This window comes from Malus domestica, chromosome 04 (genome assembly GCF_042453785.1).
Source record: "Malus domestica chromosome 04, GDT2T_hap1".
NCBI lineage: Eukaryota > Viridiplantae > Streptophyta > Magnoliopsida > Rosales > Rosaceae > Malus > Malus domestica.
This window is the reverse complement of record NC_091664.1, coordinates 25,624,201-25,696,289: the sequence shown is the minus strand read 5'-3', so window position 1 is coordinate 25,696,289 and position 72,089 is coordinate 25,624,201. Positions and strand designations below refer to the sequence as shown.

Here is a 72,089-nt window from a genome sequence, read left to right as displayed (position 1 = left end):
GAGAAAGCTTTTTAGGATTAGTACATCAGGGGAGGATGATGCATCTGACACAGACCATAATGGATCGGCCAAAAGGGGCGAGAATGGGGCCAACTTGAATGAGAGTAGAGGAGAAAAGGCTCGCAGAAAAGCTGAAGAGAAGAGACAGGCTAGGATAGAGAAGGAGCTTTTGGAGGAGGAAGAAAGAAAGCAGAGGGAGGACGTTGCAAGGTTGGTGGAGGAACGCAGGAGAATTAGGGATGAGAAAAAGGAAGCTGAACGTGGGAAATCATCACCACCTGCGAGGGAAAAAGATACTAAGAGAGAAGCAGAAAAGAAACGACAGGAAAGAAGGAAAGAGAAAGATAAGGGTTCTAGCAAGAGCAACTCTGATGCAGAAGAGCTGGAAAAGAGAGCAGGTAAGGAAAGTGAACGAAAGAGGGACTTTGACAATAAGAGTGATATTGACCGCCGCCAACTTCTGAAATCAGGGGCAGATTTTCTTAAGGGACAAAGCACAGAGACGGGGCATGGTATAACAAATTCATATACAAACAATTTTATTCGGGGAAATGCTGGATCTAGGTACCTGGACCGCATGAGGGGTACAATTTTTAATTCTTCAAAGGCCTTTGGTGGAGGTAGTTTCTTTGGAAAGGGTGCTAATAGTACAGTGACAAAAGAAACCAAATCTAGCAGTTCTGTAGATCATGTCCATATTTATGCCCAGAAGAGAGACTTATGTCCACCTGAGCGCGCAGCTGCGAGACCTTTGATGAATGGAGATGATAAGAGTGTCCACTGCCCTGTAAGTTTCTTGCTTTATACCTCAATGTTTATATGTGTTTTCCTATAACTTTAAATATGTTATCGGTAGCCTACCTCGTCCTAAGGTAGAATTTTATATACTTATAATTTTCATGGCTGTGATCCACTTGAGTTTCTTCATTATGCCATTCATCTATTAGGTTGGCCTTGCCTTTCTGAGCATTAAAAATGTGATTGTATCAACTTCAACAGTTTTGTAACTTTAGTAGATTCAGGCTCCTTTTGGAATGTCAACCCAAAAATCTACAAAAGTGAAACACTAATTTCAACTCCTGTTGCCCCATAAATGATAATAATATTAAGCCTATTATAACAAAATTTAGATGCATACAAGAAATTTTACAATGTGATGCATTCTATGCAGGTTCACTCAGAACCACAGTCAGGGACTGCACCTAAAAAATCATGGCAGCAATTGTTTACTCGTTCATCTTCCGTGCCTTCATCAACAAGTGTAAATGTAATAAGTAGACCAAATGCAAAGTCTCAGACAGAAGTTCAAAGTCCTCAGTTATCTGGTCAGTCCTCAGCAATACAATCATTTGATAATCCAATCAACTTTGGGCTGCCATCACCATTCGCTTTATCTACTACCTATCCAAAAGTATCTACTACCAGCAGTTTAGGTTTTTCACCTGCAATTGATCCCATACTTCCTCGCATTGGTGAAGGGCATCATGAACTTATACCTGAGGAGCCAGAGCTTTTTGAAGACCCATGTTACGTCCCTGATCCAGTATCCTTGCTTGGGCCAGTTTCTGAGTCACTTGATAATTTTCAATTGGACATGGGGACTGGTTTTGTGAAAGATATGGAATTGGAGAGGCCTCGCACATTGAAGAATGGACCTGCTTCTTCTGAAGTGAACAAGCCATCTCCAATTGAGTCACCAATGTCACGAGAAAAGCATAATAACTCTAGTCGCTTCCCTAGTACCCCAAAGGCCCAAGATATGCATGCTTCACCCCTGGATGATGCAAATGTCAATGATAAGGGAACGTGGCAAATGTGGAACAGTTGTCCTCTTGGTCATGAAGGTCTAGGTTTTGCAGGTGGCTCTCCAAGCTGGTTTTTGCCTCCAGAACTGAATAGATCAAACAAGGATGATCTCACACACCCTTCATCAGTTTCACTATTTACTACAGAAGATCAGGTTGTTTCTGGCTCTCAATCTCCTAAGAATCAGAGCATTTTTCTTGGCAATGGCCAGAATGGCAGAACTTTTAGCCCTGTCACTGGTTCCAGTGATCATGATCCTTGGTTGCAGAAAGCCTTTTTTCCTCCATTGTCAACCGCTGAAAACCATTGTCCTCTCAGACCTCCGGGCGAAACTACAAAGAATGAACTGATTTTTGGGAGTCCCATCAGAGCTACTGGAAACCATCCATTTGAGCTGTCTCAAGAGAACGGGTTGTCAAAGTAAGTGCATCGCACCTCATCCTCAGTATTTTAAATTGTTAGTTTCTAAAAGTTGCTTTTTATGTCCTTCATAGAGCTTTTATAGACTTTAATAGTTATTGTGGGGTTGTGAAATAGTGGTGTGTAAAGGTTAGGATTATTTGTTCTTGCCTGAAGCAAAGAATGTCAATAGAAACAGCAACTTTTTTTTTTTTTTTCTTTCCCGTTCTTGCAATATAATCCTTTACAACACTAGGGTGGACGTTCGAACTTTAGAAACCATAATGAATCCCGAAGGGCAAGTTGAAACATCTACACTTTTTTTTTCCGTTCTTGCAATGTAATCCAGTACAAACTAGGGTGGACGTTGGAGTTCTAATGTGCTGAAAAAAGGGTTTGGATGTGCACAGCATATAGCTTGATGTTTTAGTTGTTATGTTGTTGCAGGAGTAATTTTTTCTTTAAATGGCTTGTATTTTTGTTTAGGGATGTGCTATCCACACACCCCATTTTACTTCTCACACACCCTTTGATAATTTCTGTCCGTTGATCTTCTTCAATTCATTCCGATCTGACGGCCGAAAATTAAAAAGGTGTGTGAGAAGTAAAATGGGGTGTGTGGATATCACACCCCTTTTGTTTATTTGCCAAACCTTCTCATTGGATGAATGTAAGGGGGTTTCACTGATCCCATAGCAACCCTAGGGTTGAAAAATCAATTAAAGTTGTCTCTTGATACCCCGAATAATAGCTAGCCAGTATAAGTTTGTTTTGAATGGTTGGACAACAGAGTAGATTTATGCAGCTTGTAACCCAGTCACGGGGTTCCTTGTTTGGTTTGGATTGTTCGTGTCATTTCAATGTTAAATAGAATTCATTGCTTTGATTTTGTGTTTGATTGGTTTGAATCTTGTCGTGCTACTTCAATGTTAAATGGAATTCATCATTTGGAAATGCCTTCAAGTGGATAATGGTGATGTAATTTTTGTTTTGGTTTGGTTTTTGTTTTTCCAGCGGAAAGGAATGGGATGAATGTGCTGTGAAGGGAACGGGGGACGGTGTTGGAAAGCCATCTATGTTGAGGCCTCATAGCAGGGGTCTGTATCCCACCCCGAATGTACAGCCGCTTTGGTAAATTTTAATTTATAACAGAAAATGAGAAAGAGTACGAGGGACATGAAAAAAAGAAGGAAAAAAAACCTCAGACCTCTTCTTCCTGTACTAGTGGGCAAATGGCCTCTTTTGGTGGAGAGTTTAGAAATACTGGACGCATTGTATCTTCCTGCTCCTCTTTATAAGGGAGATTGATGTTTGCTTAACATTAGCTTGGATAGGAATACCACGTGACATGCATGCTTTTTTCTCTTCAGGTAACAGCTAGCTATGTGTCTCACTATTCTGATTTTCTTTTGTTTCGTTTTTGTTCCCGGCGAAAGGGGGGGAGGTGTTTCTTCCATGGAGAATTCTGCCTGCGTTTGCCCTCCCTCTCACTTTGCTTGAACCACGATGAATGTTGGATGTCTTGTAACATACTAACTAGCAAGGAATCAAGGACTCCATTCATTCCTATATGTGGTTCTTTTCCGCCTACTACCGGTCCAGTAAGGGCATTTCGAGTTGCCCGATAGCACCTGCCTCCCTGTTGGAGAATCGAACAACGAAACTAGTCAATCTCTGGAGAATGGCCAGGGTTGTATTTAGTTTCACAAACATACAGTTTAAAGGAAAACTGACAAATTGGCTAGGGTTGTATTCAGCTGCTTAATTTAATTTGGGTTCCTTTAATTTAAAGGAAAACTAACGAAAACTTCAAAAAAAAAACTTTAATTGTAATGAAAAATGACAAATAAAGGTGTAGTGAATAGTATCAGAAAAAGGTAAAATTATGGTTTTTCGTCAAAATGAACAGTACCAGAATGTTTTGTTAAAACTCCCTTAATTTAATGGGAACTGGGATAATCCAAAATTTTAAGCTAAAATGTTGTAAAATTTGGTTCAAAATTCCATCTTAACAGCTCAATAGGGTTTTACCTGGAATTATTTGGAAACGACCTTGATGTTGGGATCATAATACTTCAAGGGTGCGTTTGTTGTAACGGACTGTCTCGGACTGGACTAGCTTCAGGGACTAAGCTGGACTGGCTTAGACTAGACTAAGCTGGACTAGCTTAATGAAACGTTTGGTGCAGTGTCGGACTAAGAAGCAGGATAATGAAAACAGTATTGTCACCAGTTTGGTGTTTGCTCAGACTAGGACTACATTATTGTTTTGTTTTAATTGCTTTTTTTATTAAAGATATTATTAAAATTAATAATATTGGATGAGAGTGAGACTCAATAAAAATACAAAAACCAAATTCTCTTGCCAACAAAAGAAACATACATGATTCAAGAGTAGCATTGGCCGAACAAAATACATCCATATCCTAAGGTTGTACGATTAACAAGATCCATGGGAAAAGTTGAGAGAAAGTTTGTCGTTAGACGCAAAGTGGGATGATACCAAGATAGAAATCTCAGTTCAGGTATAATTAGGCTATATGAATTAGACATATGTATATTTTCATTATATATATATAGAGTTGACAGAGAGTTTGAGATGAAACCAAACTCTTCAAATTAAAACATAACAGATAACTAAGAACTAAATACATAAATTACAAAATTCATACTTCCAAGATCGTTGACTCATTCAAACTAAGTTGAAACATTCTGTTGCATGGATTGGATAAGATAAGAGAACCATTTGAATTTAGTTTCGGCAGGCTTATAGCTTATCAGTAGTTGGGTCCTTTTGGCTTTGCATTTGCTTACTCTTTTAGCTGCATTTCATACCACTTGGCATGCGTTTTGGGTAGCAGTTGCACTCTATCTTGTCGTAGGAGTGAGTGTAAATCTCTCTTACCACAGGCAACTTTCCCACCAGAGTTTCAAGCTTCCCAAATGGCTAGTCCAACCTGATACCAAAAAGTAAGCATATGCAAAGATTAGTTCATAAGCCAAAAAAAAAAAACTTGAAACTCTAGCATATGCAAAGATCATTGTCTTCCTCTAGTCTTAACAGTTGCAGCTAAGAACTATGATGCAACAGAAAAACCGACATGAATGGTCTCAACTATTGCATACTGACAAACAGAGCTTCAAGATAAAAGCCATAGCTCAAAAGACTAAATCTGAAACGAAATGCAGCTTTCCGCTTGCGTAGAGTTTCAATGCTTCAAATTGAAAAGCCAACTACGAAGCTTAAAACGAAAACTTATAATGACAGAGCTCAAACAGCAGCAGGACTACAAAGTACATGCAGAATTAATGTATACTAATAGAATCAGGATACAACAAAGAATATAATTTATATGATAGTAATTCGAGCAAAGCACAATCCTTCAAGGGGTCATTAAAAAGGTAGTGCTGGCAGGAAGACATGTAAATCAAATCACCTCCAGTGAACGCCTTCTTCAAGGACGATGCAACTTCTCATACACTAAACATGACTACACACCAAATTTCTAAAATACATTGTTGAGAAATAATACAACTTGTCTAAACAACCATTTCAAACAACCTGACTAAATGATACATTGTTGAGAAATCGACAACATGAAATCTACAAAGAGAAGTACAAAACTACGTCCAATAAAATGTACATAAGGAGCACAGAATATGTCTCCCAAAGAGAAAAACAGACACTAGTCAAACAGCTGTTTCCATCCCAACTCATACAAGGGAGCATTGATTTGCTACTCACAACCCCTAAACCCAAATACAACTCACAGTTACATATTATACACAGAAAGTAAGGAAAAAAATACATATCGCCCACCCAACAACGAATATGTGAGAACCATCGCATTATGAAGAATAAAAGTGATATTTTCAATCCCATGATCACGAAAAAGGCAACGAAATAAAAAAAGAAAAAAAAAATACACAAAAGAAAACAGAACAAAAACATCAACTCTATGGGACTCATGGCAACACCCCAAATATGCGAAAGGACCATAGAAAGCATTCAAAACTGCCACTTTTGCATACCATAAACTAATATGACCTTTCCTTTTGCCAAAAAGCCCTGCCAAAGATCACACTGATTTTCCAAAAAGGTATAAACGACTGCAAGCATTTCCTTTCCGCATACATAGTATTCATACCCCCAATCTTTTCTTTCCAATATAAACTGTGTATAAGAAATGGTTACTCACAAAACGTTGATGAAAGCTTTAGAAAACGATTACTCACAAAATTTTCCAAAGAGAAGCTTCCAATATGTTAAATATTCACTAGAAAACAAGTGGCACCCTCAAGGGCTGAAGAAATGGTTTTCCTTCTAGGTCTGGAGTCGAAGAAACGGTTAAATATTCGAATACAAATCTCGAAAAAGATCAAGTATGATCAAAATAGGTAGAGAGGCCTCTTCTTAAATCTTAGCTCATAGCATAATTGTTCAACACATCAATCCAACTAGATACCCCGTCACTGCCAATACAACACCAGTCATCCTGGACATGATACATCCCTAATCCACTACTAAGATCTCCATATAAGGGTGAATTTCTCACACATTACACTCGAAGAACCACAAAAATTGAAAACATCCATAAGCTGCGAATGGATTCCCGAATGTCAAATTATTCATAAGTATATCCAAAAACAAGCTGCAGTCAGTGACCCAGTGCTGTTCTACTAAATTCGATAATTATGAATGTTGGATTATAGTTAATCACCAAAAACCCTAAAAAAAATATCAAAACTCCCATTGAAATGCATAAACAAAACCGAAAGGAATGAACAAAAAGCAATTGAATTTGGAAAATTAAAAAATTACCCATTGAAATGCAAGGCAAATGAAACTCACCTGATCAGACCACTGACAGCGATACTGGTCCGTCGTCGATTTTTTATATGTTGGACGACTACGAGGTGGTAGGACAAGGAAGGAGAAGGGAGAGGGCGAAGGTGCGAAGGGACGAGGAGCAAGCTGCAGTTGCTGCGGTTGATGTGCGAATGTGCGAATGTGCGAAGGAGAAGGGAGATGACGGGATTAGAGGGCGACTTAGCAGTCCTCTCCGAATCGGGGGGTCTCGCTAAGGCCTGTTAGCGAGGGACTCAGTCGAGGCGAGTCCCTGCTAATCCCACTAAACTTAGTCCGGGTAGGGAACAAACACAAGACTGGACTAAAACTTAGTCCAGTCTAGTCTAGTGAGGGCTAGTGATGCCAAACAAACACACCCCAAATGTGAATACTGCGCCTTATTTATGTTCATCATAATTTTGTTGGAGCATTTTCGCTCACCGCCCTTAGGTGGTGGCACCACCACCAGATTAATTATCATGAGATCACATCACTCATCTAACGATTTTTAACTCGTTCCTGATATTGTTGGTTTCATTTACTGACTGACTTAAAAGAGTTTGTAGTGAGATTGCCGGATAATCTTATTGTCGGAGTCTCCTTTTTGTGAATGCACTTTTATGGTTGCTTCGTGCAGGGGTGCAAATGGGTCAGTGCAGCTGGACAACACCCCGACTTGCCCATCTTGCCTTAAAGCTGTAGTATGTAATTAGTAGAGGTGACAAAAAGGTTGGCCCGTCTTGCTCAATTTATGTAAAGTCGGTCCACATGTGTTGTACCATGTTTGTGTCGATCCACTTAATAAAATGGATAGGCTGGCCCAATTTATTTCAAAAACACTGTTCTAGTGACCAAAATTGCTTGCCTTTATTAGTTATTACCTAATTAATATTCTCGTTAGATTATTATCACTCTCAATAGTTAGATTATTATCACTCTCAATAATCAAGAGCCTTAGAGCTGTAGTACAATTTAACTAGCCTTAGAGATTAGTACATACTTATAGTGGAGACAAAAAGGTTGGCCCGTCATGACCCAACACACCCCTGTACGAAGTAGTAGTGAAAGTGCATTGCAACAGGGAGGCTCCGAGTCAAGCCTTCCTGGTGACAACAATTTTGACCACTCGGCAGACGATGGAGGTGGCTTGAGGGCAATTGTCCTCGTAGAGGGTTGACCATTTCCCATATATAATAGCCTTAGAACTGTAGTACAATATCACTTTCGTCCAATTGTGTATGTTTCCCTTTAATATTCACGTAAGATTTTTATCATTGTTAATAATCAAGAGCCTTAAAATTGTAGTACAATATAGCTAGCCTTAGAGTGGTAATACATAGTAGAGATGACAAACAGGTTGGCCCGTCTTGGCCAATTTATTTAAAATTGATCTGCATGTGTTGTACCGTGCTTAGGTTAATTGACTTAATAAATGGGACGGGCCGGCCTAATTTATTTCAAAAACATAGTTCTATGCTTGCCTTAATTAGTTATTAACTAATTAATATTCACGTTAGATTATTATCATTCTCAATAATTAAGAGCCTTAGAGCTATAATACCATATAACTAGTACAATAATCAAGAGCCTTATTAGTTTTCCAGCTGTTGCGGCTCCAACTAACCAACTACGCCACTGCTGGGTTCACTTACCAACAATTCACCCGCACTTCCCTATTGCCTCCCGTTAGCAGGCTTAGGGCCGACATCTTCTCCATCGCCGCCACAAAGTCTTTATCCAATGCGAGCCGTTCATATTGTAGCGTAGCACCTGCTCATCCACCCCCAACGCATTGCCGCCCCTATTGCTAAAGAGTGCCTGGTCCGACTAGAACATGCCCTTTCCCTCGACCAAGTTGCCATAATAGACGTTGACGATGTGTCAGGGATCCTAGGATCAACGACCACCACTGTGAGGTTGCCCTCAATTAGTGGATAGACAAACTGCAACCTCGTCATGTACTGCAAAATATGCCTCAAACGCCAATAGGTTCTTGCTGTAGCGCATGATCTGCTCCTAGACCGCATTGCCATCCCCGTCGCCGAACAGTGCCTGGTCTGACCTAAACAGGCCCTTCTGCTCCACCAGGTTGCCGTAATAGGCGTTGTCGAACATGTTGGGGCTCTGAGGGTTAAAGGGCGCCACTGTGAGGTCACCCCCGACAGATGGACAGATGGACAGGTGGACAGATGGACAGGTGGTCTACAGCCTGGTCACGTACTCCCGGTCCATGTTGTCGTCGTTGTAGATGCGATCGTGGAAGAAACAGCAACTCGACCTCCCAATGGTGTGGGTGCCAGACAGAGCCACCATATTTGCCTTCGTGAAGCCCTTGGCGGCGAACCTTTTCCTGAGACCGGCGAAGGGAATCTGGGTTGGGTAGCTCGATGGTGGAGCTGGCATTGGGCGCCAAGGAATCCCTTCGGCCAAGCAGGAGGTCCCAACTTGGCCCGCCTATGGTAACGACCCATTCTCTGGCTGCCACGGCTAGAGTGTTGGCGCAGGACACCATGCCCGGGCAGACATGCTCAAGCTCCGACTTTGCGGCGTCAACAACCTGGAAGCTACGGCGTCAACAACCTGGAAGCTACAGAGGGAATTCTTGTTCGGAGGGGTGCCCAGGAGGACAGAGTCGTTGCAACCCTACTCGAAGCAGTCGTGGAAGTGCATTTGGAGGAAGGAGGCCCCGAGTCAATGCTCCTTGGCGAAGACCTTTTGAACCACTGCGGGGATGATGAAGGTGGCCCGGGGGCAAGTGGCGTGGTAGAAGGTTGAAGACAAGGGGAAGATGCAGCTGCAGTAGCAGAAGCTGCGGTGGATGGGTAGGGGAGTAGGAGTAGGGATAAAAGGATGAGGAGAGAAAAGGTGGTGGTGAAGATGTTTTCCATGTCCAGTGGAAAAGAAAACAAAGCAAGTTTGAGAGGATGAGCTTAGAGTGGAGATGGGGTTACAAGGAGGATAGAGAGAGGGCATATTTATAGGGGTGGTTTTGGTACATTAATGTACCAAAATATATGTACCAATTACCATACCAAATATTTGGTACAGCAAAATCTATTACCATTACCGTACCAAACCTTCGGTATACCAAATAGTTTGGTTGGTATGGTATGCCAATGGTAATTGCCACTTTGTTTTACGCCATTTAGTTTGCCCAAAATCTAGTATTTTTTAATTAATGTAGAAGTGTAAAAAATATAGAAAAAATATATAAACGCTCGTAATGACAAGCTTTACAACTTTTGTGAAGAGCTTAAATTTGAAATTCACCATTATAATCATATAAATCATAAATCAAAATTTAACCATTGATTGTTGTTTACATTTACGTTTCATTTTTCTCATCAAATTTTGTTTTTTTTCGGATTTTCTTTTTTGAAATCATGATCTATTAGAGGATGCAGGAAAATGAACGGCTTGGATCGTTGATATTATGTTCAGAGTTTTGCGGTTAGTAAAAATATTGATTGATGTTTATAAAGTTTCTACAAACTATATGACATCGACTCATATTTCAGTTAATTGTAAATATCGAAACGTGATATCAAAGATCTGAACTGTTCATCTTCTTACATTTGCCAGATGATCATGTTTTCAAAAAAGAAAATTTTCAAAAAGAAATTCAGTAAGAAGAATAAAGCGTAAATGATAATTGACGGTTAAATATAAATTTAAGGTTTATGGATTATGGTGTTGAATTTTGAAGTTGACCCCTTCATGAAAGTTGTAAAGCTTGTCACTATGAGTGATTGCATATATATATTTATATATATATATATATATATATATTACATTTTTTATACTTCTACAATAATTATTATTAATTTTATTAATTTTGCCCTCAAATAATTATATCAATAAATACATAATATAATATTAATAATATTGGTAGGTATGGTATACCACCGGTACTGGTTTTGGATACCAGTACCGTATCGAAATAGTATGGTACGGTACAAATATTGTACCGAAACAGTATGATACGGTACAAATACCGTACCATTACCAATTGGTACAAATGTTTGGTAATAATTTGGTATGGTATAATTGGTAGGACGGTTGGTACGGTAATTTGGTAAAAATTTTCAACCCTAAGTGATTGTATATTTTTTTTACATTTTTTACACTTCTACAATAATTATTATTAATTTTGCCCTCAAATAATTATATGAATAAATACATAATATAATATTAATAATATTGGTAGGTACGGTATACCATCGGTACTGGTTTTGAATACCAGTACCGTACTGAAACAGTATGGTACGGTACAAATACCGTATCATTACCAATTGGTACAAATTTTTTGTAATAATTTGGTATGGTATGGTTGGTAGGGCGGTTGGTACGGTAATTTGGTAAAAATTTCCACCACTACATATTTATGGTGATTGAGAAGCAAAAGGAGGTGTTTCTTGTAGCTGTGAATCAGTACATGGGCAATGAATGAATATGTGTGAAGGCTGATATAATTGGAGTGTGAACGCTAGCTGATCATGCATGGTTGAAAAAATCAAACACTAATTAATCATGCATGCACAAATATGTATATGAACATCCCAAAGTCTTCCCGATAAATTATTATGGCTTTCTTCCAGTTGTGAATGTTTCCCCTTAAACTCGATCATCTGTCGATTTGGGAGGGAATAAGATTATCTGGCAAGGGAATCTCACAAGCTACAAACTTGATCATCTTGTTGTAATCTGGTTTGGTATTTGGAATTTTGGATCGAGCGAGTTGGGCCTATTATTTCCACTATATATATATATATATATATATGTAATTTGGTAAAAATTTCCACCCCTAAGTGATTGTATAATTTTTTTTTACATTTTTTACACTTCTACAATAATTATTATTAATTTTACCCTCAAATGATTATATGAATAAATACATAATATAATATTAATAATATTGGTAGGTACGATATACCACGCGTATTGGTTTTTGATACTAGTACCGTACCGAAACAGTATGGTATGGTACAAATACCATATTAAAATAGTATGGTATGGTACAAATACCGTATTAAAACAGTATGATACGGTACAAATACCGTACCATTACCAATTGGTACAAAGTTTTGGTAATAATTTTTTATGGTATGGTTGGTAGGGCGGTTGGTACGGTAATTTGGTAAAAAATTTCCACCCCTAAGTGATTTTTTATTTTTATTTTTTATTTTTTACACTTCTACAATAATTATTATTAATTTTTCCCTCAAATAATTATATGAATAAATACATAATATAATATTAATAATATTGGTAGGTACGGTATACCATCGATACTGGTTTTGGATAACAGTACCGTACCGAAACAATATGGTACAGTACAAATACCATACCATTACCAATTGGTACAGATTTTTGGTAATAATTTGGTATGGTATGATATGGTTGGTAGAGCGGTTGGTACGGTAATTTGGTAAAAATTTCCACCACTACATATTTATGGTGATTGAGAAGCAAATGAGGTGTTTCTTGTAGCTGTGAATCAGTGCATGGGCGATGAATGTGCATGTGTGAAGGCTGATATAATTGGAGTGTGAACGCTAGCTGATCATGCATGGTTGTCATGCATGCACAAATATGTATATGAACATCCCAAAGTCTTCCCGATAGATTATTATGGCTTTCTTCCAGTTGTGAATGTTTCCCTTTAAACTCGATCATCTGTCGATTTGGGAGGGAATAAGATTATCTGGCAAGGGAATCTCACAAGCTACAAACTTGATCATCTTGTTGTAATCTGGTTTGGTATTGGAATTTTGGATCAAGCGAGTTGGGCCTATTATTTCCACAAAATATATATATATATATATATATATATATATGTAATTTCGTAAAAATTTCCACCCCTAAGTGATTGTATATTTTTTTTATTACATTTTTTACACTTCTACAATAATTATTATTAATTTTACCCTCAAATAATTATATGAATAAATATATAATATAATATTAATAATATTGGTAGGTATGGTATACCACCGGTACTGGTTTTGGATACCAGTACCGTACCGAAATAGTATGGTACGGTACAAATACCATACCGAAACAGAATGGTACGGTACAAATATCATACCATTACCAATTGGTACAAATTTTTGGTAATAATTTGGTATAGTATGGTTGGTAGAGCGGTTGGTACGGTAATTTGGTAAAAATTTCCACCTCTAAGTAATCGTATATTTTTGTATATATTTTTTACACTTCTACAATAATTATTATTAATTTTGCCCTCAAATAATTATATGAATAAATACATAATATAATATTAATAATATTGGTAGGTACGGTATACCATCGGTACTGATTTTGGATACTAGTACCGTACCGAAATAGTATAGTACGGTACAAATACCGTACCATTACCAATTGGTACAAATTGTTGGTAATAATTTGGTAAGGTATGGTTGGTACGGTAATTTGGTAAAAAATTCCACCACTACATATATTTATGGTCATTGAGAAGCAACATGAGGTGTTTCTTGTAGCTGTGAATTAGTGCATGGGCGATGAATGTGTATGTGTGAAGGCTGATATAATTGGAGTGCGAATGCTAGCTGATCATGCATGGCTGAAAAAATCAAACGCTAAATAATCATGCATGCACAAATATGTATATGAACATCCCAAAATCTTCCCGATAGATTATTATGGCTTTCTTCCAGTTGTGAATGTTTCCTTTTAAACTCGATCATCTCTCGATTTGGGAGGGAATAAGATTATCTGGCAAAGGAATCTCACAAGCTACAAACTTGATCATCTTGTTGTAATCTGGTTTGGTATTTGGAATTTTGGATCGAGCGAGCTGGGCCTCTTATTTCCACTATATATATATATATAATTGGGCTCTGTGCTTCAGCTTAACCATCAAAACAAAACAAAACAAAACAAAACAAATCAAATCAAATCTCAACAAGTTGGGCTCTATCACTATATATGTTTCGCAAAGTGAAACCTTGTTGGGAGATGAACCATTCCCTCATTCCATGGGAGATGAATTCGTATGTGAATACTGTAATCTTGTAGCTGTGCATGGGTGATGGGTGATGAATATATGTGTGAACACTCTAATTATAGAGATATAATTAGAGTGTGAACAATGATCACGGCTGATCAATTACTAATCATGCATAATTATGTACATGAACTCATCCTCTAAGTCCTCCCGATAGAGTATGGGCTTACCATTAGTAGTTATTATCCAGTTAATATGCACGTTAAATTTTTATCATTCTCAATAATCAAGAGCCTTGGAATTGTAGTACAATATAGCTAGCCTTAATTAGAGCTGCAATACATACTTAATAGAGGTGACAAATAGGTTGGCTCGTCTTGGCCAATTTATTTAAAATCAGTCCACATGTGTTGTATCGTGCTTAGGTCAATCCACTTAATAAAAGGGACATGCCAACCTAATTTGTTTCAAAAACATAGTTCTAGTGACCAAATATGCTTGCTTGTATTAGTTATTACCTAATTAATATTCACTTAATAAAAGGGATGGGCCAGCCTAATTATTACCTAATTGATCCTCACCGAAGACATCCACATAAATCAAAGGTGGAGAAGCCGAGTGAAACTGAAGTGAAAAAGGTTTAGCATTTAGGAGTTTGGGTTTGAGATGCGATGAGAAAATGGTGAGGTTAAAGGAGGATTGATATTACGTATTTATGGTGATTGAGAAACCGTGCATGGTTGATGAATTAGTATGTAAACATTGTAATCTTAGAGCTGTGCATAGGTGATATGTGATAGATGATGAATATGTGTGTGAACAATCTAATTATAGAGATATAATTAGAGTGTGAGCAATAATCATAGCTGATCAATCACTAATCATGCATAATTATGTACATGAACTCATCATCTAAGTCTTCCCAGTAGAGTATTGGCTTACCTTTATTAGTTATTATCCAGCTAATATTCACGTTAGATTTTTATCATTCTCAATAATCAAGAGCCTTGGAATCATAATACAATATAGCTAGCCTTAATTAGAGTTGCAGTACGTACTTATTATAGGTGACAAATAGGTTAGCCCATCTTGGCCAATTTATTTATAATCGGCCCATGTTGTACTGTGCTTAGGTCGATCCACTCAATAAACGGGACGGGCCAACCCAATTTATTTAAAAAACACAGTTCTAGTGACCAAATATGCTTGCCTTTATTAGTTATTACCTAATTAATATTCTCGTTAGATTATTATCATTCTCAGTAATCAAGAGCCTTAAGGCTATAGTACAATATAACTGGTACAATAATTGAGAGTCTTATTAGTTTTCTAGCTGCTATGACTCTGACCGATCGACCAACTATGACATTGCTGAGTTCACTTGCCAACAATTCACCTACACTTTACTGTCACAGATGTAGCTGGGGAGATCCAACTATAGTAGCAAAAGCTGCGGTCGATGGGTGGGGGAGTAGGAATAAGAGGAGGAGAGAAAAGGTGGTGGCGAAGAAGAGTACTCTGTTTTCCATCTCCATTGGAAAATAAAACAGAGCAAGTTTGAGAGGATGGGCTTAGAGCATTAAGGAGGGCTTAGGAGATGAGAGTTCGGGAAGCACATCTGAAAGGATGAGAAAAATGGAGATGAGGTTAAAATGAGGATAGAGAAAGGGCATATTTATGGTTCTTGAGAAGCAAAATGAGGTGTTTCTTGTAGCTGTGAATTAGTGCATGGGCGATGAATGTGTATGTGAAGGCTGATATAATTGAAGTGTGAACGCTAGCTGATCATGCATGGCTGAACAAATTAAACACTACTTAATCATGCACAAGCTTCTCAAAAACGCTAGCCGCTAGTCGGGTGGCGGGCAGGGGTCTAGCGCCTAGGCGGGGCCTAGGTAGATTTATGAACATTTATTATATATCTTGTAAATAAGTGCCTATTTACACTTAAAAAAACTATACTTGTATGGATAATAAAAGAATGACAAAATGAAAAAATAGAAGCAGAAAAATACACAACGCACATCCATCCAACAAGTTCAATATTTAAAAAACAGTAAGCATATAATCATAATAGGCGGTCTGCAGCCTGGTCACGTACTCCCGGTCCATGTTGTCGTCGTTGTAGATGCGATTGCGGAAGAAACGGCAGCTCGACCCCCAAATGGTGTGGGCGCCAAACAGAGCCATCATCTTTGCCTCTGTGAAGCCCTTGGTGGCGATAGGGGAATCTGGGCTGGGCAGCTCGATGGTGGCGCTGGCATTGGGCGCCAGGGAATCCCTTCGGCCAAGTAGGAGGTTCCAACTTGGCCTGCTTACGGCAACGACCCCTTCTCTGGCTGCCACGGTCAGAGTGTCGGTGCAGGACACCATGCTCGGGAAGACATGCTCAAACTCCGACTTTGCGGCGTCGACGACCTGGAAGCCGCGGAGGGAATTCTTATTCCGGGGGGGGGGGGGTGCCATTCTCTCCTTTCATGGCAGGGGTGTTGTCCAGGAGGACAAAGCCATCATAGCCCTGCTTGAAGCAGTCGTGGAAGTGCATTTGGAGGAGGGAGGCCCCGAGTCGAGGCTCCCCGGCGACGGCCCTTTGGACCACTGCGCGGATGACGGAGGTGGCCCTGGGGCAAGTGGCGTGGTAGAAGGTTGAGGACAAGTGGGGAGATACAGCTGCAGTAGCGAAAGTTGCGGTGGATGGGTGGGGGAGTAGGAGTAGGGATAAGAGGAGGAGGAGAGAAAAGGTGGTAGCGAAGATGTTTTCCATGTCCAGTGGAAAAGAAAACAAAGCAAGTTTGAGAGGATGAGCTTAGAGTGGAGATGGGGTTACAAGGAGGATAGAGAGATGGCATATTTATAGGGGTGGTTTTGGTACATTACCGTATCAAACCTTATGTACCAATTACCATACCAAATATTTGGTACATCAAAATCTATTACCATTACCGTACCAAACTTTCGGTATACTAAATAGTTTGGTTGGTATGGTATGCCAAAAGTAATTGCCACTTTGCTTTACGCCACTTAGTTTGCCCAAAATCTAATATTTTTTAATTAATGTAGAAGTGTAAAAAATATAGAAAAAATATATAAACGCTCGTAATGACAAACTTTACAACTTTTGTGAAGAGCTTAACTTTGAAATTCACCATTATAATCATATAAATCATAAATCAAAATTTAACCATTGATTGTTGTTTACATATACGTTTCATTTTTCTTATCAAATTTTGTTTTTTTTTTTTCGGATTTTCTTTTTTGAAATCATGATCTATTAGAGATGCAGGAAGATGAATGGTTTAGATCGTTGATATTATGTTCAGAGTTTTATGGTTAGTGAAAATATTGCTTGATGTTTATAAAGTTTTTACAAACTATATGACATCGACTCATATTTCAGTTAATCGTAAATATTGAAACGTGATATCAAAGATCTGAACCGTTCATCTTCTTACATTCTCCAGATGATCATGTTTTCAAAATAGAAAATTTAAAAAATGAAATTTAGTAAGAAGAATAAAGCGTAAATGACAATCGACGGTTAAATATAAATTTAAGGTTTATGGATTATAGTGTTGGAATTTGAAGCTGACCCTTTCATGAAAGTTGTAAAGTTTGTCACTATGAGTGATTGTATATATTTTCTTACATTTTTTACACTTCTACAATAATTATTATTAATTTTTCCCTCAAATAATTATATGAATAAATACATAATATAACATTAATAATATTGGTAGGTACGGTATACCACCAGTACTAGTTTTAGATACCAATACCGTACTGAAACAGTACGGTACGGTACAAATACCGTACCATTACCAATTGGTACAAATTTTTGGTAATAATTTGGTAAGGTATGGTTGGTAGGGCGGTTGGTACGGTAATTTGGTAAAAAGTTCCACCCCTAAGTGATTGTATATTTTTTTTACATTTTTTACACTTATACAATAATTATTATTAATTTTGCCCTAAAATAATTATATGAATAAATACATGATATAAATTAATACTATTGGGAGGTACGGTATACCACCGGTACTGGTTTTGGATTCTAGTACCGTACTGGAACAATATATACTTAATAGAGGTGACAAATAAACGGGACGGGTCAACCCAATTTATTTAAAATCGGCCCACATGTGTTGTACTGTGCTTAGGTCAATCCATTTAATAAACGGGATGGGCCAACCCAATTTATTTCAAAAACACAATTCTAGTGACAAATATGCTTGCCTTTATTAGTTATTAGCTAATTAATATTCACGTTAGATTATTTTCATTCTTAGTAATCAAGAGCCTTAAGGCTAGTACAATATAACTAGTACAATAATCAAGAGTTTTATTAGTTTTCTAGCTACCATGACTTTGACCGACTGACCAACTACGCCATTGCCGGGTTCACCTGCCAGCAATTCACCGGCATTTCCCCATCGCCTCTTATTAGCTGGCTTAAAGCCTTGGCTGGGTAGTTCCATAATGGTGGTGGCATTGGGTGCCATAGAATCCCTCCGGTCAAGCTGGAAGTCCCATTTGGCTCGCCCACGGCCATGACCCCTTCTTTGGCTGCCAGGGCCAAAATGTCCGTGCAGGGCACCACGTCAGGGGCAGACATCCTAGAGCTTGAACTTAGCAACATCGACGACCTGGAATCAGCAGAGTGAATCTTTGTTGGGAAGGGTGCCATTCTCTTCTTCCATGGTGGGAGTGTTGTCCAGCAACACGGAGCCATCGCAACCTTGCACGAAGTAGTCGTGGAAGTGCATGCGGAGTATGGAGGCTCCAAGTTGAGCCTCCTTGGCGACAGTCTTTTGGACGACTCGGTGGATGATAAAGGTGGCTCAGGGGCAAGTGTGTTGGTAAAAGGTCGAGGACAAGGGGAGATGTAGCACTTGCAATGTATGGGTGGGGAAGTAGGGATATGAGGAAGATGGGAGAAATGGTGGTGAAGAAGACTTTGTTTTCTATTGGAAATAAAACAGAGGAATCTGGAAGTGAGAAGGGTTCAACGTTTAGGAGTTTGGGTTTGAAATGGGATGAGAAAAGTGGTGCCGTTAAAAGAGGATTGATATTACGTATTTAAGGTGATGAGAAACTGTGCATGGGTGATGAATCAGTATATGAACACTGTAATCTTGTAGCTGTGCATGGGTGATATGTGATAACACTGATAGGTGATGAATATGTGTGTGAACACTCTAATTATAGAGATATAATTAGAGTGTGAACAATGACCATGTTGATCTATTATTAATCATGCATAATAATGTACATGAACTATTCCTCTAAGTCTTCCCGATAGAGTATAATACTAGAATATTGCTTTCGTCCAATTGTGTATTTTCCCTTTAAACTTGGTGATATCTCAATTTGGGAAGAATAAGATTATTCGGCAGTCTCACTACAAATCATCTTTTAAAATCGTACTCTTCTCCCATATATGTTAGTTAATATGGTTTTGTATTTGGAGTCGAGTCTTCTTTCAGTCTATATATAGAATTGGGTTATATGCTTGTGGATCAGATCAGATAAAATCAAATGTGAAGAAGTTGGGTTATATGTTTGGTGATTTAATTGGGCTTTTGGTATGTTTACTAGTCTAATTTGTTCCAATAACACAATTCTAGTGATCAAATATTGCTTACCTTTATTAGTTATTATCCAATTAACATTCACGGTAGATTTTTATCAGTCTAAGTAATCAAGAGCCTTAAAACTGTAGTGCAATATAGCTAGCTTTAGAGCTATCGTCCGTCCTTAGTATAGGTGACAAACAGGTTGGCTTGTCTTGGCCAATTTATTTAAAATTGATCCACATGTGTTGTACCATGCTTAGGTCGATCCACTTATTTCAAAAACACTAGTACCAAATATGCTTGTCCTTATTAGTTATTACCTAATTAATATTCATGTTAGATTATAATGTAATATAACTAGTACAATAATAAAGAGTCTTATTAGTTTTCCAGCTCTGCTGCTTCGACTGACCAATTACGCCACTGTCGGGTTGACCTGCCGACAATTTACCCACACTTCCCCATTGCCTCCCCTCAGATGACTCAGGGCCAACATCTTCTCCATCGCCGCCACCAAGTCTTCCTGGAACGCTGAACCGTTCCTATTGTAGCACATGACATGCTCCTCCACCCCCAACGATAGGCCTGACAATTTCTGACATAACCCGTTAACCCGATACGAAACGACACGAAATTAACAAGTTATCGAGTCGACACAATAACGAATCGGGTCTTTATCGGGTAACCCGATAAGCACATGTTAAGATAACAAGTTGGTATGGGTATACACGTGGGTAACCCGATACATGATAAACAAAATATTAATTTAATAATTTTATACTCTTAAAAATACTATAATAATTATATATTATATATATTAAATTAAATATAGAAAATTTGAAAAATGAGGTAATATATTTTTATATGGTATAATACTATTGTTTTATTTCTTTTCATAATTATTTTGGTAAACTTCTCATAATTTGAATGGTTTATAATATTTGGTTTTTCTATACGTAGTTTATGCAGAAGAGAGTTCTGAAGTGGAAAACCTTAGTGAAAACATTATCAACATAACTCTTGACGGCAATAGATCAAGTCAAAGTTCCAAAACAATTTCCCCATGATGATTGATGAAAATTGAAGGATTTTGTAAAAGGAATAACAAGCAAGCTTTGACTTTCATTGGTAAGGTTTTAACTTCTGAGAAAGGCTTCACAACCTTGGGAAAAAAAAAAAAAGCTCCTTCATTTTTCATATCCTTGCACATTTGATATTTTGTAGTAGACTAATAATGTATTGGTGCTTTTTTATTAGGCTCTTATTTTGGAGTGTAGATGTAGTACTTAATGACAAATGTGTTTTTATCTTTTGAAGTAATATTTATGTGGCAATGTAGTATGTGCAAATTTAAGGAAAAAAAAAATTTCTTAACAGGTCGGGTCATTTTACTTGTTAGGTAAAGTGAGCCAACCTGTTAAGGACCCATTATGATAACGGATGTGACACAACACAACCCGTTAAGATAATATGTGTTACACAAAAACGACATGAAACACAGAAAACACGACTTGTTTTTCAGGCCTACCCGATGCATTGTCGCCCTCATTGCCAAAGAATGCCTGGTCGGTCTAGAATAGGTCTTTTCGCTCAACGAGGTTACCATAATAGGTGTTGTTGATGAGTTAGGGCTTTGAGGGTCAACGACTACCACTGTGACGTCACCCCCGATCAATAGATAGGCAAACTACATCTTTGCCACATACTGATGGTCCATGTTGTTGTCATTGTTGTAGATAAGATCCTGGAAGAACCAACAGCTCGCCCTCCCGATGGTGTAAGAGCTAGACAAGGCCACCATCTCTACCTCCGTGAAGCTTTTGGCGATGAACTTTTGCTTAAGTTTGGTGAGAGGGGAATTTGGGCCAGGCAGTTCCATGGTGGCGGTGGCATTGGGTGTCAGAGAATCCTTCTAGCCAAGCTGGACTTCCCAAGTTGGCCTGCCCACGACCATGATCATTTTTCTAGCTACCACGATCAGAATGTACGCGTAGGACACGATGCCCAAGTAGACATCCTCGAGCTCGGACTTTGCAGCATCGACAACCTGGAATCTGTGGAGTGAATAAGGAGGGGTGCCCTTGTCTCCTTTCTTGGTAGAGGTGTCGTCTAGCAAGATGGAGTCATCACAGCCCTGCATGAAGTAGTCGTATAAGTGCATGCGCTGCAAGGAGAATATGAGTCGAGCCTCTTCAACGACGGCCTTTCGAACGACTCGGTGGATGATGGGGGTGGGTCAAGGGCAGGGCTGGCCCTGAGAATTTGGGGGCCCTATGCGAGTCTTCAAAGTGGGGCCCTAGAGTTCTCTGACTCCTTGACATGTGTAAATTTTTTTTACTAAATACATAAAAAGTCTATTTCTACATCAAATATCTTAAAATTAATATTGAAAAAAGAAAGATATACAAAGATTACTCATATATTACTCGTCTCGCATTTTTAGATGCAAATGCACTTATTAGGTTTATATAATCTAATTTTTCAACCAATTCAAACCGAAAGAGAAGTCCCTACCCAGTACGCCAAATTTCAATCATTTTTCTATTGTTACAATGTTACTTATTACATTCAATAAATGAATGAATGGTTGAATTACAAAGACAACATCTTACAACTAGGGAAAATACTAGAGTGAAGATGATAGCAATTTTCGTATACGCGACTAGGCGGACGAGTTGGATTTAAATAATTTATTATATATTATATAAACTAATTAATTTGAACATTAAATAATGTCATTTTTCAAAAAGGTGAGTTTTAGCCTTTTAGGTACATAATAAAGATATATGTGGTGTGATCTTAAAATAGGACGTGCAACTATAAAAAAAGATAGTGGGATCATCTTAAGTAAAATCATGCAATTAAAATGATGTTGGGAATAGGGTTGTCTTATTCCTCGCGTTAGGCAGACCCTACAACTAAAGATTTCCAAATTCCGGCGTTTACATGTAAACCCTCATAGCTCCCGTCCATCCCCGTCTAGACCTGCCTAGCTCCACCTAAAAATTAGGGGCCCTTTCGAAGTGGGGGCCCTAGTCGGGCGCCTACTCCGGCTACCCTCAGGGCCGACCGTGGTCGAGGGCAAGTTTGCTGGTAGAAGGTCGAGGACCAAGGGAGATATAGCATTTGCAGAGTATGGGTGAGGAAGCAGGGATAGAAGGATGAGGAGGATATGAATGGTGGTGAGGAAGACTTTGTGTTCCATTGGAAAAGAAAACATAGAAATCTGGAAATGAAGCTGAATTGAGAAGGGTTTAGCTTTAGGAGCTTGGGTTTGAAATGAGATGAGAAAAGTGGGTGAGGTTAAGGAAGGATTGAGATATTGTATTTATGGTGATTTTGAAGCTGTGCATGGGTGATGAATCTGTATGTGAACAATGAGCATGATTGATCAATCACAAATCATGCATAATTATGTACATGAACCCATCCTCTAAGTCTTCTCCATAGAGTATAATACTAGAATATTGATTTCGTCCAATTGTGTATGTTTCCCCTTAAACTTGATCATCTCTCAATTTGGGAGGGAATAAGATTATTTGGCAATCCCACTACAAATCATTTTAAAAAAGGGGTGTGATATCCACATATCATTTTTTATTTTTTCACACACCCTCTTATTAATTTTTGTCCTTTGATATTTTTCAATTAATTCAATCAGACGGCTGAAAATTAAGAAGGTATATGAGAAGTAAAAAAGGGTGTGTGTATAGCACACCCCTTTTTCAAATCCTACTCTTCTCCTGTATGTAGAATTGGGCTGTGTGCTTGTGGATCAAATCAAATCTCAACAAGTTGGGCTGTATGTTTGCTGATTCCAATTGGGCTTTTGGTCTGTTGGTTTTAGTAGTCCAATCCTAAGGAAGTCGAATACGTAGTCTTGCTGGCTCACATATCTCATTGGACCCACATTTTTCAATTTATTTAATCAATTTCTAAAATATATTCTTTTAGTATTTTTCAAATATTTTTATCTTTAATTTCTAATTTTATTTTTCAATTTTTTTTTGCACCCTTTTTTTTTTTTTTTTTAAACTTTAATTTGTACCCCATAATTTTAAATCTTGATATGTACCCATATCAAACTAATTTGTACCAATGTTGTTTTAGTTTTAATTCATACCCATACGTTTCTAATTAGTTCCAAGTCCACGAGTTGCCGATCATGGAGCACTTGGTGCACAAAACGGCACCCATGTCGTGCATCAACAAGCTATTGACTTGCGGGTTCGCTAGTCGAGGGAGTACTCCCCCATAATTTCTTGTTTCTTTTCCTGGTTAGGAGTTCTCTGTCTTCCACAGGCTGCACGCCCGCTGAATCGGCCTCCACTGCATCAGTAGGGTGGGTTGGGGCCGGAGCTGCCATAGAGTCATGTCGTCTTCGGGTGTGAGGACGCCTAGTAGATCGGGTCCCCAACCTCAATGCATTAGAAGTATTGGGGTCGACCACCACCCCTTAAACCGCTAGCCGCCTGGGTGAGGTTGGGTATCCCTCATGCCAGGTCACTCTAACCCACCGCCGTAGGAAAAGTAATCAAATGTAGAAAAAAAAAGCAATTTTATTACATGAATCCTCAGGCCTCCACACTCAGTTTAAGAAAAACTAATGTTTCTCAATATTAGACCAACAAAGTTCATATCATCACATACTACAATCAAATCCGCTACCATTTTTTTTATTCGATTGTTACGAATCCTGGGGTGAGACTGCATGCACTGGGAGTGCCAGAGAAGGCTGTTGCTCTTGCTTCCCTTGCCGTGGCGGTTCTTGCTTCCCTACGTGTGTTCTTGTCCCTGCGGCAGCTCCTGCACTAGTTGTGGTGGCTCTTCTTCTTCTTGCTGCTGCTGCTGCTGCTGCTCCGCCCCTTGCCAAGTCCAAACAATGTCCTTCAGAGCTGGTCTGATATCTTTCTTAATGACCTTCTGATACTCCAATGTATCTCCACTAGACTTCTTCACTTCCACCAGATGAAAAGTCGGGGTGATTTCAAATATCTCGGTGTCAATGCTCAGCACCCCCTTCCTGCCTTCCGTGGACCCTTCCATTTTCAACAATCCTCCATCCCGCTTCTTTATTTTTAGCTTCAGACGCTTGGCAATGTCCTCCAGCTTAGAGATGATGGTGGATGCCGTTTTGTTGGATGTAAACCGCACTTCCTTTTTCTGGTCTGTCTGCTCAAACAATCCAGACAAGTCAAAGCCTTCGGAGTAGGAGATGATATCAAAAGCATTCAAGTTAGATGGCTTTGATAATTCTTGCTTTGACTCGACAGAAGAATTGCTGTCTTCATTTGGTCCAAAAATTGCATCAACATCCAGAGGGGATGGCTCCTTCATCGGTACCTCAGCAATTTCCGGTTTTTGGACCAAACCCTTGCGGAACCAAGAACTCTGCATAATTTTGGCAATGGATACCCGAGTATTTGGATTGGGGTCCATGATCTGTGACAGCAACCTGCGTACTTCTGGCGAAAACCAGTTAGGGAATTTGAACTCGCCCTTACCAATCTTCTTATACATCTCCATCAGATTTGAATCGTGAAATGGGAGATAGCCAGCCAATAGAACATACAATACCACTCCACAAGACCAAATGTCAGCTTTGGCACCATCATATCCTTTCCTGTTTATTACTTCTGGCGCAACGTATGCAGGGGTTCCACAAGTTGTATGAAGCAAACCATCTTGCCGCTTAGATTCACCAAGGGCACTCAATCCAAAATCTGAAACCTTTAGATCCTCATTCTCATCCAAAAGTAGGTTTTCTGGTTTCAAATCTCGGTGGCAGACTCCTCGACTATGGCAGTAATCAACAGCACTGATGAGCTGCTGAAAATATTTCCTAGCAACATCCTCCTTTAGCTTGCCTTTGGAAACCTTGTTGAAGAGCTCACCACCTTTGACATACTCCATGACAAAGTAAATCTTGGTTTTGCTGGCCATTACCTCATAAAGCTCCACAACATTCGGGTGTATAATCAGTCGCATGACAGAAATTTCTCGCTTAATCTGATCAATCATTCCGACCTTCAAGACCCTCTCTTTATCAATTATCTTAATCGCCACACTCATGCCGGTTTTAAGATTCCTCGCATAGTGAACCTTGGCAAAGGTTCCTTGGCCTAGTATTCGCCCCAATTCATACCGCTGCATCAACACGCTTCCTTTGTTTTCCATTTCTGGCTAACTATTCTTGTACACAGCAGAAGCTACTTCTACCCGATAATACAGAAACTATGTTCTCAAGAATGTAAAAGTTCAACCATCTTCATAGACATCATGTTTCGACAAGATGTGCCCGCCTATATTTCTCACTGAAGTGGGCACTTGAGCATAGAATCTGAACTCGTCGAGAGTTTTTTCAGTCTCATCATTGATAAGCAAGGGCAACTCAAACAGAGCTACAACCTCATCGATAAGAGATGGCGAGTTCTCAACCTTGAAGCACATCTTGCAGCATTCCCTGGCTTCCAGTGGCGGATCTACAGAGGGACCTGGGAGGTCCCAGGACCCTTCGGCGACCCTAAATCGCTGCTAGAAAATTTTTGGGGACCCCTCGTACTCGAACACAAGGTCTGTGCAATGTGTTTTGTAATTTCTGGGTTGGTAGGTTCTGTTCTTGCGAGAGGAAGAAGATGATTAAATGAGTTTCTCTCTCATCCTTTCATTCCCACGTGACCACCCTCAAACTTTCCCATTTTATTGATTTTTTAATTGGTCCAATCACATTCCGATAGCTAGCATCAACTTGATCTTTCCAAAAAATGAAAATGGGTTGTCGGTCCCTAGGTGTATATTTTTGTTAATTGGTGTGGCTTCCCTCCTTACGCATCTAGTGCCTCATTTTGCTTTCTACACCCACATATTTAACACACTTATTTGTCTTAAAATTCAATATAAATCAATATGATCTTTAAAAATATTATGTAAATTACTATGAACTTGTAATTATTTGAACTTTTATCTTATACCTTAAATTCACCAAAATACTAGGTATATAATAAATTTACTTAAATCCACTTAGACCGCGCACGGAGAAGAAAGAAAATAGGACCCTTTTTAACAATTGGTATATTTTTTCTATTTTTTTTTTGTTAAATGTGTAGTTTAGAAATAAAAAAATGTGGAGAGATTTTTCAAGTCAAAGCTGATAGCACCATCTATTTGGTCATTGAGAAAGATGGTTGAGTGATGTTTTTTCATGTATTGGTAATGAAGCTATCATAGAACATTTTCAGACTATGAAACCCCGTCGTGGACGCTCAAATTAGGATTTTATAGCTTGTAATGTTGTTTTGCGTATGATTTTTGAATGAAATGTATTATATTTAACTTTTCAATGTTAATTTTGTCTATAAATTTTTTTACCTTTATTAATGGGACCCCCAAACTTAAAATCCTGGATCCGCCACTGCTGGCTTCCGTCTTTGATAACCCAGAGAAAACTGAAAAAGATGACTTAGCTCAAACTCAACCGGACACGAAACAAGGTAGCAAGCAGTCAAAGCGCCATACTTGCCAACAACAAATATACACCTGAGAGAGAAGAGGACGGAAATATAAGATCTTTGAGCCTTCGCATGCTTAAGGGTCCGTTTAAAAGTGCTTTAAAATGGTTGAAAGTTTTTTAGTAAAAATGTTTTTGAAATCAATTCTCAGTAAAGTGTAAGTAAATAAGTGCTTTTAACCCAAAATTATTTTCACTAAAAATATTTTCGATTATTTTAAAAGCACTTCCAAGTTCTAAATCCAGTGTATAATTTGCAGCAAATTTCGAAAATAATGCATAGTTTTCTGTATCCTTCATATTCGAAAGCTGTGAACTTCATCATCTGTTTCAGCAATTTATAAAATAATTTGAAGGTTTTAATTTATTTCAACTTCTAGTAGGATAAACAATTCAGCAACACAATCACTTCTTAAATTCAAGATATTCAATTAAAACTCATCCAAAAAGAAACAGGAAAAAAAAAAACCCCATTTCCCAGCTTCAAATTTCCAAGATTTCAGCACCTCAACAAGGGAAAATAAAAGAAAAACTCTAATTTTCTAGGCAACCAAACAGGAAACAAATTTTAAAAAAAATCTGTAACTAAAAATAAACAAAATTGAAAATTTCTCACTTTGACAGAACCAACAAATAGAATTAAAGAACCGAATAAAAAGATTCGAACTTACCTTGAAATTAGAGGTAGAAATTCTCTCCAAGTTGGAAAGAATGAAGAACAGAATCTTGGTTTTGCTTTTTGGATTCAAAGCAAGATAAAGAAAACCCAAATGGCTGTAGTGGTGTGTGGCTATCCTTTATAAGCTGTGCCTAACGCGCCAACGCCAACCAATAAATTTCTGTCTTTTTCTCACTCGTTTTTTTGGCTTCTTGTTTGCATGAGATCACAGCACTCCCGACTCACTGTTCTTGGACATAAATACAAAGGCGCCACCTTTTTTTCTTAAATTATTTCCCAAATTTTAAATAAAATATTCGTAAAATTAGTATAATATCTGTTTTGTTTTGCTAACTCCATGAGTTTTTGTTAAACGGAAGCCATAATAACAGGAACTAGATCCACTACCTTAATGTCCGGAACTTAAGGATTCACAAATTTGAGCCACATTTAATGTTTCTCATTAACTCATTTCGTTGATCTACGTCACACAAGTCAACGACTCCGATTTTTTTTCCACATAAATGTGTAGTCTAGATCTACGTATCCCTAAGCTTCGAACACTAAGGTTCAGAATAGACCCAATTTCATAATAATAGTCATCATTTGCTTACCTTAAAGTGCTTGTATAATAATTAATAATGCTTAACTTAGGGGGGTGTATTCAATTGGGATTCTAAGGGATTTTAATTCTTTTAATGAATCTAGGGATATTCAATCAGGATTTTAAGTGATTCTCTGAAATTCTAGGTGTATTGAATTAGCATTTTAAAATAGTTTATTAAAATCCTTAGAAATCCAGGTGTATTCAATTAAGATTTTAAAGAAGTTTATAACATTCCAGGTGTATTCAATTAGAAATTTATTTTAAAGAATTTGAGAAAGTTGAGGAATTAGAGAGAATTGGAGAGATTTCGTAGTGTATTTTAAACATCCACAAATCTCACCTCTTCCCATGAGATTTCGAGGGAATTGAATCAAAATTTTATATGGAATCTCTACAAATCAATTAAACTCCATAAAAATCTATGGATTTATAAATCCATTAAAATTCTCACATTCTCAATTGAATACATCCCCTTTAGTTTTGCGGAGTAGACCCAATCAAAAACTCAATCCGATATCATTTTGACCAAAAAAAAAAATTCTGATATCATTAACCTTAATCACTACGATATTAAAAACACTAAGGCAATATTTTGATTTTGATTGGCGTTGGGGTGCAATGCATATAATTTGGGTGGGCGGAGGGCGGGCCAATGCGATGCTTCATGACTCGAACATCTTTGGCATTCTCACCCAGAAACCAATCACGACACGACGTGATTAATTTATTATTATTTGTTGTAAGAATTTAATGAGGGAAGTTTTGTTGGCATTTCAAAAATCTTATTCTACACTCTTCATAAGTGTATTTTTCTCACTGTTCTAAAAAATGGCCTAGGCAGTTGCCTAGGCACTAGGCGGTGGTAAGCCGAGGCGTTTTCTTGCAAATCGGTTGGAAAAATCAAATCGGCTCTAGGCGACCGCCTAGGCGAGCTAGGCTAGGTAGGCGGGGTAGGCGGGGCTAGGCGGAGCTAGGCGGTTTTTTTTTTTAATGAAATTAAAAAATAAAATAAAAAATCCTATCTAAGTCTAAGTGGTTTAAAATTGTGAACTTGTTGTACATTTGTCATTCTACAATACTCCTCACTATGGTTACATGACATATATGCTTAATGTGTTTTTAAATTTTGGACTTGTTAGATACTCTTTTTGCATTTTATCATTTTTTTTATTATCTTATCCATGAATTTTATACAAGTATAATTTTTTGTAAGTGTCAATATGCACTTATTTACAAGATATACAAAAAAATTATCTAAATCCGACTAGAGCCCGTCTAGGCGCTAGGCGCCAGGCGCCAGCCCGCCTTCCGACTAGCGCCTAGCGTTTTTTAGAACCTTTTTTTCTTTTTAAATATAGAAAGTTTGGAGTGTAGAATGAGATTTTTGAAGTGCCAATAATTTTCTCTTTATTTATTATTAATTATGTATTATTATTTTTTTTTTGGAATTTATTTGTTAATATTCCAGTTTTTGGTAATTAGCAGAGGTTTCTACCGAAGGCTGCCCACCGTACACGTCCCACTCAGCGATTGCTTGGCACCACACGAGCTTACTGGTCCGTGTCCGGTTACCCTCCCTGGGGCCCCACCGTCTCCCGGTCGGAGTTGGCCGCGCGCTGCTCCATACAAATTCAATGACATAATCTTGTAAATTAAACAAGGCAAGTGAAATTCTTGCTCCGTACAAATTTAATGCTAAGGCAAGTGAAATTTATACATTCATTCTCTTTTCTTGTTTATCGTTGTTTAATTTTGATCTTTCGATTGTGTAAATTAAATAAAAATTAATGAACATGGATGAATAAGGGGGTGTGTACAAGGATGAAAAAGATGGTAGAAATCGTTTTTTTAAGATGAATAGAGTCAAAATATACGAACGTTGGAATGAAATTATGCTTAGAAAGTTGGACGTAAGAACAGTTAGACAAAATGATTGAATTCGAAATTTAACATATGAAACACATGGTCAGAGAAGTCTAGAATTTTCAAAAGCATATGGGTTTTGCAAGTCGACCAGGAGAATTAGGGAAGCTTCGTGAAACCAATGAACGAACAAAATATAATAAGCAAGCCTTTTTTAATAATTTCTTTAGCAAAAAGAAAGCGCAAAGTTGGTGCTTGGCTTCTTAGGGCTGGTTTGGTATTACTGTACTTTAAAAAAAAACTGCTATGAGAATAAGCGGCTGTGAAATAAATAAGCAGAATGTTTGGTAAACTTTTTTGTAAAAGTGCTTTTGGAAAAACAAAAGCAGTCTGATAGTAGGTCTTTTCATTAAAGGAGCACTGTAGCTCAGTGTGCTTTGAAAAAAAACCAGTTTTCCAAAGCTGCAAATAGCAGCTTCAACTTTTTCCTTTGATTTCAGCTTATTCTCACAGCAACTTTCAAAATAAGCCTTTTTTTTTTCAGTTTACCAAACACCTAAAACCCTCACAGCTTTTTTTCATGGATGTTTTTTTTTAAGCACCCTACTCCCAAACCATCCTTAGTCTCCCTCGAACCTTCTAGTCTCCCACTTGTACTTGTTTATTGAGTGGTTTTCTTGTAAGAAACTAGTGCTGTGTTGCGGTATTCAAAGTCAATCAAACACTGTTTTGACTTTTTTCTAAGTATCAACTATCAGTACTGAGTTGGTATCCAAAGCTATCAAACATTGTCATATGTTTTAACTTTCTTACATGATAATGCTTAATTGACTCGGGATACCATTCTAGCAGCGTCCGAGGTGTACACATATTTCTCTCCAACTGTGGGAGCTGGAGAATGGATTTGTATAGTCGCGGAGCTGTTCTGTGCTGCTAAAAATATAAAGGCCATCTTTTGTTTTAGCAGCAAGGAAAGCTGTCAGTAAGCAACAGCATGTTCAACATATATAATTCAACGTTGCATCACTAAAACAACTAAAACGTTTGATTTTTCCTTGTTTTGCAATCTAAATATGATTTAGCTTCGAATAACATAAGAGATTACGAATCGTCAAAGATAATGCGGTACAGAATTTTATCGTTACATATTTTAAAATAAATGTTGAATCAAGTCTCCTGCCACAAAGAGATTATAGCACAGCCGGGCACACCTACACAAACGGATGTGTTAGACACAAGTTCCAGTTTACCTTTGTTCCCATGACGGAATGGATTCATCAGTCCAGTGACTCTTCGTTGCCACGATTAAGAGTCGGAAAGATTGGATATGTGTTCCATAATGCTAGCTGTGTTCGAATTACAGGCATGTAGTGCAGTGCATATGTCTGTTGCTTCGAGGTATTGCTCTGCATTGGCAAGCATGAGTGGGGCATACTTGAAAACGAGCTTCTTGCACTGTTGAAAATTCAAGCGGGTTAGAAGAGAACCATATGAAGGTACTGAAGCAATGGAACTACCTTAAACGATTAGTGTCATCTGTCCCAAAGATAGAGAAGAGAGAGAGACATTTCAACGGAAAAGATTTTGAAGGGCCGTGATAAATAACCAAGTGATTAATCTGTTAATGCATACAGCAATAAAATTCTCGTATACGAATATCAGTTCTCAATTTGATCTGTTAACGCATTCATGAAAATCGGGAGTAAAACACACTTCTGATGAGAACATATGAATCCATGGATATTGACTAATATTCTTAATTTTCCTCACCTTTTTGTTATAGTACTCCACCGGACTGCATGCCTTCAGAAGTAACTCAATGATCTCCAGCTGACAGAAAACAAAAATAGAATTCAGTTGTCTTGGTGGCATGAAGCGCCGTTGGATGAAAACGACGAGAAATTTCTTGCTAGTAATAAGTTAATAACAATCACGAGAAAACCCAGCAGTCTATTTTGCCAATATTTGAAGTAAAAAGCTCCAAAGTTTTCAGCTCTCCTGGAGTATACATTTGCAACATTACTATGTTTTTTTTCGGTGAGTAGCATTTCTGAAAACATAAATCCCGCCTCGCGACAAATTTTCAACACGGTTCTCTGAGCAAGAAGCCAATTGCAGAATGATACTAATAACAGCTGTCTAATGTTGGTCATGGGTGGCAAATGATTAAGTTCAATCCACATGTGCAGTAGCTTGTTGACCTTTCGCAAACAAACTCAGCGATATATAAAAAAGACACATGCATTTAGGGCTCCAAGTTTTCTTCTCAAGCTTTTGGATTTAATGAAATATGAACAAGGTTCCATCTTGTAAGTTAAAAAAGATAGCGGTAACCATAATTTGTCACAAATCAACTAAAAACTGTGGCTAATCACGATCAACAAGGTAAAAATTAACTTCTAAACATCAAAATCTGATATGTTCAGTATGGTGTCTTCTTATTATTGAAAGAGTACTGCAATTACTAACCTGCGTGTCAGGATCTTTCAACTTAACCGACATTTCTGAAACAGCACGGTGACATAATCCACAGCCATCCTCTTTGAATTGTGAAGAAACACAAGCTACTTGCTGACAGAGGTTGACCTTCTGGCAGAACTCAGCGGGTTCTAGAGAGGAGACCTCTAAGAAGAAGAGAGGAGCATAATAGTCCACCAAAGTGACACACTGTCCCACAAAAAAATCGTAAAGACGTTCAGAAAGCATTTTTTCTGAAGTTTTGGGAGAAGAAAAGTAGTATTAAACATCATTGGTTTAGATACAATGCGTCATAGCTTATCATAACTCTAGAAAGCTTCTTATAGCAATATATTTGATAGTGTACTAATACTCTATAAATCTTGTAGAAATTTAGAAGGGGTGACTACCTGCTGCTCGAAAGAGCGCAACTGAGAGCAGGTCTGATGTAGGTATTCGACGATCTCTGTCTGGGTCTTGTTTTCACCAATGTAATCAAGCGCTTGGCCAGCAAACTCCTCACACAATGTGCACGCTTTCTCATGTAAGTTTATGAGTATGAGTTATGGAAGGAATCAGTTCTTGTGTTTAAGATTGATATGGAAAAGTCTTGGTCAAAAGCCTTAACTTATTTGGTTTCCTTGTGGAATAAGTTTTGTGAGATTCTGAATAATCCTTGTGGGATTAGAACTCGGTAATAGAACATGTTTGGGATTGATATGTTGTATCAATTGTGATGTTTGAATCCTAAGTCTATTCTAATAGGGAATGACAAAAGGAGTGCTATAAAAGCTTATGCCACTACTCTTGCAATATACGGTTATATAGAGTTCCAAGTCCTATTGTCTGGAAGAACCATTGAGATTTGTAAAAGAGGAGAAGGCAGTAAGCTGTGAAGTCGCAATGGCTTCTTCATCTGGTTCCAATTCTGCAGGTAAGTTCTCGAGCTTTTCTCGTGTTTTTGTTCATCTATTGGTTTAGTGGAGTTGTGATTTAATTGGTTGTATCCATGTTCTTTAGATTGATGAACTGTTAGAGTTTATGCTTACATGTGGTATCAGAGCCTAGGATTCTAACCATTAAGTTCAATTCTTCATGAAAACCATTGAATCTGGGAACGAGTTGCACTGTCTGGGTTTTCGAACTAAGCCTTAGGACTCTTAAGAAATATATGAACTCAAAACGATGTCGTTTTGTTTATAAAAGAGTCGTTGGAAAAGGAATAGTGAAACGGTGTCGTGTTTTTTTTTTTTTGTATAATACTTTAAAAAAAAAAAAAAAAAAAATTCACCGATTGCAAAATCTGGGTTTTACGCTTTCGATGGTGTTCTTCGAAGTCTGGGTTTTCATCACTCATTCAAATCTTAATTTTGAGTCAATATTGATGCCATGATTCATACGATTCATCAAAAGGTATGAATTATGATCTAATTCGCACCCGAGGTTTCAATTTTTAAATTTGTTTTGCATACTGTCATGCTAAAAGGAAAACTTGAAACTGTTATGTATTTTTCTGATTACCTTGGATGCCGATGCAGTTTTGAGTTGAATGGTTGCATAGATTGTTACAAATTGCTTCCGCTGGTATAACTATTGAGAAATCAACCAAATAAGTTTTGTCTTATTGTTTTATGTTGTACAATCGGTGCTAACCAATTCTGCATAAGTATGACAAATAGTATTGCAGTTAGAACAATTAATGTTGTTTGTGGATATCATTGCAATTGTTTACTCTATGTATATCCTTAAATTCAAGGATATGTATATAACTAAATTGATTCAATGGGCTAAAATTTTAGTGGTGAAAAAGATGGTAATCAGGGATCTTTAAAAGGGTTCATAGTTTTGATTTCATTAATCAATTCTGCGGAACCATTGAACAAAGATCATGTTACCTGCATATTGAGATTATATTATCATTATGGCCCTTCATATTGACGTTAACTCATTCATTGTTCTATTATTTCTCTTGTTTTATTGAAATCTGAATGAGAATTGTCTTTTTCCGGGAATTGGTGCCAACGAGATTCTGGCTGATAACTTTGGCGATGATTTTGGATTGGCGCGTCTATAATAATGGCAATTCACTTCGATAATCTACAATGGTACGAGGTCCATGGGAATTTGGAGTGATGGCAATCCACGCGGTTGGGTCTCGAGCATTGATGGATAATTTGTTTCATTTATTTGGAGCCGAGGAATTGCAATCGGGTTGACGAATATGGATCCAATGATGCATTCAGGTAACTTAGTTCATTGTATCATGCATGATTAATTGTTCTCTTATATGCATGATTATAGTGTGATGAGTTTGAGCATGATGAATTAGGGCTTTTGCTATTTCGAGTATGCCTGTATAATTGTATACTGTGAGGGCATGATTAAACTCGAAATCCCTATGGATGCCAACTTGTGATTTATGTGGGATGTCTGAAATCATTTTTTGTTGCATAAACAAGTTAGTGTAACATTTAGTCTATGTAAACTCCTTATTTTTCATTAAAGAGACTATGGTTCTGATTAAATTAGTCTTGGTGGAGGATAAAACTTGTTCATATACAACACCTATTGTTCTCTTTTGTTTGTTTGGTTGGGGACATATGATGAATATCAATTGGGATGGAATAATTTTGACTGCACGAGTACTCCATAAATTGGTATTGTTTAAATGAATGTTGGCAAGTATATATGCTTAATGACTAAGTGGTTCTAAATATTAAACTAATGGAATTTGGATGACATTGTTCCTATTTATGATACATAAACTAAATGCATTATTTTTGGTTCGAGTATCATTGACACACCCCGATCCGGAGGATCCAGGTGTGCTGGCCGTCACGTGGGTGTGACGTAACCATAAGCACAACACGGAAGCGGAAAAGCAACATAAATCAACAGAATTTCAAACCAAATTCAACATAACCACATACGGACATAACCGGACGAGTTTACAAGTAAACACATAAGTTCAGAGCATAGGTTATCTGCAGTCAAGTAGGACTAAAATAAGAATACATCACCCTCAGGTGAGTCCTACATGTCCCAAATCTGTCAGGAAGCCGGAAAGGACCTCGTGAGCCAACCACCGCTAAACTAGAACCTGGAGGGGCGCAAAACAAAATGAGTGGGTCAGTAAAACAAATTAGTTTTCCAAAACAGTTCATTAAAACAATTATATCCCCTCGCCGTAAAAACCTGTATACTTTCCCAGAAATATATATAACCATATAAAATCTCAAAACTTAAATCTCAAATCTTTAACATTTTCAAGAAAACATGCCATGACATAAATCAAAATATAAATCAGGTGAAATAAGGAATCAATCGGAGACCCTGCAGTTGGTCCTATACGATTAATTCAATAGCTCAAATCCCACTAGGCCGGAGTCACCACAGTGACCTATACGGCCCTATTCTGCACATCACTCGGAACTACGTAAGGTAGTCTATACGATGAAAGGTGTAAAAATACGCTCTAGTGCTTCTCTCATCATATCATCAGCGCGCATAACTAAGGTCACCCACTAGTCGGAATCACGCCTAGTGATCTGTACGACTAGCATGTCGGAACCCTCACATGGTCTGTACGACATCCACCTACTTGGATCCAAGACGAGCGTGCGGTGTGGTGAATAATATAAGCACTAACACCTAGGGTGCAGATTATGAGCTCAACTCATCTCAACAACAACAATTCAATGAATAAATGAACTCACCTGACTTACCTGTGCCTCCACAGCACCATGCAACATGTATGCATCATATCTCAATCATATAATTCATAAACCAATTCATGATTTTCAAATAATTCTATGCATGGCATATTCAAAACATATTTTCATATAAACATTTTTCTGGGAAAAACAGTAGTATATAGGTAATACGAAAACAAAACTGCCCACTCACTGATAAGTCGACGGGTCGTAACCCCCGTGGCGTCCCTGGATGCGGTCGTCCTCGGGATACGTCTCACCTATATGCGAAACAACTATAAAAACGTTAATTTTAAGCACATCACCAATAATTTGAAATAACTTCTCATACGACGCTCAATTTTGGTATATGAATATACCACATCGACCTACTCGACGTCACGAGCGTCGAGAAATTTTTAGAAAATTTTTTGGAAGCCCCACGCGCCCCCACGCGCCACACGTGGCACGGGTCCACGCGCTGGCCACGCGCAGCACGTGCAGCGCACGTGTCGTCTTCTTCGCAGGTCTCGCCGGACTGGTTCTCCGGTGGCCGGACTCCGGCCGAACTCCGGCCGATTTTCAAACTCACTATTCTCCTTCGTTTTTCACCCATTTTCTTCGTATTTTATACCAAATTGAAGCCCTAAGAGTGTACAATCACGTTGGACTTGTTTTAGGGCCTAAAAACTACGAAATCTCACCTTGCAAAAACCAAAGATTCGGCCAAACTTGAAACCTACGATCCCGACGTCCAAAACTCTCCAACGAACGTCCCCGAGCTTCCTTAGAACCTCCTAAAGCTCACCACAAGCTTGAAATCTCCTGAAACACAACATTTTACGTTCGCATGAACAGTACCTCAAAAATGGAGGTTCGGGATCTATGTGAAATCGAAGGTTTCACTTCCTAAAACTAGTACCAATGAACTCAGGACGACGAAAGGATGAAGATGCATACCTTATTTGCCTCGATCCGTCGAGTTTTGAAGGGTTTTGGTGGTGGTCCGTACGATATGGGTGTGTGAGGGTGTGAGTTCGTGAGGGAGAGACAGAGACAGGGAAAGCACGGGGGAGGAGAGGGAGAGAGGAAGATCAGGTGTGGTCCAAAATAATCCACACCCTCCATTTCATCCTAACCAAACATACCACAAATCAATTTCCAATAAAATCCCATCCAACCAATGCTATTTTCGAAATAACGTTACGTACCTTAATGTTCAATAAGGGCAATTCTGTCATTTCACATTCCCGTCAAAAGTACCTCCGGGACGGGCTGTGACAATCATGTAGGGAATTTCTTGCTAATTGAATATGTACATTGAATTTGGGTTTTATTTTGTAATGATCTTATTTTCATTAGTTGACTCAAATTAGATTTTGTGGCGATAATTGATCTTAGCCTTAAAAATTTACTTGTATGATTATATAGGTCAAGCTATGAATTTTGAGAATTAGCTTGTGTCATCCATATACAAGGATGATAAACAAATTAGCTTATGTGAGACGTTGTCTATATTTTTGTACAACACAAATTGACATTGCCGAATGCATATTGATTTAACTTATGAATTCATAAGGAAGCCTGTGCTTATTGTATTGTGAAAATCATGGAGTTTAAGATGCATGCTTATTGTATATGTATATTTGTGATTTCATTTATGATGCATGTTTCCGCTATTATGTTTTGGTTGAAATCACAAATAGGGAGGAAGAAATAGTGGTCTTGATTATCTCGTTTTAATCAAGACATATTGTTGTGATATATATCTAGGCATTATCAAATTTGGTTGATTTTGCTCGATGGATATTGAACTAGTTAGGATCAAATTGAATGCAAAAATATTGTGTTTGCTATTCTGATTTTGGTCATTGTTGAAACTGGTGATTTTGGGTTTATGTGAGATAAGTTTTTCCAAATGGATTGCGACTATCTTTTGATACATAGACTGTTTGCATAATGGTTTAGGTATTTATGACTAAACTGAGATTATGCAATTGGGGAGGAATCGGGAACCAATTGGTTCATATCTCCGGTTTCTTTATCGGTTGTGCAGTACATTCTGCTTATGCTTAAGTAGGAGAATCATATGTTCGAATGTAAGCATAAGGCTAAGAGTATTTAGGCCGACCATAATAATTCATTTGGATGCTTAAAAACCAGTTTATGGTTTTATTGAAGCAATTGGTTGAATTATTTGTGTTACTTAATTTGTTTAAGTAATGAGAAGGATCCTATGATGTTAGCATTCAAAAGGAAACAAATTTGGTTTCCATATGGATTCTGATTAGTCATTCATTGTATTGGAATGATTTTTAGTTAATATAGTTGCTATTAACTTGTACTTAACTTGGTTGTGTTAAGTATGGCCTAGATAAGTGGGAGTGTACTATTTAAGGGCTTGAAGATAGTTGCTTTTGTTCAGTTAGAACATGGCAACGATGAGCTTGAAGATTCCCAGAACTACAGTAGTCTAGTTGGCTTAGTTATGCTTATCTAGTTGGTAGTTTATTTTGGTGTTCAATTTTTCCAATTATGTGATTAATTGATCCAGAAGACAAGTTTATCTAATAATAGTTGAGATTGCTAAGAAGATCATTTTGGATTTTGCTGGAGCATTCTTTATAAACTGTTATTATACTATTGAGTTTGATAAATGTGTTCTGATAATTAGTATTCTGTTATGAAGTTGGCTAATATTAGTGGGAGTAATGTTTTGGTATTACTCTAACATTGTTTCACATGAATGTATAGATCAGATATGCTGTGATTGTTGGATCGATTCTGTGTTGTACAGATTAGATTCTTGAATTCCATATTTTGAAATGTATTTTGGTGTGTGATTGTGAGCTTGTTGATTTTGGACTTGGTGATCATTTCTATAAATCTTAAAAGACTGGTTTTGCATGTTCATACTCAAGTGGGAGAATGTAAGTTTATGAGTATGAGTTATGGAAGGAATCAGTTCTTGTGTTTAAGATTGATATGGAAAAGTCTTGGTCAAAAGCCTTAACTTATTTGGTTTCCTTGTGGAATAAGTTTTGTGAGATTCTGAATAATCCTTGTGGGATTAGAACTCGGTAATAGAACATGTTTGGGATTGATATGTTGTATCAATTGTGATGTTTGAATCCTAAGTCTATTCTAATAGGGAATGACAAAAGGAGTGCTATAAAAGCTTATGCCACTGCTCTTGCAATATACGGTTATATAGAGTTTCAAGTCCTATTGTCTGGAAGAACCATTGAGATTTGTAAAAGAGGAGAAGGCAGTAAGCTGTGAAGTCGCAATGGCTTCTTCATCTGGTTCCAATTCTGCAGGTAAGTTCTCGAGCTTTTCTCGTGTTTTTGTTCATCTATTGGTTTAGTGGAGTTGTGATTTAATTGGTTGTATCCATGTTCTTTAGATTGATGAACTGTTAGAGTTTATGCTTACATCTCATTCCCAACAACTTCTTCAACTTGGAAGGTTTGAGTTTCCACCAGGTGGCCTGACTTTGAAACTGAATCAGAGAGTAAAACTATCAGTTAAACAATATGTTCCCAGGAAGCAATTACTTCTCAACATTGAGGTGTGAATGGGACCCTCGATTTTCAAAGACGATACTACAAAGCATGTTCATATTTCATTATCATTGGACAGTAAATTTTCTTACCAGACAAATCAAGGTTTGTCAGTTGTCTAGCATCACAAGCCCAACTCGCTGCCAACACAAAAAGGAACAAAACCCCAACTCTGACGTCCATGGTGCCTGAAGTTGCAATCATTTGTCAACATAAGAAAGCCGCCATGATAAAGGGTTCATAGTTATCAAAACAATAGCAAACAATAAAAGGTCATAGTGTAGTTTCCCCAAAACAAAGAAAAGTAGTGACAAGATAATTATAAAGTCGTAGCAAATGCACTTTGAACCTAATAATGGTTGGAAACTATTGTCTCATGTCGCTAGCTATTGAACAACAAGGGCAAATGTCAACTAGGGTCAGGACCGTAACCCATGATTCGCTACTGATTGGCATGCTGTCTCTAACACACCTGCCTAAGTTTTGATTGAGCCGAATTCACCAAACCAAGCGGGGCAAACTAAAATCTCAAAGTCCATAGCAAGTTCTAAGTTTCTTATTTCCCAAATACTCTTCCGATTGTCAACCGATGTTTTTAACCATTTACCCAATTGAAGTCAGAGTAAAAGCAATAACAGCTATAACACCAACAACCAAAAGTAAGAAAATTTATCAACGCATGAAAATAGTATTGCGTCGTGTCAATCTATCGCGTCGTGTCGTGTCATAGTTTAGTGATTCCATTCTAGTTACAATCTATCGCGTCGTGTCATAGTTTAGTGACTCCATTACAGAAAAGCAATTACAGAAACGCAAACAACAAAAATCAATCTATCGCATCGTGTCATAATTTAGTAACTTCATTCTAGTTACAATTCGAATACACCTTGAGCCTCATAATAGTCGGAAACTATTGCCCCATGTCGCAAAATATTGAATAACAAGTGCTACAAGGGTCAGGGCCGTAACCCTCGAATCAATGCTCCCTAGAAAACTGTCCGTAGGACCGTAACAGACCTGCCTAAATTTTGAGGAAGCGAATTCGCCAAACCAAGTGTGGCAGGGTAAATTCTTGTCAAAGTGTACAGTAAATTCTTGTGGCAGGGTAAATTCTTGTCAAAGGGTAAATTCTTTCCCAAGTATCCTACCGAACCGATTAGATAGTGATGTGCCTGATGATTTGCGCAATTGAAATTGTACTGATAGTCTAATAGTAAAAGCAAGAACATCTATAACATAAATAACCAAACAACAGACAACCTTAATCAGAGACCAAAAGCAATAAAATTTGTCAACGACATACAAACAGAAGAACCAAGTTAACAAAACCATGCATACAAAAACACTAACATATAGCAAATAACAAACAACATGGACAGATATCGAATCAATCCTAAAAATCACAGCTTTTGCCTTTTGGTGCTGAGAAAACGTGGGAAACGAAATAAGGAACAAGTTTGAAGTTATAAAGACTCTAAAGGATTTTCAATGTTGGAAGAACAGAAACGAGCGGAGTCGAAATCCCGAACAATCGGAGATACATAGTGTAAAACTTACAACACTCACAGTTTCACTTCAATTGCATATCCCCATCAGTGATGGGCTGCATGTATTTATAATGTATTTCAGATTACATCAGGGAACTGAAATCCCTATTTACAAGGATAGTTGAAAATCAAAGATACAACAGAAAGATCACACTGGGATTTACACGGAAAGGAATATTTGAAAGAGTCTTAACCTAAACTAACTCTTGTTGGATAACAGTTGGACTTGATCACGAACTCTTGAAACCTCACGCGGACTATGACTTGGTCTAACATCCCCCCGCAAGCTGACAGGGGGAGATACAACTGGAAGCTTGGATACTAAAAGTTTGAAACGCACAGCAGACAAGCCTTTAGTGAACAAATCAGCTGTCTGATCTTGGGAACAAATATAATTCACCATTAGCTGACCACGAACCACCTTCTCACGAACATAATGATAATCAACTTCCAAATGCTTCGTCCTCGAATGAAACACTGGATTCGAAGCTAAAGCAATGGACGAGATATTGTCACACCAAATCGTTGGACAGACAAGATGGAACTGTAAATCACGAAAAAGTGACCGTAGCCATGACAGTTCCGCCGCGGTGTAAGCCAGCTGCCTGTACTCAGCTTCGGAACTCGAGCGAGACACCGTTTTTTGTTTCTTAGAACTCCAGGACACAAGATTGGAGCCTAAGTAAATGCAGAAACCTCCAGTGGAATGCCGAGTATCAGGATTTCCAGCATAATCAGCATCGGAAAACGCCGTGAGATGGGTAGTACCAGGTTTGTACAGAAGACCATGATTGTACGTGGCCTTAACATAACGAAAGATCCTCTTGACGGCCGTCCAATGTGTAGTCTTTGGAGAGTGCATGAACTGACAAACCTGGTTCACAGCATAGGAAAGATCGGGTCTGGTGATGGTAAGATATTGAAGTGCGCCAACAACACTTCGATATACGTCTGGACTGTCATGTGCTTCACCATCATAAGCACTCAATTTCTGGCCACAAGAAACTGGAGTGGAAATCGGTTTGGCATCCAAGAATTTGGTACGCTGCAACAAATCCAACGCATACTTAGCTTGACTCAAATGCATCTGATCATCCACATATTTGACTTCAACTCCGAGAAAATAATGTAATGGACCCAAATCCTTCATGGAAAACAAAGTGCCCAGCTTTTTGATTAAGCAAGTCATTTGCCGTGAGCTATTCCCTGTCAACAAAATATCGTCCACATATATCAAGAGAATCAAGTAAACACCGTTGTGATTATAAACAAACAAACTATAATCACAAGTGGACGCTTGAAACCCTAATTGAAGCAAAAATTCCGAGAACCGATGAAACCAAGCTCGAGGAGCTTGTTTCAAGCCATAGATACTCCTTTGCAATTTGCAAACATAATTAGGATACTGCGGATCAACAAAACCGGCCGGTTGCCGCATATACACATCCTCATTCAAAAATCCATGCAAGAACGCATTCTGTACATCCAACTGTCGGATGGGCCATCGGTGTGAAACCGCAAGACTAAGAACAAGCCTTATAGTACTGTGCTTCACCACGGGACTAAAAGTTTCTGTATAATCAATGCCAGGCTTCTGATGAAAGCCATTTGCAACGAGCCTCGCCTTATGCCGTTCAACGGAGCCATCTGCACATTGTTTGAGCTTGAAAACCCATTTGTTAGGCAACAAGTTCATGCGTGAATGATACGGAACAAGCTTCCAGGTACCACACCGCTGTAAGGCATTGAACTCTTGAACCATGGCATTCCTCCATTCCTGATTCTTGATGGCCTGACTAAAACATGTTGGTTCAACAAGAGAAGGATTAATAGTAACATGCAAAGCATATTTGGGATTACGCTTTTGAATGCCAGACTGTGAACGAGTAGTCATTCTTGCGGGTAGCACAGACTGTTGGGTGGAGGAAGTAGGACCGTGATCATCAACTGACACGGATTGGTTCAGTTCAGGAACTGGTAATGCCTCTTGCTCATTTGAAGATGGGGTGGCAGGCCTAGAGGATTCTAAAGGCATTAGGGCTGGTGGGTCACTAGAAGTAGGTAAACTAGAGGTTGGGATGAGGTTATTTGACTGAGGAATAGCAGAAGATATGAGATTTGGTTGGGGTTGGACCTGTGAAGGCGGACTAGGAAGCAACAAAGTGGACTGTGGTGATGGAGATAAAAGCGGAAACGTAAATAATAAGTCAGGGGAAGTCATATTTCCTGTGTATCCAACGCTCCCCAGGGAAGATGTGAGTTCCTTAAATGGAAAAGTGTCCTCATCGAATAGGACATGGCGAGACAAATATATTCGTCTCGTGGACAAATCTAAGCATTTGTACCCTTGATGATTCAGTGAGTAACCTAAAAACACACAGGGTTTTGACTTTGGTTGGAGTTTATTTTGTGCGTAAGGCACTAACCAGGGATAACATTGACAGCCAAACACTTTAAGAGTTTCATATTTTGGCATTTTGGCATACAGTTGTTCATAGGGAGACTTATGAGACAAGGCACGACTTGGCAACCTATTAATTAAATAAGTAGCTGTTAAACAAGCATCCACCCAATATTTATTTGGAATATGTGCATGAGAGAGCATGACAATACTAGTCTCAATAATGTGACGATGTTTTCTTTCGGCAATGCCATTTTGTTCAGGATGTTTTGGACACGAAAATCTTTGGGAAATGCCATGAGTGGCAAGATAGGTTTGAAATACATGACTTTTATACTCACCACCTTCATCACATTGAAGAGTTTTGATAGACCTGTTAAACATATTTTCAACCTGTGCTTTAAACTTCACAAAGATTTCAAAGACCTCACATTTAGTTTTCATTGGAAAAACCCAAGATTGTTCAAAATAATCTGGACAAGTTCATCATCATCCACAGGTTTGCCAGCTAGGGCAAGGTTATCAGAAATAGCATTCATCTTATCAAGATAATCAGCAATCGACAAATCACATTTTTTTGTTTGTAGTAGTTCATTCCTCAGAAACAAGATGCGATTCTGGGACGTAGAGGCATACCGTTGCTCAAGAGCCTCCCAGGTTGCACGAGAGGTCCTCTTGCTGGCCACGACCGAGAGCACAGATGGCGTGAGCGATCCATTAATCCAGCTGAGTATCATTTGATCGTACTGCACCCATGTTGTGTACGCAGGATTGGTAGTTGTACTGCCAGAAAGTTGTTTGGGAGGGCAAACAACCGTCCCATCGACGTAACCCATCAGGTCCCGACTTTTGAGAACAGGTAAGATCTGAGCCAACCATAGAGGATAATTGGTCCGATCCAGCTTAATATTCACCACTGTGGTCAACGACGAGAAGGGGTTCATGGTGGAATTGGCGGGGTTGGAGGTTTGGGTTGCAGCACCGTTGCTAGAATCGGCCATGGAAGAAAAAAAAAACTGATATGTGTCGTTAGACTGCTAGGGCTCTGATACCATGTAAAACTTACAACACTCACAGTTTCACTTCAATTGCATATCCCCATCAGTGATGGGCTGCATGTATTTATAATGTATTTCAGATTACATCAGGGAACTGAAATCCCTATTTACAAGGATAGTTGAAAATCAAAGATACAACAGAAAGATCACACTGGGATTTACACGGAAAGGAATATTTGAAAGAGTCTTAACCTAAACTAACTCTTGTTGGATAACAGTTGGACTTGATCACGAACTCTTGAAACCTCACGCGGACTATGACTTGGTCTAACACATAGATAGGTATTTACCTGTGATTGTCAGGGGGGAGAGAGAGGGAGAGAGAGAGAGGTGGAAAACTGGATTTTTTGGAATTCCTCTTCCCTCTTTCTTATTTGTTTCGAAGTGTTCGGGGGTGGGGTATGCGTTGAATTGCCGTTGGCGATCGTTTGCTTTGTTTTCTTGTTTGTTTTAAACAGGAACAGCTACCCCATCTGGGTTGGGCTTGTGTGTGTGCTAACACTGCTAAGCAATATGTGACATGGACTCCTTCCTCCGTGTCACATTGGAGTTCGTGACCTTCCTGCCTTGTCAACTGCGTATCCACATAGGGTTGGGTTTGTTTTGCTTTTTGAGATATTTTTGGTGTTTGTTGTTTCTACGGAACTATTGACGAAACTGCATATCCACGAACAAGTACAAAGGATATTCCGAAGAGGCATTATTTTGATAAACATTCGATTTTTATATACTAAACAAGGTTATCAATTCTCTAATTTCTTTTATTTTTTTTCAATTGTGGACCAGCTAGTGGCAGTCTACCTTTTTAAGGGTCGAAAAAACTTACACAAACATTTTTTTTTAGGGAGGACAACTGGTAATAAGTCATAATTATCCACCATTTTCAGAGGCCGAGAAGATTCACAGGGACATTTTAGTATCCACCGATCGTGTGATTCACCAGCAACAAAAATCAAAGTCAAGATATGTTCGTCAGATTTGGACGCTTGATGGATACCAGCAGGATAATTTTTAACTCAAGTTGGCCACCACACGAAGCTGGCTGTACCTTCCCGTCTTACCTACGTGCAAAATGATGATTGCCAGGCAAATGTTTGTTTGTCGGCACCATTTTTACAAGACAATTGGTTTCAGCTCTCGTGGTAGGAGTCGCTCTTGAGCATATTGGAAGAGAGGGAATCAAACACAGGACCTCGGGTGAAGGGTTTAGTTCTTGTGTATCACAAACATTTTTGGGAGGAAAATTAAACGTGGCTCTTGAGGAACTTTAGCATTAGCTAGGTGCATTTACTTCACAATCAACACATAAAGGTTACATATATAATGAACAGATCCAATAGTCTGGGAACGACTACAACCTAAACCAAACGAATTCTTAAGCAAAAACAATCTGAGACGCGCACACATACAACTAGAGTCAATTCTTGATTGAGATAATAAGCCGATTGACAGGCCGAATCACTTTAAGTTTGGAGTTGGCTTCTTCTTTTTCCTGCTTTGCTTCGTCAAGAGTAGCGAGAATCGAGCAAATCCAGACTTCTTTCTCTTACCAGAACAGTTCTTGATATTGATTTCCCTCTCAGACTTCCCAGAAGAGGGTTGATCACCATTTTGTTTCTGCAGCATTTGTCCCAGTGACACCTTTTGTTTTACAGGGTTTTTTCCGGCCACCTCTATTTCAACCTCTTCTGGCAAAAGCAGCTTCCTGCTTAGTATTTGTCCTATCGACAAAGTTGGCTTCAACACAGGTGTTGGCCCGTCACTAACAAGATTCAGACCATTCACATCGCGTAATTTCAAATCTATCCCGTGATTAGACGGGCAAGGATTTTTGAACTTGGTAGAGTTGTGAACAGAACGTCTTCTTTGACCGTGCTGGGATCTCCATTTGCGAAGAGCTTCTTCAACTGCTAGTTTCCCCCTATTTGCAGCCTCCACTCTATTCAGAGCTTCTTCCAATTCCTTTTTACTGGTTTTGACTTCTTCAGTTGCTTCCTCTACTTTTTTCAGGATTTCCGTTTTTGACACGTTTGCTTCTTCAACATGAAGCATGGCATCTGTTACCCTCTTCTTAGAAAGTTCCTCAGCATCTCGAACTTTGCGGATTAGGTCTGAGTATTCCTCGAATGAAAGAGTTACGTGGTCGAATTTCCGCAATGAATCTCCAGATGAACTCTCATGGTATGATAGAGCCTTAATTTCCGCTAGAGCCACTGCTTCTACAGCTCTAGCCGCCTCTTTCATTTTTCTCGCAGCAACCAACCGGATTTCAGCCGTTTTTATCTTCGTTCCTGTTTGTTCAATCTCAGACGTTGCTTGCAAGATCTCTAACTTTGCAGCTTCTGCCATTCTTTTGAACTGCTCAGTCTCAGAACTCAGCCGTTGAAGCTCCTTTGAAATATCTAAAGAATTAGCAGTACCACCTTTAGTTTCACCATCCTTTGCCAATTGTAGCTTTAGTTTTGTTTGGTTTAACTCTTCTTCAAGAGACAACACTTTCGAAGAATTTGAAGTTAACCGCACACGGGTTTTCTCAAGCATGGTTCTTTCCTTTTCCAATTTCTTGTTCAATGATTCAACTGAAGCTCGAATGTCCGCAAGATCGGTAGTAGTCCTTGTAAGGTTCATTTTCGCCTGCTTCAGTTCCATCAAGATTAAACCTGGAGCTGAAGAAGGGCAGGGAATAATGCCGCCCATTGAATTGTAATGACCACCCACATTGCCATGGTTTTCCTTATCCTCTTCATTTACCACAGGAGTCACATGTTCCTTACCTCCATTTGCCTCAAGGGCCACATTCACTTCAGATACTTCTTCCTGTAGCTTCCTTTTCAACTCATCAATTATCTTTTTGGTTTCTTCAAGTTCGATTAGAACATCCAGCGTTTCCCTTTCTTTCGAAGTAAGATCTTTCTCCAACTGCAAAGCCTGCTCCTCGAGTTTTTCAGTGTCAACATCTTCAATGTCATGCTGCTAGGAAGAGAAACATGTCACCACGTGATAAGGTAGTCTTTAGCAATTTGGTAAGCAATAGAAACACCAGAAAACAAAAAAGCGAACATGATGTTAAAAAGCTACCTATGGTTAGAAAACAACACAACCATTCTCTTTGAATCAGGGTCTTACCGAGTCATAATTCAGTAATTTTATGAAAAGGGTACCATCACATAATGATTTTAATACGAAATGAATCCAAAGTTGCAACTTATGAATCTACACTTCGGTGCAACCAACGCGAAAGATATGACAAGATGTATGAGGACGCAATCCTATATGGTACAAGCCAAAACCCTTGAGTCCCCTACTCAACAAGACAAACATAAATCACCTTTCCTCTTTCGCGGTGGGCTAACACACATTTCATAATTCTCGATTGCCTTGGCGTTAAATAAAAAACTTGCTAGTTGTTCATTAGTCCTAAAGCCATAAACTCACAAAAATGTCAGAAACAGACAACTAATAGCATTTGGCACACACTATTCCACAGAAACTGAAGTTCATCAAATCCCATTACAAGTTTCAACTACATTCCGAAGCAATCGGATCACTCGGGCTGCTCTAAATCCAAGTGCAAGAATGCATTTTCATTACAAATTTACAATTTGAACCAACAATTAAACAACTTATAAACAACTTTAAACTTTAAAGAACAACACAAAACCTTACATTTCAAACTAAAACTTCATCGTCAGCCCAAAAACCATAGCCATTAATCTCAATCCATGTAATTTTTCTCCTTTTAAGAAAAAACCCCCTTCTTATTTCTACATTTCTCAAAAGAAAAACCCAATCTTTATATGTTTAGAGAGAGAGAGAGAGAGAGAGAGAGAGAGAGAGTTACTGCAGGCCCAGAAGGCTTATTAGTGAGCTGAGAGGGCTTCCAGTAACCGACTCCACCGAATCGACTCACTGCTTCCTTCACCGATTGAAAAGGGGCCGAAGTATCGATCTCCGCCCTCAAAACCCTCTCCTCCTTCCCCACGTCCAAACCCGACTCCGACACTCCGATGATTCCGGTCTCCATGTCCAAACCCGACAACCCAAATGAAATCCCAACAGAACGAAACCAAAGATTGAAACTTTCTCAGTAACCTAACAACACTTCGCGTGTAGATTAATGGTGTTTGGCTACTGAGCAGAGAGAGTTCAGAGTCTTCAGACAGACACAAACCCGAGCAGCACGGTACAAACGAAAGTGTACGTTTGATTTTTCCGGAGTTCCATAAATACCCCTGATAAATAAAGATTTTACACGTGTGATAGGGGTAGAGGAGGGGAAATAGTGCTGGGGTTTATGGGGTTTACGGGAAAGGCGGGAGAGGGGCCGAATGACACGTAGGAGTGGAGAGATGGATGGAGTGATGTGCGCATTGATTTTTTGAAATTTGGTGGGGGCGTCGGGTGTCGTTCGATTTTTTAAACGGCAACAAAAGCCAATATCACCTAACGGGCTTCTGGTCTTTTGGGTAATGATAAAAGCGCGTTAAAGAAAAGCACTTTTGCTTGTCCTCTTGAGTTTGGGGCTGTTGGGCTTTAAACTGTCAGTACGAATCTATGAAGAATATTGGTCCTCGGCCTCCAACGTTCCAAAACTGAGATCTCCTGTTATAGGGTGGAAAAATTCCCAAAATTCCTAAACCAAACAAAAAAAATACTGATTTCAAATCAAAAATGTCGCAAACCGATTTTCCCAAAATTTTGGTATTCTCAAACTGAAAAAATACCGAAATATCGGTATGGGAATCGGGATTGCCTTTCCAATATTTAAGTATTCCCATACCGAACCGAAAATGTATATTTTTAATTATTATATATATTATTTTTTTAATTATAATTAGAATTAATTTGAACCGTTGGATTGTTTCAAAATTTATGCTGTCCATCTATTCCTTGTTAGGCTTTCAGGTTTCAATTTTGTTTCTCCCCATCGAGGACTAAACTGACTCCACTCCAGTTTCTAACTTTCATTTCATTTCTCGGTCTCTATCTCTCAGCTCAGTCTCACTCAAATCCAACTTCGGCCAGCCATTCACCGGCCCACCACCGCACGCGGATCATCCATCGCTGTCTCTCTCTTCCTTCACGATACAGAGTCACAGCCACCACCGGTCTGAGGTCTCTCTCTCACGATTCTCTCTATTGCAACTCTCTCTCTCAGGAGTCTCGGACTCTTTCACGCAATTCTATCTCTCAGATTCATACACAGGTAAATAAATATGGGAATTAATTTAGGGTTTGAAATTTAATTTACGAATTCTAGATTAGGGTTTGTAATTTTAGGGTTTTTGAAATTTAATTTTTGAATTCTAGATTAGGGTTTGTAAATTTAGGGTTTGTTTGGTTTCACATATCAGATTCTATTTAATTGATCTAATGGTTCAGGTTCTTGGGTTTTTGCATATTGGTGAAGGTCCGAAGGAACTGGGCTCTTTTGCTTTGCTACTATGCTGGAGTTTTATTTGCCAACAGCAACAGGTAAAATTCTCAAATGAGTTTTATTTAATTTTATGCTCTCTTGAATTGTATATTCCTTTGATTTAATTGTTTCTTTTAAGAGTGTATTGTGGGACATATTTATATTCAAGTCTTGGAAGTATTTAGTCTTTAAGGAATCTAAGCTTTTGGAGCTTTGGTATATTTACATTAGTCATTGGTTGACCTTTTGTAATAGGATGTAGTTTAATTTAATAATCTCTCAATGCAAATTGTTTAATACTCTCTCGATTCTGATTTAATAGGTTGTGGTTTAATACTCTCTCGGATTCCGATTTAATACTTTCTCATATTCTGGTTTAATAGCATATGTGGAGGTTATTCTCTTCTAGTAGGAAGCCATAATTAATAAAATGGATGTCACATTAGCGACCCATATTTACCAATGTCGATCAAAGCTTAAGCAAGATCAAATTTTTTGTCTTTTTATGAGAATTACTTGGGGTATTAGGCAGACAACATTACTAATGATATTTCAAATGTTGTTTTGTTGGTGTGTTATTGTTAACAGAGAAGGTGTACAAACCAATGCCACAAGGACATCAAGGACAAGGTAATTCTGTTTGCCTCAACCGAGTAGGATTCATCTCCTTTTTAGCCTTGTCCAACTTCTCCATATTTACCGTTATGAATGACTGTATAAACATCCTATATGGATTAAATCCAAGATGTAATGTACATGTACTGTCGATTTGCTATGTCAACTTGGCCCATCACAATTTCTTGTTTGTGTGGGGAGCATGCTCGTACTGTCGATTTGCTATGTCAACTTGGCCCATCACAATTTCTTGTTTGTGTGGGGAGCATGCTCGACAAGATTCTTCAAACTTGAAGGGTAAAATGCATAGTTGAACAAATTCTGTCTCCGTCTGCTTTGTAGCGTTTCTTTTACTTTCTATTGTATATATTCTCGTTTAAGCTTACCATCAAGAACTTGAAGGGTAAAATGCATAGTTTATCGCCCCTTTTGAATTTAGTTGAGACGATTGGTTGAATGCATTTTTAAGCGGGAACAGATCAAAGTTTAAGCAAGCTATTTCTAGATGAGCCACATATAGGCAGATTTGTGCACAGATTAGCCAGATTGGCAGATTGCTTTTGAATAGGCAGATTGTGCACAAATGCTTTTGAATTGGCAGATTTGTGCACAGATTAGTAGAAACAAATTGGCAGATTGGGTCTGCCTATATGTCAATTTTTCAATATAAAATGTTGAATTTTAGCCCAAAAACATAATATGTCAAATTTTTGTCCAAAAGCCCAAAACCATTTCGGGATTCCTGATTTGTCCCGAAATCCTGAAGCTATTTCGGGATTCCCAAAAATTTGGTTTGGGATCGGTATTGAAATTGGGATTCCCGAAAATTTCGGTTTGAGAATCGGGACAAGAGTTTTGATATGGGATCCCATACCGAACCATAGGGTTTTGTTATGGTAATATATATCACTCTCCTCTTCTTTATTTTTATTAATCTAAAAAAATTAAACCCTAGTTTGTGTTTAACTCACATCCCTGCAATCATAGTTTTACTAACACAATAAAAAGATTAAACTGTTTATGCCACGTTAGCACAAATAACAATTATTTTTAATTTATTTGACGAATAGAGTAAACATTTAAGAAGTAATGTAACATGGCATGCTAGTGGAACTTATGGGTAATGGGAGGTGTCAAACTAGGATTTGATTTCTCTAGATTAAGAAAAAGATATAACAAAATAATTTTGAAATATAAAAGAAGGTTATATTTGAGGATTCACAAATCAATTTAAATGTTTCCGGATCCTTTTCCAAAGATTTTTCTGGTTCTATCATGAGAATCTCTATACTCATGGTTCTTATTAATATAGTTGAAAAGACTAAATTGTTCATGCCACATTAGCACAATTAACAGCTACTTTTAACTTATTTGACGAAATAGAGTAAAGTGAAACATTTTAGAGGTAATGTGACATGGCAATGCTAGTGAGAAACTATGGGTGATGGGAGGTGAGTCAAGCTCAAACTATAATTTGATTTCTCTAGGTTAATTAAAAACTACAAAAAGAGAATCTTGATCAACTTCAGTGTTTTGTAAAGATTTAGGGTTCTCTCATGAGAATCTTCTCTACCACTATCGCTCTCTTTTTATTTTTCATAATCTGGAAAAATCAAACCCTAGTTTGAGTTTAACCCACATCTGTACACTCATGTTTTTTACTACCATAGTTGAAAAGACCAAACTGTCAATACTACGTTAGCACAATTAACAACTATTTTTAACTCATTTGATGAAATAGAGTGGGACACAGTACCACTATCTGGATTGATAACATTACCGGACAATGCCACTATCTCTCTATAATTGAACACTTCAAAGTCTCAAATCCACAGATCAACTAGAAAGGTTGAAAATCAGAGATTAACACGGACTCCAACCCAATTAAACATCTCATGTAGGGCCACCCCACTAGAGGCAAAATACATTGTTAGGGCACCAACCAGAAGCAAAATATGATAAAAATATTTATAAAAAAAAATCTAAGAATAATATAGATTCTAAAATGATAAATGACACAAAAATAAATAAAATCGTGAAAAGTAAATGTTTTTCAAAATAGTATTAATGGACTTATTTAGCTAGATGTCTATTCATGTATTTGGAAGAAAAAAACAAATCCTAATTTTTACTCTGATCTCTCTTAGACTCTCAACTTCACCCCTTCTATAGTCTAGCAAAATTAAACAAACAGTGTTAGTTCTATAAAAATTGGTAAAACTAATAAGTGTCATTACAGATTTATAGGTGTCCATATATCAACCACAGTGTGTAAGTGTAACTATTATTTGACAAAAAAAAAAAAGCTATTCCTTACATTAAATAAATAAAGTTAGTTTCTTTTCAGCTTCTAAAATCCATGATAAATAATATAAATCATGATAATTACTCCTGATTCCTCACTAATTAGAAAAATTAAAGTTCGAATTATCTATAGGATGTTTGCACAAGACAAGTTTGAGGGACATGCTGCCTCCAGTGCCGCCTTGACATCGTCCACCACGTCGAACCCACAAAGGGATATCAAGTTTTGCGAAGCAGACTTCTCTCCTATCATTTCTGCCATATCATCCAGAACAACAAAGTAAACCCTAAGAACAAGGAAAAAATAACATTAATATTCACTCTGAATTCCATGGTATAGTACAGATACAATATAGTAAAATATTGTACAAAGACAAAACGAACATGTAGATGTACGCTCGTTCACGAAACAATCGTGAAAGAACTGGTTGAGGAGTGAGGAAGCCATGCTCGTAAACGACAATGCGGACATGCCGCTCAATGATGGTTATCATGTCGGGATACCTTGAGGAATAGGGCTCAGAGGAGTTGTGTGAAGCGTTATCAATTGAGGAGGAGGAAATGAGGAAAAATGGGAGAAGAAAGGCCATGCTTGTGCAGCTTCACGAAAGTTTTTCAATTGTGGAAGAGACTACCCTTTTGTTGTTTGTGTGTGGTAATATATAGTTAGTCTGCCCTATAGAGCTAGAGGTGAAGCATGAATTGAAATAATGATATCAAAGAAGAGAGATACTAGATATGGATACATAAGAAATCATTTAGCTGTAATTTACTTTAATTTTTTTAATTTTCTATTGCTTGCTAGATGAATATTTTGTTTTGGAATTGATTTGTCACCTTCCAAAATATTCTGTAAAGTGACAAACGAATTCCAAAACAAAATATTGATCATCAGGCCATTAGGCAAGCAATTGCAAAATTAAAGAAAAATAAATCAAATTACAGCTCAAATAATTTCTTATGTATTCATATTTAATCTCTTTTCCTTGAGATGTTAATATCCATACATGCGACCTTTAGTTCTAGAGGGCATGCTAGTTATGTATTATCACACACAGCAACAAACAGACAGGCCCAATTGAAAAAAAATAAAAAAATAAAAAAATAAAAAATTAGAAACTGCAGGAGCATGGCTTTTCTTCTCCTACTTTTCTTATTTTCTCATCCTCAATTGCTAATTCTTCACACAACACCTCTAACCTCATATTCCTTAAGGTATAATGACATGATGACCATCAATGAGCGTCGTGTCGGCACTGTTGTTTAAGTCGAGTCACGCATGGTAGTCTCGCTACTCAACCTGTTCTTTCACAACTTTTTCATGAATGTGAGTATGCTAAATCTGCTCGTTTGTTTCGTTTTTTGTACAATGTTTTGCTAAACTGTATCTGAACCATATCATGACATTTAAAATGAATATTAACTCGATTGTTTTCTTCTTCGTAAGGTTGTGAAGCCTTTATTCTTAAGAAAAACTAATAAAAAAAAGTTTCAAAATTTTGAGTTTTAATAATAAGGACAAAATAAAGGATAAAGTGAATAATATCATGAATGATTTTTTAGTGTAAAAATGTGATTTTTCGTTAAAGTGAACAATACTGGAAGGTTTTCATTAAAGTTCCCTTATACTTATGGATGATACGCAGAATTCCGTTCCGCAAAAATTGGCATCCCTTCTTAGGTTTGAGGTGGTAGACAACGTCAAGGCGGCGTATCCCGCAACCGTGTATTGTGCATTCCGCTAGAGATTCGGTAGTTGCAGTAAGAAAAACTTAGTTTTTTTCTAAAACTCATACTTGCTGGTGCTTGTATTCTCCACTCATCTAAATTTTGTAATTGTGGAAAAAGGCTCTGGCTCAAATTGAACAACTTGTGAATATACGTTAAAAAGGTTGAGCTATGATTTTTATGTTGTTTGATTGAATGAATAAGCCTAGCGGCCTAAAATGTTTTGAGTAGATAATTTAGACCTTAATTTTTCTAATTAGTTAGGGGCCAAGAATAATTATCATGATTTAGATTTCTTAACATGGATTTTGGAAGCTGAAAAGAAATCAATTTCATTTGTCTAATTACTTTTACCAATTTTCACAGAGCTAACACTATTTGTTTTTTTTTTTTTTGAAAAGATATGATAGTAGATTTCATTTCATCATTAACTGCATTACAAAGGTTGATCCATCTCTATACATAGAGCTACACATAGTCCTCAACAAGTATATCAATTATGATACTAGGTGGGGAACCGATCCATTCACAACTTTGCATCAGAGATAGGCCGACTTTTGCAAGGTGGTGAGCAACATCGTTTGTGTTGAAGACAAGATTAAAGTAATTTTTTATGAAAAGCTAGAAAAGCTAGATGTTATAAGCGTTGAAGTTGATAGTCTAAGAGAGATCATAATAATTTTTATGAAAAGCTAGAAAATTTCTTATGAAGATATGAACAAACATTTAGCTAAATAAGTCTAATAGTTTTGAAAAACATTCGTTTCTTTGTGCCCTTTGTTATTTTAGAATCTATATTATTCACAATTTCTTCTAATCGATGTCTTAACAATTTATTTTGTTTCAAGTGGAGTGGTCTTTCGTGAGACGTCCAATTGGGCCGGAGAGGCTCCACCAAGGCCAATTTCTCTGATGTCGGCGTTAATATCTCGTCCCCGAGCTTTGACCTTGCTAAGTTGATCTCTACATTTTAACGCAAAGACTTCAATTCAGAGATACAGGGCCTTCGTTAGGTAATCAACAAATTATTGTCTTTTCGTTTGATTACAACACATTTTACATGTCATAAAATATTATGATGTGGGACTTTATTGTTGTTTCTCAATCTGCTCAGTATCATGAAATCGTAGTGGAAAAGATAGAATTAGTATGAGTTTTTGTCACAAATGGTCTTTGAAATTGACCCACGGTTGTCCTTGAAATTGAAAATCAATCAGTGTAGTTCCTGAAATTGGGTGTCGCAAATCAACGTGGTCCTTCCGTCACAATTCCGTTAAAAATTTTGTTAAGTAGTGACGTGACACTTAAATGAGTCCCACAAATTTATTAAAGTATTATTTTGTGAATTAAAAAGATTTAAATATTAAAAAACAATTTTTAGTTTTTATAATTAAAAACTTGAAACAAAAAAAATAAGAAAAAGGAGATGATTGAACAATGTTCATCATCTTCTTCCCATCCCAACCTCCCACTACAGCCCTCACCCCATACCCCCCCCTCCCACTCTTTGGGTAGAGTGCTGTCGTCGGAACTGTGGCTGAGTTCCCGGGTCAGTTGAAAGATCATGGCCGCACACATGGTGGCCATTGGATTTTCCCACCCGTTCCTCCACCTTCGTGTGGGAAACCTTTGACGGCCTCCTAGCCGGTTTCGCCGTCATAGAAACGGGTACCGGAACAATCCCATGGACGAAGGTCAAGAATCTCAGGAAATTTTCAAGAACCTAGAAATCTAACCCATTTTCTTCACCTAAACTCCATTTTCTTCACAAAAAAATTTAACCCATTTTCCCGAACCAATAATCTCATAAAACCCAGATGAAAAAACACTAAATCAAGCTAAAAACGAGGAAATTTCAAGAAATTAAGAACAAGAAATGTCAAGAATTTAAAACATAAAAACTTTTAAAAAATTATTCTCACAGGAAGAAGATGATGAACATTGTTCAATCATCTTCTTCTTTTTTTATTATTTAAATATATTTATTTCATTTTTTATAATTAAATATTTTTAATTCACAAAATAATATTTTATTAAATTTGTGGGACCCATTTAAGTGCCACGTTAGCACTTAACATAATTTTTAACGGAATTGTGACGGAAGGACCACATTGATTTGCGACACTCATTTTCAAGGACTACATTGATTGATTTTCAATTTCAGAGATCACCGTGATGGGATGAGTCAATTTCAAGAACTATTTGTGACAAAAACCCAATTAGTATTGCTTCTTAACTATTTGATCATAAACATTTTTGGTTGGCACAATTCACTTGGTTATGTTATAGTTTAACTGGGTGGGCTTAAAGAGACAGAAGTAGTATGTGTGTCACATCCCAGCCCGGGCCCCCACCACATCCCGGGCTCGACTCCACTATAGCATGATATTGTCCGTTTTGGGCCCCGACCACGCCCTCATGGTTTTGTTTCTGAGAACTCACACGATAACTTCCCAGTGGGTCACCCATCATGGGATGGCTCTCGTGCGAACTCGCTTAACTTTGGAGTTCCGATGGAACCTGAAGCCAGTGAGCTCCTAAAAGGTCTCATACTAGATAGAGATATGAATATACATATAAAGCTTACAATATCCACTTCCCTAGACAATGTGGGATGTTACATGTGTGATGTGTTGTATCTCTTTAGTGTGTACATTATTTTGGAGACAAGATTTTGTAATAATATTGGTTATTTGAAAATTAATTACTTGTTATTTGAATGTAAGGGCACACACATTTGGAGACGCACATTGCGCCTCATTTTACCACTGCATGTACAAGATTGAATAGTGTCCTTTGTCGAGAAGCTAAGGTACTCTACCCAAAAGATGAAGGGATAAGCAACAGTTCTTCTAGTATGATCCAGCCACTCCATCACCACTAAAACCTAATTTGACTTCGTCTACTTCAAAATTTTGGGGATGGAAATGGGCCGACTTCATTCTAATCAGCAACATGAGTTGATGTAAAATAAAACTACAAATTAATTATAAAGTATTAAAACATATCAATTTAAATCATAATAATTACTTCTGAGTTAATGGCCTTCCAGTTATAGTTGAAGTACCTTAAAAGTTAATCACCTTACAACTACTCCTTGGCCCTTGCAAATGAAAACCACCAAAAGGCATTTACCACTTACAATGACATTTGATCTAATAAAAACTACCATTTACAACTGTTATTTATTACCACCCCTTTCCAACGACCCTCTGTTAATGCTATTTACATCTCCCCTAACAGCTCGCACCTTTTAATTTTGGTTTAAATGTTAACATGGTCTTTGTGTTTTAATCTATCGGCCAATTTAATCCATGTGTTTTCATTTTGGCCTTGTCACATTTGGTATAATGAAAGTGCCTTCTCTAGGCCTTGACATATTAGAGCATAGGACTGTTTGTGGCATTGGAGGGCAGTTTGCTTGTGAAGAAGTTTTGGTTCCAATTGGTCTTGTCTCTATTTGACATGTAATTGGTGTCCTTGACACATTTGGTGTAATGAAAGTGCCCCCTCTAGGCCCTTAGTGATGGTTGGTAGAACAAAATTTTGAGGGGGATGAAACTACAAATGTAGGTATTAAACAACAATATATGTGTAAGTTGGTAGTTGTGTTAAAGAAAATGAAGCAAGGAATGTAATAGGATAACTTACATTGGCAAGATATGAAGTATTTAGGTTGGGAAGTCTGTAGAGTTGTACCATTTTTTTTTTTTTTTTAACTTTCTTCACTTGTCACAAGTAAAATTAACAACAAAAATATTAAATATTACCTCTAATTTGAAAAGTAACAAGTCAAGTCTATTATTCCTTACTTGTAAATTAGATGGTTTTGCATGCTTCTTATTAAGAGTATGTCTAGATGACTCTCCAGTTACATTCCTTTGAGGCACAAAGACTTCACCACTTTGTTGGACATTGGAGCACTCATATGGAGGGGTATGATGAGTTTCTTCATTACTTTCATTGTTGTTCACACCCCTACCATGACTACCATCTTTATGAAATTGATAAGCCCATCGTTTGTCTGTTGATTTTTGCATCCAACTCTATTGTGTCCCTTCTCCCGACACTTTGTACATGTTTACTACTCCCCTTTTTACCCAATTTGGTGGGATCTTTGTTCTTTTCCATTTCAGGATCCCTTATTATTCTCATTTTTTAGTTCTCCAGGGCTGCTTTTTAACCATTGGAGGTAGGACAGGTGTTTGGTTAACTTTTGGCCAATACTTCATACCCTTGACAGGATATATGATTGGGGAATAAGCCCTCAAATAAGCATATGGAGTGTAACATTGATCAACAAACTCTTCAGCTTGTTGCGGATTGTGGAAGATGGCAGAAATAGCGTGCATACATGGTATTCCATTGAGCTCCCATCTCTTGCAACTACAAGTTTTAGTCCACAAATTTACCGAGTGTTGATCAACCAATGAGTCTTCTACTTGGAACACTCCATTGCCACAATACACTGGTCTGAATATACGAGACAAAGTTTTGTTTTTCTCTAACTTTCCTTGGATCTTGGGACAAATCACACCTTTTATTACCACCCCTTTCCAACGACTTCATTCTAATCAGTAACAAATTAATTTAAATTGCTTATCATGGATTTAAATTAATACCACATCTACATGAGTTGATGTCAAATAAAACTACAAATTAATTATTTACCTTGGAATGTATAAATAAAACTACAAATTAATACCACATCCTCAACATGTGTATCCGCTTCCAATTTTTTATTTTTTTATTTTATTTTTGTTTCTTACTGCATCCAATGAAACTCTGTGGTGTATCTGTATTGTCATTGAAATTTTCATCTTCAAGCATTGCATCATTATCCTCATCATATGATGAATTGTCTGTATCAAAATCACCAATGTCACCATCATTATCGCTTTCCTCATAAAGGGAATTCTCTATATCAGATTTTTGCTCACCATCACCATCATATTCACACTCCTCGGTTTGTGTCGGTACATCATAATAATATTGAGGCTCACCATGATACAAAGCACTTCTCTATTCTTGAAATAAGAATTCATTGCTAAAACCATTTGGGCAATACCTGTTTTCATCAACCTGACTAAACAATCCCGTAGGGAATTCATTGAATGATTCTTCATAATTTATTTGAGCTTGTGATAATGGTGGTTGGGTTAAATCCTCAATAACTTCAGGAAAATCTACACACATAAATGAAATATGCATTATAATTAAAGAAAGGCATATGCCGATTACACAATGCTATGGTTATTAGAAGAAAAAAAGCATCTATATTCAAAGGAGCTAACTTTGGTAGTCATGGTTTCAAACGACAAGTTGCAACCAATAAAAACCAAGTAAAGTGATATCCTTATTTTCCTACCCATTCTACCAAGTCATCTCAATTGATTATAAAAGCACACAACAAATCCAACAAATCAAACCCTAGCCCCCAACAATATTGAAACCCGAAGACGATCATCACCTTGGTTGTTTGGTTCAATACGTTTACTTGTCATCTTCTCTGGAGTAGTCACCAAAATCTCAGTCGACAACCCCACAACTTTTGACCTAAGGATGTTGAAACCCTAAATCGCATAGTATTCAAGTGAACTGAACGAACGAAGCGTCAATTCTTAAAGATATGCATTGTATCTTTTTAGTGGGTGTACAATAAAATTACCTTTTTGTCTTCTCACATGCCTAGCACATGTCAATTTTAACAGTCTTTTAACATATTGTCTTGAATTGGCTAAAAGATATAAACATAGAGGTCAATTTGGCTGAATTGAAAATACGGGGACTAAATTGACCAATAAAATAAAACACAGGGATCATGTTGACATTTAAGCCTTTAATTTTTGCATATTTTTCCACATATGTATAGTTACTCGTAATCACAACTATTCATAATTTAATGCTCGTCCTTTTTCAAGTTTTTAAGGCTAAATCATTTTTTTTTTTTTTTAGTATATCGATATTTTTACACTAAGGGAAGAGAGAGTTCAACTAAGTCACACAATAGGCTGCCTAATTTGGTATCGAATTCACCATCCATGAGATTCGAACCTAAGATCTCTTATTTTCAAGTAAAGAGGAATACCACCAGACCGTAATACTGAGTGGTAAGGCCAAATCTTTCTATAACAATGAATCGACCTAGCTGTATCTTTTTGTTGTTTTTGGTCAAACTACCTAGCTAGTATCTTTTAATGAACTTGTCTTGAACTCAATAATTTCATGGTGCATTTAAACATAAGGTCCTAAATATGAGGGGTAAGGTTTAGTTAGTATCTTTTGGTTTTCTATAACAATGAATCGACCTAGCAAGTATTTTATGTTAGGAGAAATTAGGTTTTCATCATTTTTATTGTTATTTCATTGATTAAAACCTTATTTCTTTTAAATGTTTTATCAAGGTCCTTAGGTATTTATAAACGTTATTAATATTTCAATAATAAAATCATTTTTATTTCTTATATTCATTTAGTGTTAGAAATGTTACATTTGTGTATATTTATATTTATGGCTAGATTTTTTATCATATATTTTTATTTTTAGTTTGTACCCATTTTTAATTTGCAACAATTTTTTAATTTGTATCAATTTCTTTTTCAGTTTTAATTTGTACCCATATATTAATTTCTTTTTGTGCCCATATTTTTTAAAGTTTTATTTGTATTTGTACCCATTTTTAATTTTTCTAAATGTACCAATGCTAATTATATGTATTTATTTTATAGCAGTAGTTATTTTTTAAAATATGTTAATAATTATATGGGTACATTATTTTCTTGCTATAATTTGTGAAGAACAATATTACTCTAATATTTATTTTTAAGTATTTATTATATTTTAAAAATATTATTTGATTGTTCTTTTAAATTGTAATTGGAGATTAGGGGTGAGTTCGGTTTCATTCGATTCAGTTTTTTGCTAAAATCTAAATCGAACAAAAACTTCGGTTCGATTCAATTTTCTTTTGATTTGTTTTTTCAATTTGATTTTGTTCGGTTTGATTTTGATTTTTTTACATTTTATTTTTGTAGACATCGAAATTTCGGTAAATAAATGTTGACTGATAAATCAAAGTGTCAACGCTCATGTATTGCATAAATTTTACACGTAGCATGTGACTCAACGAAAATTGAAATGAGTTGGAAAAGTCATCAAATAAGACACGTGTCAACACCTGGCAGAAACGACTTATTTCATCTGGGATATTATATTCAAAATTAGGCCTTGGAAAATTCTATAAATACAAGCCAATTTCATTCATTTGGGGACCAATTCATATTACACCTTGAAGCTCTGAAGCTCTGAAACTCCGAAGCTCTCAAGCATCCAGGTTCCCGAAGAATCAAGAAACTGTTCTTCGTTCTTCGTTCATCGTTCTTCCAAGATCAAGCCTCGACGGCCCTTGGATCAACAATCATCCACCAATTCAAGATCAAGCCCCGACGGCCCTTGAAGAAAGTGTTCTTCGTTCTTCGTTCATCGTTCTTCCAAGATCAAGCCCCGACGGCCCTTGGATCAACCATCCACCAATTCAAGATCAAGCCCCGACGACCCTTGAAGAAAGCACCATCGTTCATCATCCGTTCATCCAAGATCAAGCCCCAACGGCCCTTTGGATCAACAACGTCGACAAATCCACGCATCCAACCGTTCTTCAAGATCAAGCCCAAAAGCCCTTGAAGATCCGTTCATCACTGTTCTTCAAGACCAAGCCCAAAAGCCCTTGGAGATCCGTTCATCACTGTTCTTCAAAGATCAAGCCCAAAAGCCCCTTTGAAGATCCACTCAAATCCACCTTTAAGATCAAGTCCACGACCCTTAAAGAACGTTCATCCTTAGATCAAGCCCAACGGCCCTTTGGATCAATCGCACATCCACAAATACACACCTTACGGAGATCGAATCAGAGGATCAAAATAGAGAGAGATTGTAACCCAAAATCATCAAACATTTAAATATTTGTTTGTGCGCGTTCGTTCTTGTCTCTTTCGTTTCAGGAATTTTCCGTGTTCACAAATTGGCACGCCCGGTGGGACAATCTCTGCCTCTCATCTCTTTCTCCGAAATTCAAGCGCACTTCGAAAATTAATGGCATCAAGGAATGCTCAAACTGTTCCCGCAACCGGCGCAAAGAACAAGAGCGTCCTCGTCGCAAGTGGTGTCACTTTGGGCATCACGACTCGAAGCATGGCAAGAGCTATTTCTGCCACCTCTTTCACCTCTGCATCAACTCTGTCAAGGGAACAAAAGCACCCAAGGCACGAGCCTTTGATCACCTTAGCCTCACTAAGGGCACCAAGGGGGGAAAGCCCAAGGAAATACTCCGAATCCATGCTCTCCGATGCCGATTCAAGCGACAGTTCAGCCATGCAAGTCATGACCATTGGAGCAACTTCAATCGATGAGCAGCTGGCTCAAATGAATGAAGCAATCGCAAGGCTAACCCGAACTGTGGAAGAAAAAGACTTGCAAATCGCTGCACTCGTCAGCCGACTGGAGCCACAGGACGACGAGAACCCTAACCCAGAAGATGAGCCTCAGGTGGAGAAAAACGATGCGAAGCCCGAGCCAGATCAAGCAGCGGCACTCATGGGATCTCTTTCTATCCAGCAGCTGCAAGAGATGATCACCAACATCATCAAGGCACAGTACGAAGGGAGCTCAAATACCTCCGAGTTGTACTCAAAGCCGTATTCAAAGAAGATCGACGCCTTAAGGATGCCGAGGGGCTATCAACCGCCGAAGTTTATGCAATTTGACGGAAAGGGAAACCCGAAGCAACATGTCGCACATTTCGTGGAAACCTGCAACAATGCAGGGACAGAGGGAGATTACCTCGCCAAGCAGTTTGTGCGCTCGTTAAAAGGAAACGCCTTTGAGTGGTACACGGACCTGGAGCCCGAGTCCATCAACAGCTGGGAGCAGTTAGAGCGAGAATTCCTCAACCGCTTCTATAGCACCCGCCGCACTGTGAGCATGCTAGAGCTAACGAGCACAAAGCAGTGGAAGGACGAGCCAGTCATTGACTACATCAATAGATGGCGCACTCTAAGCCTCGACTGCAAAGATAGGCTCTCGGAGACCTCTTCAATTGAGATGTGCATCCAGGGCATGCAATGGGGTTTGCAATACATTCTTCAAGGCATCAAACCACGAACCTTCGAAGAGCTAGCCACTCGCGCCCATGACATGGAGCTAAGCATCGACCATCATGGGAAGAAGGAACCGATCGCCAACTACAAGAACGACAAAGTTCTTGAGACAAAGGTGGAGAAGGCTACGTGGAAATCCACAAAGGAAGCAATGACAGTCAACAAAGCTCCCGTCAAAATCCCCACACGAGGCAAGGCGATTCAAACCAAAGCTTTTCGTGATCAAGAGATGCGTAGACGCACTTTGAAGGAGCTTGAGGAGAAGATTTATCCATTCCCCGACTCTGATGTAGTTGCCATGCTGGATGACTTGTTGGACAAGAAGGTGATCAGTTTGCCTGAGTGCAGACGGCCGGAAGAGATGAATCATACCGACAACCCAAGATACTGTAAATTCCACCGCTTCATCAGTCATCCAACGGAAAAATGCTTCGTACTGAAAGATCTCATCCTGAAGCTAGCACAACAAGGGAAAATCGAGCTTGACCTCGAAGACACGGTTGCGGTACACACTACTACTATCGTGTTTGAATCACTCGATCCTGTGCATCTCCGAAGCATGCATGACCATTCCTGTCAATGTTCAAGTCACATGGCACCTCCTACACAACCATCACCGGGGGCAAGCAACCAAGATGCATCTACTGGTGATAAGAAAGGGTGGACATCGGTGACCTACAAAAAAACGAGGAAGCCAATACCACAAGCCACAAGGCCAAAAGATAAGCCTAAACCCGCCCCTCGAACTTCAGTCTTCGAAAGGCTGAATTATTCAAAACCTAGAATTGCAGCACTTGATCGCATCAGTGGTCGAGACCAAAATTCTGTCTTCAAAAGGCTTGAGACGCCAACACCGCAAAGATCAGTCTTTGAAAGGTTATCAAAACCCAAGAAACAAAGCGGCACAGCTAGATCTCCTCCGCAACGGTCGGCTTTGGACAGACGTGAAGAAACTAAGAAGCCTTCTAGAAACAGGAAGACAACGCCAAAGGGAGATAAGCTCGACAGTCTAGCAGGAAAAGACGATGTTCAAAGCTTGATTCCTTCAAGGATGAAGCGCCAATCAACTTTGGAAGTCGACACAAAAGGACCACTGAAGGTAAGGAGGCGCACCATCATCTACACCGGCCAATCTTCACGGCAACGAACCCAAGGGGACCGCACTGGAGAGAAGGCCCAAGAAGACAAAGAAGACGAAATCCTGGAAGAAGACGTCACTTCCGGCTCTGTCAACTCAAAATCTTCACCTCAATCGCTGGGGGCATGCTCCAAAAACATGCCAGTCAAGCCGAGTGAAGTTGAAGGATGGACTTATGTCACTCCGAAGAAATTGCACAAGAAGCATATGTCTTCTCCACAAGCTCACCAATGGGAAAGGGGGCAAAACAGCTCATGTTCACCTCTAAAACAATGTGAAAGTGTTGGAGATAATGAAACTTTGACACGAAGATCATCAATCCCCATCACGATGTGTGACATCTTCCCAGAAGACTTCTTCAACTACTCAGTCAAGGCTCCTTGCTATGAAGATTGCGAGGAACGACTCTCTCAGATCGCTTGATGAACCAACCGAAGCTCCTTGTCCGCACGAGCCTAAACTGTAGGACACAAAGCTCCTTGTTTGTAAGAGCCTAAACTGCAAGACACAAAGCTCCTCGCCTGCACGAGCCTAAAACTGCATGGCACAACGCTCCTGGTCTGCACGAGCATAAAAGGCAACACCAACGCTCATTGCCTGCACGAGCTGAAACTGCAACACGGCACCAAATGCTCCTTGTCTGCACGAGTTGAAACTGCAAACGGCACCAAAAGAAAATACCAAGAAAAAAAATTGTATTTGAACTACGTTTCGACTTGATCTCTTTGGAAGGGTACGTAGGCAGCTTGAATATTCAATTTCAAGTTCAGTCACAACAAATAAAAAAAAAAATAATAATAATGTTTTATTAGAACAAAAATATACATATGTTTTATGTATTTAAAAAAAAAAAAAAAAAAAAAAAAAAAAAAAAAAGAAGGAATACATACGTTATTACTTGTTTACCTAAAAAAAAATGTATATATATGTTAAAGTGGGTCTTTTTACACTTAAGGTCCGTGCCAAATCAAAGAAACATAAGTTAAAGTACACAGAAATGAGCAGCCAAAATCCAGGCCCAAGCCATGCCCTCTTGACCTCCATCGGATCCTATGCCTAATGGGCCCTCTCGCCCTATTTTTTTTTTACTGTCTGAAGTCACACATTTACACCAACACAAGCGCAGAAACACCATCCAGAGAGGAGAGAGACCCGAAAACCTGAATTGCGAACCCGAAAAAAAAAATGGGCAAAGATCTGAGCGATGACCAAGTATCGTCGATGAAGGAGGCGTGCACGCTCTTTGACACCGACAACGACGGCAAGATTGCTCCGTCGGAGCTCGGGATCCTAATGCGATCGCTCGGCGGCAACCCGACCCAGGCCCAACTCAAATCCATAGTCGCCGAGGAGAAGCTCACCGCCCCCCTTCGACTTCCCTCACTTCCTCGACCTCATGGCCAAGCACATGAAGCCCGAGCCCTTCGATCGCCAGCTCCGCGACGCCTTCAAGGTCCTCGACAAGGACTCGACCGGCTTCGTGTCCGTGTCGGAGCTCCGGCACATCCTCACCAGCATCGGCGAGAAATTGGAGCCGTCCGAGTTCGACGAGTGGATCCGGGAGGTGGATGTCGGGTCCGATGGCAAGATCAAATACGAGGACTTCATTGCCAGAACGGTGGCCAAGTGAGGGACGTAACGGTGCGTTTTGCATGGGTGAAAGTGTTTCGTGGAAGTAATTTGGGGGTAATCGACGATTCGATTAACTCAGGCGACACTCGCATCAGCTCGCCCAGGCGGTCATGGAGCTCAAATTGTAGAACAAATTCCTCAAATCTCAGTTCGAATGGTTCCAGAATCTTCAACTGCCAAAGCACGGAAACCAATCATGGAGCTCGATCGACTTGAACGAGTGCAAAGTGTACAAAGCCGAGTCGGTCGGTGAGCCCACTGGTAAAGCCGCCGTCGCTGTGTCAACTCGGACTGATGACGAACGACATCAACAACGCAGAGCACGATGAGCAAGGTCAAGGTCAAAGTTAAAATCAACAGAAGGAGATTTAGATTCAGGGCTGAGCCGGGACGAGATTTCACCTCCATCGTCGGATTTGAAGCCTCGAAACTCGCGAATCTCCTCCATCTTCTGATGAGCGGATTGCTTTTGATGAAGGCGTTGAATCTGATTTGCGCGGCGGAGGATAAGCACTACGTGAAGGGGAAGAAGAAGTTCGTGAAGCAGATGACCCACGGGTCCAAGAGCCACAGAGCTCTCGGGTCTATCGGTGCCGGAACCGACGCTATCCCAACGACCTCTCCCGAACTTCTCGCTGCTCGTCAAACGTTCAGCCCTACTCCGGCTCTCCCGCGCCACCTTCCTCCGGTCGCCGGAGCAGACTTCCGGGCTGCCTTGGGGCCTTGCCTCCGGTCGATTTCCAGGCGGTTTGCTTGGTACGTGCCTTCAAGACAAGCTGCAGGGACTTCAAGAGATCACAGCGTTGCAGCCACCACCGTTCCGCCGCCTGCTCGCATCGACGAGTGCAGCTTCGTCGCCGAGGAGACCAGAAAGGTCTTCAAAAGCTTCGATTGCAACGGCGATGGCAAGATCTCCGCCACAGCTGCCCTGTCCTCCTCCGTCCAATCCCTCATCGACACCACCGCCGTCGCCATCAAAATCATCGACAAGTCCCAAGCCGACGCCGCAATGGAGCCCCACATCCTTCGAGAAATCTCCGCCATGCGCCGCCTCCTGCTTCACTCTCCTTCTGCCCTCCGCTGCTCCAGCTTCTGTGCACGCTTCATCCGTCATCCTCCTTGCTCCGCTCCTGCAAATTCCCCCAGCCCATCATCGAAATTTATACAAAAAAAAAATATAATAGAAAATGGGATAGTGAGCAAATTGGTGCTGGCACCATGTGAAAAGAAAGGGGAGGTGCATGTGGCACCAAAAGCAGACGAATAAAATAAATAAATAATAATGATAATAAAAAAAAATAATTTAGAACAAAAACAAAAAAAAAAAAAAAAAAAAAAAAAAAAAAAAAAAAAAAAAAAGAGCCTTAAGAGAAATAAAAGTCCATTTTATTTATTTATTTTCGGAAATTTTACATAAAATTGCATTCTACATACAAAAAAAAAAAAAAAAAAAAAAAAAAAAAAAAAAAAAAAAACAAATGTGCAAACGAACGGGAGAGAGTCTTTATTGCTCAGGTGGTGTCTCAGTACTCGGCGGAACCCCAGAAGGAGGAGGCACCGAAGATTGATCGTTCGGAGCTTCACTACGCGGTACAGTCCCAGAAGACGAAGGCAAATGCTGCTGGAACAAACCCACAAACCTCTGATGATCAAGTAAAATTTGACCATCAGATTCATGTATCTGGTCAATCTTCCTCTTCATGTTTGTCGCATAGCTATGTGCGAGCTTATGCAACTGTTTATTCTCCTGCTTGAGCCCTCTAATCTCTTGTTTGAGACTCATCACCTCAGCCGCCAATGATTCAACTTGACGGGTTCGGGCAAATAGGCGTTGGGCCATATTAGACACAGAACCTGCACACTGCACACTGAGAGCCAGAGAATCCTTAACAGCCAACTCATCCGACCGTTTAGAAAGTAGTCTGTTATCTCTGGGAGTGACAAGGTTCCGGGCCACCACCGCAGCGGTCATATCATTCTTCACCACCGAATCCCCAACGGTAAGAGGACCAGTAGGGGATATGAAGGATGGGCGCCATATGTTGTCTGGAGAAGGCGGGACTGCCTCTTCACCAAGATTCAAGTCAAAACGACGGTCGGAGGGTCCAGACATTTTCAAAGTGTTGAAAAAATAAGAGATCGGACAAATCAAGATCTTAGAAGTGCAAGAAGGGAGTTTTCACAAGTGAAAATTCAAGTGTGCTTTGAAACGAACAGCGTGCCTCTATAAAAAATCAGCACTCGACGGGATTTCAGAGATCGAAGAGGCGAGCTCAGAATTCGAAGCGGCTATTCAAAAATCGAAGAGGCAAGCTCAGAAATCGGAAAAGCATCTTGCTTTTCCAGACCCGTCGGCACCCGTCACACGCAAACTCAGCTTTGCGGAAATCACGGGTAATTTGTCGAAGCGCCAATCCCAGATATCGAAGAGGCGCCAGTCTTTTTCAGCCGTGTCATCACCTGTCATATGCACACTCAACTTTGCGCAAATCACGGACAATTTGTCGAAAGATTTTTGGGTGAAGGAGAAAGCACGTGAAGTTTACTGTTCAATCATCCAACGGTTGCCGACACGAGTAAAAGAATAGTACCTCTACAGGTATTAAAGAACTTCCTATAACTGTCCACCTTCACCTTCCATAGCAAGGCAGACATACAGAGCCTTTCTTCATCTCTGAGAATGCCTTCCCAACGAAGCCTCTCGAGTCACTCAGTGTTCCTTATTCCTTGGGGTACCTCGGCAAACAAATGACACCAAAGCAAAAGTATCTCATATCACTAGGGTAGAAAGCAAGAGTATCTCATATCATGCGTTCTCCCTGTCCTTTCCTTTGTCCTTGTTCTTACTTACAAAGACAAGGATAAAGAAAACAATATGCCGGAACTTCCACTCAAACTCGGGTAAGGAACCGACTGCTTGGAACCCTTCCCTGATTGACTACCTAGCACTGCTCTCGAGTACTCGTCTCCCACTGCTGATGTACTTCCAAAGAAGCTGCCACATCTGCCTGAAGAACAGATAAAGGCAAGTGAAAATGATACCTTGCAGCATGTGGAGACAATGTGCAGAAGAAACAAGCAGAGAAGAATGCGGTCTGCACAGTCAACTCAGCAGAAGGAGTCCGAACTGAGGAACTCGAGAAGCTGCCATATCTGCCTGAAGAAACAAGCAGAGAAGAATACAGCATGCACAGTCAACTCAGCAGAAGGAGTCTGAGATGAAGAACTCGAGAAGATGCCGCATCTGCCTGAGGAACAGTTAAAGGAAATGAAAATCCTCCAACCCAGCAGAAGGAGTCTGAGATGAAGAAATCAAAACCTAGTTCAAGAATAAGCTGTGGAAAATCAACAATTGGAGGAATCCAGAAAATCCTCCAACCCAGTTCAAGATCAAAGCTGTGGAAAGTCAACAAGCGCAACAAAATACGTGCCGATTCACCCACTACCAAAGCCAAAGATCATCTACCACATGAAGCTCTTTGTGGTCCAATTTCAACCTTCAAGATCAAGCCTCGACGGCCCTTGAAGAAATTTCAAACAAAGTTCAAGATCAAGCCTCAACGGCCCTTGAAGAAATCTCAAGCCCAATTCAAGATCAAGCCTCAACGGCCCTTGAAGAAATCTCCAGCCCAATTCAAGATCAAGCCTCGACGGCCCTTGGATCGACATCTACAGTAAGGGACTTCAAAACGCATCTCCTACACGTGACAAGCACATGTATACGACGTGCCTTGAAGTGGGGGCATTTGTAGACATCGAAATTTCGGTAAATAAATGTTGACTGATAAATCAAAGTGTCAACGCTCATGTATTGCATAAATTTTACACGTAGCATGTGACTCAACGAAAATTGAAATGAGTTGGAAAAGTCATCAAATAAGACACGTGTCAACACCTGGCAGAAACGACTTATTTCATCTGGGATATTATATTCAAAATTAGGCCTTGGAAAATTCTATAAATACAAGCCCATTTCATTCATTTGGGGACCAATTCATATTACACCTTGAAGCTCTGAAGCTCTGAAACTCCGAAGCTCTCAAGCATCCAGGTTCCCGAAGAATCAAGAAACTGTTCTTCGTTCTTCGTTCATCGTTCTTCCAAGATCAAGCCTCGACGGCCCTTGGATCAACAATCATCCACCAATTCAAGATCAAGCCCCGACGGCCCTTGAAGAAAGTGTTCTTCGTTCTTCGTTCATCGTTCTTCCAAGATCAAGCCCCGACGGCCCTTGGATCAACCATCCACCAATTCAAGATCAAGCCCCGACGACCCTTGAAGAAAGCACCATCGTTCATCATCCGTTCATCCAAGATCAAGCCCCAACGGCCCTTTGGATCAACAACGTCGACAAATCCACGCATCCAACCGTTCTTCAAGATCAAGCCCAAAAGCCCTTGAAGATCCGTTCATCACTGTTCTTCAAGACCAAGCCCAAAAGCCCTTGGAGATCCGTTCATCACTGTTCTTCAAAGATCAAGCCCAAAAGCCCCTTTGAAGATCCACTCAAATCCACCTTTAAGATCAAGTCCACGACCCTTAAAGAACGTTCATCCTTAGATCAAGCCCAACGGCCCTTTGGATCAATCGCACATCCACAAATACACACCTTACGGAGATCGAATCAGAGGATCAAAATAGAGAGAGATTGTAACCCAAAATCATCAAACATTTAAATATTTGTTTGTGCGCGTTCGTTCTTGTCTCTTTCGTTTCAGGAATTTTCCGTGTTCACAATTTTATAAAAAAAAAATTTAATATGAAATTTAGAAAGAGGCTGGCATTGGTAGACTAATAATAAGAAAATGGGGAAAGCAGAAAGTGGGAAGGTACATGTCACATCCCGGCCTGGGCCCCCACCACATTCCGGGTTTGACTCCGCCGTAGCACGATATTGTCCACTTTGGGCCCCGACCACACCCTCACGGTTTTGTTTCTGGGAACTCAGACGAGAACTTCCCAGTGAGTCACCCATCCTAGGAATGCTCTCGCGCGAACTTGCTTAACTTCGGAGTTCCGATGGAACCCGAAGCCAGTGAGCTCCCAAAAGGCCTCGTGCTAGGTAGAGATGAGAATATACATATAAGGCTTACATGATCCTCACCCCTGGGCGATGTGGGATCTTATAGTACATGTACAAGATCATATAAACCA

At 38.9% G+C, this 72,089-nt stretch overlaps 4 protein-coding genes, 2 long non-coding RNA genes and 1 pseudogene across 9 annotated transcripts in view; 3 read left to right on the top strand and 4 right to left on the bottom strand.

The window, feature by feature from the left end:
* The window catches only part of LOC103433742 (stress response protein NST1-like), a 4,836-nt gene extending 1,262 nt beyond the window's left edge, over positions 1 to 3,574 (top strand). Inside the window, exons 1-3 of the mRNA XM_008372020.4 lie at positions 1 to 787; positions 1,172 to 2,226; positions 3,220 to 3,574. The exon at positions 1 to 787 is cut by the window's left edge and continues 1,262 nt beyond it. Of these exons, the coding sequence (XP_008370242.3) occupies positions 1 to 787; positions 1,172 to 2,226; positions 3,220 to 3,340 (1,963 nt within the window). The 3' untranslated portion in view covers positions 3,341 to 3,574. The remainder of the gene's footprint in view (positions 788 to 1,171; positions 2,227 to 3,219) is intronic.
* Positions 3,575 to 24,370: 20,796 nt separating this feature from the next.
* Positions 24,371 to 25,771, bottom strand: LOC103433741 (CBL-interacting protein kinase 2). Its single transcript, NM_001328929.1, is given in 1 exon segment — positions 24,371 to 25,771. A coding segment is annotated over 1 exon segment (1,401 nt).
* Positions 25,772 to 31,256: 5,485 nt separating this feature from the next.
* Positions 31,257 to 45,512, bottom strand: LOC114824416 (uncharacterized). 2 transcript variants are annotated; one of them, XM_070820714.1, is made up of 7 exons: positions 45,238 to 45,512; positions 40,034 to 40,129; positions 39,821 to 39,868; positions 33,097 to 33,230; positions 32,699 to 32,896; positions 32,000 to 32,059; positions 31,257 to 31,684 (listed from the first exon to the last, which is right to left on the bottom strand). In XM_070820714.1, exons 2-7 carry the CDS (start codon positions 40,122 to 40,124, stop codon positions 31,535 to 31,537), a joined length of 681 nt encoding a protein of 226 aa, XP_070676815.1. In that variant the 5' UTR covers positions 40,125 to 40,129; positions 45,238 to 45,512; the 3' UTR covers positions 31,257 to 31,534. The 2 variants fall into 2 exon arrangements, with proteins under 2 accessions (XP_070676815.1, XP_070676814.1); XM_070820713.1 differs by having other exon boundaries at positions 39,821 to 39,880; positions 45,238 to 45,498.
* On the bottom strand, positions 35,555 to 37,288 carry LOC139195338 (uncharacterized). The gene is made up of 3 exons (XR_011580169.1): positions 37,083 to 37,288; positions 36,593 to 36,659; positions 35,555 to 35,786 (listed from the first exon to the last, which is right to left on the bottom strand). It is a non-coding gene; the product is annotated as an uncharacterized lncRNA (long non-coding RNA).
* A 692-nt stretch (positions 45,513 to 46,204) lies between the features above and the next one.
* On the bottom strand, positions 46,205 to 49,403 carry LOC103419408 (WEB family protein At2g38370-like). 2 transcript variants are annotated; one of them, XM_008357513.4, is made up of 2 exons: positions 48,789 to 49,403; positions 46,205 to 47,917 (listed from the first exon to the last, which is right to left on the bottom strand). In XM_008357513.4, exons 1-2 carry the CDS (start codon positions 48,969 to 48,971, stop codon positions 46,406 to 46,408), a joined length of 1,695 nt encoding a protein of 564 aa, XP_008355735.3. In that variant the 5' UTR covers positions 48,972 to 49,403; the 3' UTR covers positions 46,205 to 46,405. The 2 variants fall into 2 exon arrangements, with proteins under 2 accessions (XP_008355735.3, XP_008355733.3); XM_008357511.4 differs by having other exon boundaries at positions 46,205 to 47,920; positions 48,789 to 49,389.
* Positions 49,404 to 49,831: 428 nt separating this feature from the next.
* LOC139195192 (uncharacterized) lies at positions 49,832 to 51,181 on the top strand. 2 transcript variants are annotated; one of them, XR_011579828.1, is made up of 3 exons: positions 49,832 to 50,153; positions 50,330 to 50,422; positions 50,952 to 51,181. It is a non-coding gene; the product is annotated as an uncharacterized lncRNA (long non-coding RNA). The 2 variants fall into 2 exon arrangements; XR_011579827.1 differs by having other exon boundaries at positions 49,834 to 50,153; positions 50,358 to 50,422.
* A 15,267-nt stretch (positions 51,182 to 66,448) lies between these two features.
* LOC103433739 (probable calcium-binding protein CML13) lies at positions 66,449 to 66,978 on the top strand (annotated as a pseudogene).
* The last annotated feature ends 5,111 nt before the right edge of the window (positions 66,979 to 72,089 follow it).

Bases quoted from the DNA above. Each gene is read 5' to 3' on its own strand.
- LOC114824416 (XM_070820713.1), bottom strand. From the start codon at position 40,124: ATGGACGTCAGAGTTGGGGTTTTGTTCCTTTTTGTGTTGGCAGCGAGT. The intron at 32,060-32,698 runs GTTAGTAATTGC...GTTTTCTGTCAG, and splicing joins TGAAAGATCCTGACACGCAG to CTGGAGATCATTGAGTTACT. The intron at 31,685-31,999 runs GTGAGGAAAATT...AATTTTCAACAG, and splicing joins TGGAGTACTATAACAAAAAG to TGCAAGAAGCTCGTTTTCAA.
- LOC103419408 (XM_008357511.4), bottom strand. From the start codon at position 48,971: ATGGAGACCGGAATCATCGGAGTGTCGGAGTCGGGTTTGGACGTGGGG. The intron at 47,921-48,788 runs GTAACTCTCTCT...TTCTCTTCCTAG, and splicing joins ATAAGCCTTCTGGGCCTGCA to CAGCATGACATTGAAGATGT.